General features: G+C 44.4%; 5 protein-coding genes across 6 annotated transcripts; 2 read left to right on the top strand and 3 right to left on the bottom strand.

Annotated features, from left to right (window-relative positions):
• The first annotated feature begins 4,530 nt into the window (after positions 1-4,530).
• Positions 4,531-8,062, top strand: cog8 (component of oligomeric golgi complex 8). The gene is made up of 5 exons (XM_085768304.1): positions 4,531-4,906; positions 5,609-5,816; positions 5,938-6,762; positions 7,340-7,508; positions 7,601-8,062. The coding sequence occupies exons 1-5, from the start codon at positions 4,578-4,580 to the stop codon at positions 7,918-7,920; spliced, it is 1,851 nt and encodes a 616-aa protein (XP_085624430.1). The 5' UTR covers positions 4,531-4,577; the 3' UTR covers positions 7,921-8,062.
• A 997-nt stretch (positions 8,063-9,059) lies between these two features.
• Positions 9,060-13,793, bottom strand: nob1 (NIN1 (RPN12) binding protein 1 homolog). The gene is made up of 10 exons (XM_085768318.1): positions 13,639-13,793; positions 12,968-13,100; positions 12,700-12,833; positions 12,520-12,591; positions 12,288-12,437; positions 11,409-11,537; positions 11,038-11,280; positions 10,834-10,931; positions 10,601-10,745; positions 9,060-9,955 (listed from the first exon to the last, which is right to left on the bottom strand). The coding sequence occupies exons 1-10, from the start codon at positions 13,705-13,707 to the stop codon at positions 9,686-9,688; spliced, it is 1,443 nt and encodes a 480-aa protein (XP_085624444.1). The 5' UTR covers positions 13,708-13,793; the 3' UTR covers positions 9,060-9,685.
• Positions 13,794-14,244: 451 nt separating this feature from the next.
• Positions 14,245-25,634, top strand: wdr59 (WD repeat domain 59). 2 transcript variants are annotated; one of them, XM_085768273.1, is made up of 27 exons: positions 14,245-14,306; positions 15,354-15,403; positions 15,544-15,679; positions 15,797-15,882; positions 16,123-16,203; positions 16,861-16,898; positions 17,030-17,118; positions 17,212-17,328; positions 17,437-17,514; positions 17,775-17,931; positions 18,075-18,154; positions 18,239-18,368; positions 18,476-18,585; positions 19,029-19,193; positions 19,285-19,380; positions 19,663-19,767; positions 19,922-20,043; positions 20,183-20,336; positions 20,974-21,030; positions 22,406-22,539; positions 23,032-23,113; positions 23,300-23,412; positions 23,576-23,726; positions 23,812-23,893; positions 23,976-24,096; positions 24,188-24,330; positions 24,512-25,634. In XM_085768273.1, the coding sequence occupies exons 1-27, from the start codon at positions 14,253-14,255 to the stop codon at positions 24,745-24,747; spliced, it is 2,967 nt and encodes a 988-aa protein (XP_085624399.1). In that variant the 5' UTR covers positions 14,245-14,252; the 3' UTR covers positions 24,748-25,634. The 2 variants fall into 2 exon arrangements, with proteins under 2 accessions (XP_085624399.1, XP_085624407.1); XM_085768281.1 differs by lacking the exon at positions 20,974-21,030.
• Positions 25,635-25,753: 119 nt separating this feature from the next.
• On the bottom strand, positions 25,754-30,006 carry LOC146990067 (uncharacterized). The gene is made up of 11 exons (XM_085768294.1): positions 29,873-30,006; positions 29,108-29,218; positions 28,530-28,618; positions 28,357-28,420; positions 27,139-27,277; positions 26,934-27,063; positions 26,678-26,862; positions 26,525-26,607; positions 26,387-26,455; positions 26,140-26,238; positions 25,754-26,018 (listed from the first exon to the last, which is right to left on the bottom strand). The coding sequence occupies exons 1-11, from the start codon at positions 29,969-29,971 to the stop codon at positions 25,893-25,895; spliced, it is 1,194 nt and encodes a 397-aa protein (XP_085624420.1). The 5' UTR covers positions 29,972-30,006; the 3' UTR covers positions 25,754-25,892.
• Positions 30,007-30,914: 908 nt separating this feature from the next.
• On the bottom strand, positions 30,915-39,585 carry gpatch1 (G patch domain containing 1). Its single transcript, XM_085768262.1, has 20 exons — positions 39,483-39,585; positions 38,602-38,736; positions 38,348-38,433; positions 37,481-37,641; positions 37,241-37,356; positions 36,639-36,697; positions 36,280-36,522; positions 36,051-36,198; positions 35,073-35,152; positions 34,763-34,979; positions 34,233-34,595; positions 33,968-34,146; positions 33,539-33,666; positions 33,368-33,456; positions 33,031-33,206; positions 32,596-32,917; positions 32,096-32,155; positions 31,449-31,564; positions 31,196-31,338; positions 30,915-31,051 (listed from the first exon to the last, which is right to left on the bottom strand). Exons 1-20 carry the CDS (start codon positions 39,550-39,552, stop codon positions 31,018-31,020), a joined length of 2,925 nt encoding a protein of 974 aa, XP_085624388.1. The 5' UTR covers positions 39,553-39,585; the 3' UTR covers positions 30,915-31,017.
• Positions 39,586-60,948: the final 21,363 nt, after the last annotated feature.

Below are 60,948 nucleotides of genomic sequence, written 5' to 3'. Positions count from 1 at the left end.
CCGCGGCGTGTTGACGGAAGTGATCGTTGCTGAGGAGCAGGAACCGTCAGCGGAGACAGCCTGCCGGGACACGAGAACAAGAGTCCGGCGGTGTGTGTGTGCTCGGCAAAAGGAGTTTCATTTCCCGCTGTGGTTTCTACAGAACCGGCTTTGAGGAGTCTGCTCCACGGACAAACCGCCGCCCGAACGCAATAGTACGAATCCTACTATGGCCACGCCAAGACCCGCCTTCACGATGCCCTCTCCTCTGCCTCTGATTGGCGTCTTCACACCAGCCACGCTGGTTCGCTACGCTGTGCGCTTCACACCGCCCACACACCATGTTTTCGCCGCCCACACACCATTTTTAAAAGGTAAGTAGTATTTACAAAAAAAGAAAAAATAAGCAAAAGCAAAATTGAAGGTATAGTAGTAGTAAGCGTAGATTCGTGAAGAACGAAAATTTATAGAAATGTCCATTTTGATCCAAGTAGGCATCCCGCCTATTTAACTCATTGAGTGCCCTGCTCTTTTCCAAAGTTTTAGTCAAGTGTACCGGCAATTTAGACCGTTTATTTCTACGTGGCTCCGTTCCTGAGAAAACTCAAGCTAAACATGGCAGGTTTTCATCATCCCTGCTTTTTTTTTTTTTTCTAGAAAATGAGATATACGGTAGGTTATTAACTAACAAATAATCATAAATGTTTTGGAAACATCAACACCTCCCTGTCTGTGGTCTATAAGCTAGCTCACTTTTCTCACCATGTTAGCTCAAGAAAACTCTGGATTTTTACATTTCACTGTTATTTTCAATCAATCCAGTCAAACATTTATCAAGCTGTTCTTATTCAATTAGTTGACCTCCCCTCTGTCAAAATGATGCCTCATTCTGAACAGAGTCAAGTGCACCAGCAGCAGCAGCTGTCTGTCTGCCCCCAACTCCCCCTGCCCCTGAACCAGCCCCAGTGCCCCCACATGAGGAAGGAGGTGAGCAGCTGTGTGTGTTGAAATAATGATAATAAATTATTCTATTACAGTCTCAACACAATACAAAGGTGAATCTGTTATTATGGAAAAGATCATTAAGATTAATGAAATAAAAATCATTTTGGACAATTTTAATGGTTTAAAAACCATAAAGCCTTATAAAAAATTAAATAGAAGAAGAGCAGTAAGAACAAAGGAGAAAATTCGTGGTGTGTGCAACAGACTGGGGTGACTGCTCTCAACCCAATCAGAGAAGTTTACATGTTGGTGACTACCGTATGCTATTACAAATAAATGAATCAAAATGAATTCCATTGTATTCACAGTGCTCAGTTCTTCCCCTACTGTACATGTCAACTGTCATGTTGTTCTTCTTTCACAAATATGGTAATGATAGTCAAAAATACCATCAAAATGCATAATTGTATGTAAAATAGCATCAAAATTTTTCACGACTGTGTTGGGGGCCCTGTAAAGATTCTTTTCATGGGGCCCAAAATCTCTAGCGCTGCCCTTGGTCATGAATATGTGCATTTGTTGTAGGATACATGTACCGGTTTTATAACTTTCATCAACTTAATATGCGCTCGAAGGTGTCGCTCAGATAACGGTGCACTTTGTGTCAAACAGCTGCATTTATAAGGCGCTCTGTATAAAGTGGCGGTGATAAATATTACACTTGTATCATTGGCCCTAGTTGATTAGTAATAGTTCTAGGGTTATAGTGCTGTTTTTAATCATATAGTGGAGCACAGTATATACATAAATAGGCTTAGCCTACATTAATTGTGTATTTCAAGACATTGCAGCAAAACATCAGTTTCAGGTCAGTGCATCAGGACAGCTCACAATTTTGAGCATAGTTTTAGTCAGTGCAATGGGGTCACTCAGTGTTGTTTTACTCTATAATAGGATACAATTGGTTCTTATAACTGACTGATCATTTATGCAAGTAATTAAATGTGTTTTCCATTTACATACACCGTTTTATCCTGTTCTGACAGAGACCATGACTTTTCAACAAACTACACTTGAGAGGTAAGACATATAAACTCTGTGTTTGGTGTAGGAGTCCATAATTTCATCTTCTATTGTGTTGATGAACTGTGGTACCTATGCTTACTCAAGATATCAGTGTTTTGTAATGTGTTGATGTTTCAAGAGGTCATCTTCTTTTTTATCTTTTTTTTGTCATCAGCAGTATGGCCGTTAAAGTTAAATGGTGCCATATTTGCCAGACACCTGGTAACTTGGAGCAGTTGGAGGAGCTTGAGGTTAGGCGCAAATATAACTACTCAGTGACAAGATTTTGCGCAAGATGAAACTGGAACACCAAGTAACCTTATTGTCTTTAAATATTGTCAACAAATACATTGTCATTTCTTCCTTTATTTCCTTTTACTTATATTGACACTCTGGATGACAGAAACTCTTACCATCGGGCTTCAATCATGTAATTTGCATGAAGGAAGATGAGGTCCGAACACAAATTAAAGTGAGACTCTCCACTAGAGAGCAAGTGGAGAAATGGTTGCAGGATTTCCAGCATTCCTCCACCGTAACATGGAGGAAGGCCAGGACATATCCTGAGTCAGGGAGGTACAACAGTTACAGAGTAAGTGTAGCATGAAAGGGTAGCGTTCTTCCCTAGCAATTGTCTGCAATACAGAATGAATACACATGAACAAAAAAGTACCGCAAGCAGACCTATTGATGCTGTATATATTGAACAGGTTGATCTCAGATGCCAACATAAAACATATGGATCTGGGCCAAAAAACACTAACTGCCCTGCCACCCTGTTCCTTGTCCTCAAGAGAAGCATGGAGGACAGGAGGTCAAGGTAAAATTCAATTCAATTCTGTGCATGTGCACTGTGCCTTGACAGCCCTAAGGAACATTTAGTAACACAGACAAATGATGTGTATCTTTTGATAACTTTGTGCTGGGCTTTTCTGCCTGCCACAGGTCAAGAGATAAGCACAGGGATCAGGGTTACCTCCTATTTGTGAACTGGAGGAACCAGCACAATCACCGCCTTGCCTGTGCTGATGACCTCAGTAAGAGGGATGTGCCAAGTAAGTGTACTCTTCACAACTTCTCAGATTTGTCCAATTGTTTGGCTTGGCTCTAACATTAAACATTATAGTTAATTCAATTGCTGTTCAATCCATCCAGGCACATCAGAAGAAGGTACAGGTCTCGAGAGGCAGCTTGACGACATTGTCAGTTTCCTCAAAACAAAGCTGCAGGAGGACACTGCCTTCACTGCACCAGTGAAGTCATTTATCAATAACTTTCGGAAACTGAAAACTGACAGTGCTGTACAGTCAGCATTGTTCAGTTTTGGCTTCCTCCAAACCAGCACTGCAATTGGTGTACAACCGACTGGAGTGTCAAGGAGGAAGGCAGCTTTGGGAGGAAGAAGAGCCCTTGGTGGCGATAGACCCTCTAAAAGCTCCAGAAGGGATCGTCCCTACACCAGGAAAGGGAGGGCCAAAGCTGTGCAGGAAAATACCCCCCTTGCCAAAAACCACTAGTTGCTGGACACTAGTTAGTGCGGCACTAATCCTCCTCCTTGTATACAATTATTAATGATTTTCTAAATCTACTGTTCTAAATCTAAATCTACTGTGTACTGTTCTACTGTTCATTTTTACAAATCAGTTCATTTCAATCACATTTATTCAGTTCTAATGTTCATTTTTACAAATCGGTTCATGTCAATCACCTTTATTCAGTTCTACTGTTCATTTTTACAAATCTATACAAACCTGAACAGATATATATTTCTTAAGTGCCTATGAGTGCATTATCACAAACAACAACGTCTATATAAGAGAGAGATAAAAACATGGATTCCAGTTGAAAAAACATAGCCTAATTGAGTGCTGATAATCGGCATGACTTACACTGTACACTGTTTTTCAAGATGACGTGTATACTGTAATAAGAATAGCTGGGAGCATGTGTCTGTTAGTGGGCTAAGTTGGCCAATATTGTTGTGTTTATTGAAATTTTGCACCACTTAACTGATTTGCATTATGTTTGTAACTGTAAAGCACAGATGAGAGTGCTGAAAACTGAGCAAAAATGTTTATGGGTTACGATAAGGCATCATCAAAAGATATAATTACTGTATTTTTTTATTTTTTGTATATCTTGTAAACCTACTTATTTGGTGATGAATAAACTGTTATCATCTACCCCACTCCCCGATATTTTCTACTCCGTAATTATGAATTATTGATACACTGGGTTTTTTCACATGCCGGCGAAACCACTTGATATAATTTTTTCGTATGAATGTGAAATATACTTAAAAACAGAACAAATTGTAAAAGAAAAACCGGCCGGCGAAACAACAACAGATCTCTTTCGACTTCCTGTTAGTAATAACAACGGAAATCACGTGTTCGTCCAGAAGCTTGCAGAGCTCAGCCAATCAGAGGCGGAGTAAGGCGGGTCTTTTTACAGTCTGTGGAGTTGTCGTGGCCATAGCAAAGACGGTTCTCAATATTAGAAGTTCTCTGTTTATACGTATATTGAATATCTTTGGCCGATAGTAGGATTCGCGTGCAGGACGCGTGCCCGGTACCGACCTGTCCAACATGGCGGCCGTCGACGTGGAAGACGAGAGCATCCTGGCGTCGATCTTTAAGGACAGCTTCCCGGACAGCTGGAGGGACAACCCGGACTTCACCGCCTACCTGTCCGAGCTCAGCTCCTTCGGGGTGGAGAAACTGGGCCGGGAGCCGGAGCGGCTGGCGGAGGAGCGGGCTCAGATCCTGCAGCAGACCCGGGAGCTGGCCTTCTCCAACTACCAGACCTTCATCCGCACCGCCGACTGCACCGAGCACATCTACCGGGACTTCGGCCGGGTGGAGAGCAGCGTGTCCCGGCTGCTCGACAAGCTGCCCGGCTTCGGGGAGAAATGCAGGTCGGTAATAGATGACCGAGGCTGGACAGGATCAGGGCTCCAGAGTAACTAGTGCCCCCTAACTCAAAATTTAGGAGTGTAAACAGAGAAATTAGGGGCACAAATAGACTTGCAAAGCAAATATTCAAATTTCCTTTTCATTCATGATCATACACCTTGGCCTGACATCTGTAATGACAGATGACAGATTCTTTGAGTGTTAAAAAAAACGGCAATTTATTGGTTGCCCATGTGCAAGTAGATGAAAAATTTACTTGCACTGTCTCAAATTTTAGGGGCAAAATGATCCCGTTTAGGCAGTCTGGAGCCCTGGAAGTGATTATTGAACACACACACATCCTTGTAATGCTATCTTTGTGAGGACATGTCATTGACATAATGTATTCCCTAGCCCCTTACCCTAACCTTAACCATTAACCTAAGTTCAACCCAATGGGCTTTATGCACAGCTCCACTACTTCCTGAAATAAGCCAGCTCATTTATTTCCTGTCTTACATTATTGTACCAATTGATTAATCCAGGTGTATCTGACCTCACAACAATGGTCAAACAGCCCTTGGAAAAAGTGAGGACCGGCCAAAATGTCCTCACTTCCCAAAAATGTTCTCACTCTGTTGGTTAAAAACTCTTTCCGGTCCTCACAACGTAGTATGTACAAGAACACACACACAGAGCTCAGGTGTCTCTGTCTCTCTGTCCAGGGGCTTCATGAAGGAGGCGGAGGAGATTGGAGCCAGCCGCCGGATGAACAGCCTGACACTGAACCGCCACACAGAGATCCTGGAGATCCTGGAGATCCCTCAGCTCATGGACACCTGTGTCAGGAACGGCTACTACGAGGAAGCTCTGGAGCTGGCTGCATACGTTAAGAGGCTGGAGAAGAAACACTCCTCACTGCCGGTCATCCAGGTGAGTCCAGGTGCAGCCGAGCACGCTGGGGACCGGAGTATTCAAGGTGCAGGTCGAAACACTTGGGAGGGAGGGAGGGAGATGTCGCCATCGGTTGATTCTCTATGACTTGTGTTTTTAGGGAATTGTGCGTGAGGTTCGTCAGTCAACGCAGCTGATGCTCAACCAGCTGTTGCAGCAGCTGCGTAGCAACTCGCAGCTTCCCGTCTGCCTGCGTGTGATTGGTTACCTACGGAGGATGGACGTCTTCACCGAGGCGGAGTTGCGGGTCAAGTTCCTGCAGGCGCGCGGCACCTGGCTCAACTCCATCCTCGCTGCCATCCCCGAGGACGACCCCTACTTCCACATCACCAAAACCATCGAGGCGTGCAGGGTCCACCTGTTTGACATCATCACCCAGTACCGGGCCATCTTCTCCGACGAGGACCCTCTGGTGCCCCCCGCCAGCGGCCAGGTGGCGGTCAACGAGGGCGCCATCTTCCACGGCTGGGTGGTGCAGAAGGTGGCGGAGTTCCTGGAGACGTTGGAGAGGGACCTGCAGCGGGGCGTGGGCGGGCGCTTGGACTCCCTGTTGGGGCAGTGCATGTACTTTGGCCTGTCCTTCAGCAGGGTGGGGGCGGATTTCCGGGGGCAACTGGCGCCAATGTTCCAGCAGGTGGCGGCTGAGACGTTCAGACGAGCCGTGCAGGACGCCGTGGACAAGTTCCAGGAGGACATGAACCTGTACACGCTCATCACCCTGCCCTCGGTGCTGGGGGGGACCATACCCCCCATGGCCCCCAGCACCCAGCCCGGCACTCTGCAGCCCCCCATGGCCCTGCTGGACTTCCAGCCGCTGGCCTGCTTCCTCAACAACATCCTGACCGCCTTCAACGACCTGCGGCTCTGCTGCCCGCTCGGCCTCGCCCACGAGGTCACCAGGTGTCTGGAGGACGCTCTGAGGATGGTGAGCATCTTGTTTCCTGCTAGGTGCAGAGCGGCCCGAGGCATGAGCGAACGGAGCGCCTGCTCAGGGCCCCGTGAGCACTGGGGCCCCAAAGAGTTATTCACTTTTTATAATCTTGAGTGCGTCACTTCTGTCAATCCCTAGAGAAATCGTGCGTAATTACAATTACCCTTAATTGTTATTGTTGCACTTGACATTGTTGTTGCAGTTTATTTAAAACCAAAAATAAAAAAGCACATGACGCGTTTACAGAAAATGCATTGTCTATTAGTTTATTTTGTTAGTTTTAGTTGTAGGCCTAGATGACATTCAGTATCCTACCGAGTACTATATCATTTTAAATATTAAGTGTAAATCAACCCCCGGCTGCACTTTGGTACCATTTCAGATTAAAAACCATGCCAGAGGAGGATGATGAATCGTGATGACAATTAGAAAAATGAAATACTAGGTGTAAGAGGGCCCCAATATAACATTTTGCTTCGGGCCCAATGGAGACTTGGGCCGACCCTGCTCGGTGACCTGCCACGTTTGCACAGGTGTGTTGAATGTTGTCGCTGCTCTTGTTTCTGGTCAGGTGACCCGTCAGATCCTGGTGTTCCACCGGGCTGAGGAGTCGGCATTCAGCAGCCGGGAGAAGGAGTTGTTCGTTCAGTTCTGCTGCTCCTACGCAGAAGACCTGCTGCCCTTCCTGAACCGCTGCCTGCAGGTCCTGTTCCCCCCGGCCCAGATCGCACTCATTTTGGGTGAGAACATCACATGACGACACGCACCTATGACATCATCGTTCTCTCACAGGGTTCAGAAACACTGATTGGTTGCCCCACTCCCCTTGCAGGTGTCCCTCCAACTCATCTGCACAAGTATGACAGCCTGGGCTGCATCGACCTCGCTGCCGTTCTCGAGCCTCTGGACTTTGTGCTTCCTCAGAGAGAAACATTAGCTCCGCCCCCACTGCCCGATGTCGACCTCACCGCCGAGCTGAGTAGCCTGACATTCGAGACACAGCTGAACGAACCAGTAACAGATCCAGACCCAACACTGACCCGGTCCGGTCCCACAGACCCAGAGTCTGGGACAGGATCTGAGCTGACGGAGCACAAGTCTGAGGCTGGAGATGAAGAGACGATTGAGGATGAAGAGTTTTCTCTGGAATGACACCAGATTCTGGGTTTAAACGTTCCTCAGGGAGAAGTGGGTTTTAAAGAACTGGTGGAAGAATCAGTTTGGACAATGGGACCTGGTAATGGATGTGTTAATCTGCACAAACTAAATAATAAATTAAAATCATTTGTTTGTTGTTTTCTGGTCAAACAGTTTGTGACACAGAGCTGAGCTGACAAATTAACTTGCATATCTGATTTTGACAGTTGGTATTGGTCAGTGTGTAACAGTATCTGTTTGTACTCTCAGTCAGTGACACTGGCTGAGTCACTACAGACCTACTGCAGGTGAACACAGGTATTAAAGAGGAACTATGTAGGTCAGGTCGGCGGTTTTGCTAACCCTCCTCCTGGCCATGTGCATTTGTTTACAGTGAAGCCCGCGAGAAATCAATTAATAGAGCAGTACATAACGTTATATATCATATACAATGTTGTATGTGTATATTTGTGTAGTTTAATCTGTCATAAACAAGGGATTACGGTTACGGGGCACGTTTGTGTCGTGGTGTGCAGAGACTTTTTTTTGTGTGATCAACTTTTTTTTTAATTTCATTTGATCTGATTTAGAAATAACAGAACAGTCCATACAAATAATTATCAAAATATTACATAAACAATTACAAACAACAAAACCCCTAAACAAACTAACAGACATACAAAACAAAAAGGGGGAAAAAGAAGCTTTGAGGGCAGAGATTACATATACCGTATATGAAGATACGTGCCTGGGGTTCCCTGGGTACAATATCTGCAGTTAGGTGAGAGGTTGAGACGCAATAAGTGACACGCATGTGGAAGGCAGAGAGCCTCCATTCTCCCTCATAACAAGTTGCATGTCATTTATTTAACTGTCACAGTTATTCCAAAGCTGTTTAATTTAGGTAAAAATGTAGCAGTTGAGCTACAAACCCTGCCCTACATTGTTCCTCTTTAAGGTCACCTGTCTTGAAAGCCTCCACATGTTCAAGTGCCTTATGGACATGGACGAGTGCAACACAACCAGGTTCATCTGTTTAGCTAAATGTGTGTTTCTGTGGCAGATGCTTAGCTTCAATTTCATAAAAACAAAGAATATTCCATAATAAAAATAACTCTTAACATTGAATAATTCATGACACATGATTCTGAGTCAATCTTTAAATTTATTGGATATTAATATAGAAACAATATAATGATAAGTCAGTCTTAACACATGGGGGAGGGGGGAGAGCATGACCTTAGAAATCCTGCACAGAGGAGAAAAGCTGGCTTTATATTTAAAGGACTAAACCACCTCACATCATCATCACCATCACATGACCAGTTGGGCTGATGTTTTAAAATCGTCTAGCAGGTTTTTGATTCATCTAACGGCCCTGATCATCATCATCACTGTCAGTTCCATGAAGGCACCAACGGGCACACACACGTACACGAGCTGCTGAGAGGAGCAGCATGAAAGAGTCTCACTGTGAAAATGAGATAATAATAATTACCATTTACATTAATAGGTTGTGCTGTCCACTATTTCTGAGTCAATTATATTGATGATGATGATGATGAAAGATAATAATAACGGGATCCAGCTATTTAGATGCTGATTCTTGAATCTCAGATATCAGAGTGTCCCTGAACACACCATCAGGGATTTATCTCCCTATTAAAACACGGTGATTTTGAGAAACTCAGCAGTGACCGTCACATGACTTGTCACATGTAAACCAGCTGTGCAGTCTGAACCTCTGACAGATGTGTGTCTCCACATGTCCGACAGTTCCTCACTTCTTCTTGACAAACTTCTTGCGGGTAGCATTTGGGTTGGCTCGTCTCCGGCCGCCGCCACACTGCCCGTCTCTGATCTGCAGATTGGCAGCTCGGCTGTAGATGTCGTTCTCAGAGAACGGCGAGCTGCCGGCCACGTAGTCCGGATCAAAGACGTCCGTCTTCTGCCGAGCCTTATGGGACAGTCTCTGCTGGGGGAAGCGCTGGTCCTCCACCAGCTGAGGGTTGTTGCCGTGTTTCCCGCCCTGAGGCAGAGGCAGGGAGTGCTGCAAGACAAGATGCGTTTGAACCTAATGTCAGATCAGTGTGGGTGAGCAGGAGACACAGCTGCAGGAGAAGCAGGGGACACAGGAAATATGAGGAACAAACTAGAATCTGAGGTGAGGACATATGTCCCCCTCCCTGCTAAATGTAAGATGAATGAGCCGTACTTGCAATGCGATCAGCGTTTAACAGTGCTAAAACCTGCACAGATTTCAAAATTGCCACTGTTTGTGTTAAAAATAAATAAACATAACAAGTCGCTGCGCTATTAAGACATAGTGGTCAGAAACCGGGGAAATGGTATTCATCATGTAAACAGGGACATTAATAAACAGGTTCTTCTGTGTGCATGTAAACTCAGTATCCTGAATATGATCATAAACGAGATATTGTTCGTAACCGGGATACTCAAGTCCATATAGACGCACATACAGAAGTCCTGAACCCCCCTGATGTTATGGACTGTACCTGGACCCTTTATCTGCAGGTGAGGCATCCAGGGGACATATATGTGAACTGAAGCATCTGCATTTGTTTGATGGGAGTCGATAGGATTTTTATCTGGATTAGGGTTCCCCTAATGTATGTGTATGTGTGTGTATGTATGTATGTATGTATGTATGTATGTGTGTGTGTGTGTGTCTTACCCTCAGTCCTTTGGGGTTCAACACTTTGGGGTTTTTGGAGAAGTGCATCTTCATGTTGCCGTCCTCGCTGACCGTCACCGCCAACTTCTTCAGAGTCTTGTTCCCACAGTGAGGACAGAACACTTTGTTCATGTTGCTGGTTGTCCTGGAAACACACACACACACACACACACACAGATTGAGTAGCTGCGGATGGACCTTCACATCCTCATGTCAGAGTGTCTGTAACTCACTTGAAGCAGGCGTGACACCTCAGGATGTAGTTCCTCGCCTGTTTGATCAGCATCCCGTTCACTGACAGGACGTGCAGGCCGATCTGAATGAGGACGTTCTGGGAGGAGCAGAAGAGGCCAGATGTCACATCTCCTGCTGAACAACTGGATTAATGGACAGATGAGCAGCCGCTCCCAGCTGACAGGTGTCCTGATGTCACTTACCTGCATGGCGAAGTCGGTGGTCAGACATCCCACTTTAACATCGGCAGGAGCTGTCCAATCACCACTCTCCATCTTCACCTGCTTGATGTTACTTGGGGTGATCCAGCCTCCTCCGTCATCTTCATCCTCCTGCTCCTCCTGCTGCTGCTCCTCCTCAGGCTCGTTCTCCTTGTCCTCGTCGTCCGATTGGTCCTCTGTGCGTGTGTCCGTCCTGTTGTCTGGCGGCGAGACGCCATCTGCCTCCTGAAACACATAGTCACAGCAGCCGATTAACAACAGTAGCACAGTCTGGACCTGCTGCTGTGTCGGGCCAATCAGGATCCAGGAAGATCCAGCAGGTCACATGATCAGTCCGAGGGGCAGAGACCCACCAGCAGCTCCAGCAGACTGTCGTCGATGGTCGGTACCGGTTCTCTCCAGAACAGGAAGCTGTTGAACTCGTTGCTGTCGACTGCCGTCTGGTTCTGATTCTGTTTGTTCACGTTCACATCCACTGGATCCTGACGGAGAAACCACAACAGACACTGAGCATCACCATCATCATCATCATCATCGGTGTAGTTTTTTCCCTTCCCGTATTTCACCTCATTTATAATAAACGATAGTAAGAATTCATAATAATTCACCTCATTCATCCTCAGGTATTATTAGTAGCTATTCTCTTTATTTTTCTCTGACATATTTTTCATGTGTGATCCAATCTTTGGTCACTATTGCTTCACTTGTTTTCACTTTGTCATCATTTAATGCAATAAAATAAAGACAATGATGTCATTTTCTTGCTTGTCCTCACATTTCAGGTAAAGCTGAGCTGGAAACTGTCTCTTTACCGTTTCCTGCTTCTGCACAGCTCTGTGAGTTACTGATCATCCTCATGTTTCAGTTTGCAATATTGATTTTATTTAGAAAGCGTTACAGCAATCATTGTCCGGTGTCATTTTCTCCACTGTGAGGACACACTATTTTTTCTATAATTCTAACTTCTATCTGCTTCTAACTAGACTAAATATTCTTAAATCTGTTATTGAATCATGTTTCATATTGATTAATGTTACTGAACCTCAATGTTGCACTGTGAGTGATGGTTAAACACTGAAAACATCCACTCTGATAGAAAACGTGACCCTGATGTTTGAAGTGTTAACAAGTCATAGGTCAAACTGTCTGGCAGCTCAGAGATCAGATCAGAGTCTGCAAACCTGAATCTGTGTCACTGTGCAGGTGGTGAGTTCACTGACAGTCTGACTCACCAGTAGCTCCAGCAGACCAGGGTCAAGCGTCGGCAGCGGGTCTCTCCAGAACTGGAAGCTGTTGAACTCATCTGTATCTTGGTTCGATGTCTCTGTCTTGTTTAACGTCTCTGTCAGCTCCGCTCTGCTGCTTGACCTGTCCGCACATTTCTGCAGAGACGTCATTAGTTAGATTCACCATCAGAGCCGACAGGTGTGGCAGCCAGGCACGTCGCTACATCTGTGTATTTACCTTGGAGGGAAAGTGAAATCCCGCAACGTTGACAGGAGTCTCTGGGTGGCGCTGCGTCCCTTCGATATTGACCTGAAACAGGAGAGACATGGAGGTCAACAGGCTGCTTCAAACACGACTGGCCTAGCTGAGCACAAAGACTGGAAGTGGAGGGAAAGTGCAACTGTGAGGCAGCAGTACCTTGACCTCGGGCTCTTCCCTCAGGTGTTGGGAGCCGACCTGCTCCAGCTCCAGCTGGTAGGTTAGAGCCAGGACTTTGATGTCGGTGGCAGAGAGGCTTGGGTAGTCCCCGGTCTTCTTGGAGAACTCTGTCACTGGACGGACACAAACAACAAACGGCTCGTGAATCAACACGTCAAGCTGGTCACACCGGAAACAGGTATCCAGAGCAGGTGTGGACACTGGTAACCAGGGGAGTTCATGATGTGGACTGAACAGGTGCAGTTACCGTGTCTGATGTGTTCAGGGTGGGGCTCTTTGAAGTGCAGTTGGTAGGGCAGGAAGGCCAGACTCCTCCTGGTGGGTTTGTCTCTGATCTCGTTGACCACTTCCTTCAGGGTGTAGATGTTCCTGCCGATTTCCTGAGACAGACCAGCAGAGCAACTGTTAGTGTCACTGCCCCTGTGGTCAGAGACTCAGTGCAGCCTTAACTGACACCTGCGAAGGTGAATATCAATAATATAGCACATTTCCTAAACTGTGTAGTAACGTTATAGTATAGTAAATAGTCCATATTCTTAATCCTTAATCACATGTGTGAACCTCATATTAACAGCAAGTGTCATCCAGCAGTACAACATGTTTTAGATTGACGAATTTAACTATTCCGTTATCTGATGACGTCATAAAGTCACTGCCATAACAGGTAAAGTGTGTCTAAACCATGGATCTATAATACATCCATGTCTAAACAGGTGAGGTCTAGTCTACCTCTGAATTCACAGTATTTAAAACCCAGCGTGCTGTCAGAGGCCCCCACCTCCACCCCCTCCTGACTCCCCGAGCCTCTCTCTACAGGCTCACTGACCCGCAGCACTGACGGGCACGGACCAACGCGTCACCTGGCGGGTTAAGTTCACCCGTCACGGGTGTCTCGGGTCGGACCGGCAGTCGTCTCACCTGCAGAGGAGCTTTCTTTAAAAACGCTCCTGCGTCTGCCACAACATGTTCCACCAGGCTCGGCGCCATCTTGGATGTATGATCAAGGACAGGACCAACCAATCAGAAGAGACGACACAGTCACGTGTTAGATGGAAACCCAAACGCATCATTCGTGTCGGAAAATTTGGTGCTAATCTATCGCCGAGATTTATAACGATTTAAAGGTGATTATTTATCATATTTATTATAAAATTTATTTTACACCACATTCTTAGTTTTTTATATGTCATATTTATTTCATGTTTGCTCGTTTGTTGATTTAAGTTTGTTGTTTATATTTGTGCTTCATATCGTTTTGTTTTTCACATTATGGGTCACTGATTATGGATTGTTGATTAGCATATTGATTATGTGGAGGTCAGTTGATTTGTGCCAGGGACAAGTGGTAGTTTTGAATTTCTCGAAGTTTAGTGAAGGATCCATAAAGACATTTTCCCTGCGTAGTTAGTAAATAGAGTATCTTTGTTAGCTCATCTCGCACTTCTGTTTTCCCGTTTTCCCACTGCCCTGGAACGCAGCTTCGGGTTCCTGCGGTCACGTGATGTTTTGTTGACGGTAGAAGACGGAGGAAGATGGCGGCTCGCTGGAGCAGCGAGAATGTGGTGGTGGAGTTTCGGGATGCCCAGGTATTTCTGTCGAAAGCTACGGTGTGGTCGAAGAGACCGACACCTGTGTGCAGGTGTACAAGTGGAGGGCAGTTTGAGAGCGGGGAAAGCCCCGTTAAACACCGTCAAACACTTCAAACTACGACCCACACAAGTTTAAAATGACACCGAGTTCTCGTTCATCTCAGCGACCTCAATCAAATGATCAATTCAGTCCAAATATGGAGACGTCACAGCTTTGTCCAGAGAGGAAGACTGGGGCGTTGCAGACTAAACAACAGTTTTATACTGAGCGGAAACACATAGCAGATTAATTCCACAGATTCAGAGCTGAAACTGAACACAATTAAACAACTAATCACTCAGGGTAAATGAAAAACAGATTGATTTTCTGCTGATCATTTTCCTGATTGATCAATTCATTGTTTCATCTGAAAACGGTTGACAATACATAAAATCAACCTCCATGTTTTCATAAATCAGCATCAAAATCACAGAGAAGGTCTCAGGGTCATTAGATTATCTGAGTAGCATTAGGGAGGTTGCATGTTTTCTATCATTTGTTAATTAGGTGATTTATCTTAGTTTCTGGTTTAAATTAGTGTTTCCCCCCCAAACTGAGTTATTAATTAAACCAGTGTAGATGGAGGTGGGATCCCCAGGGACATTGGACGCCAAGAGGCCCCGAACACAACAGGTTTCATTTATGTGGGAATTAGTCTGAGGTGTAAATTCTGTTCTCAAACAACATTAGATGTAGAAAACTTAAGTTACGGTAAGTCTTATTATGTTTCCGTTGCCACTAGTCGTTGCCACTCTGAATCGAACTTCTTCTGTCAGACCTTCATGTGCAGTCAAATCAGTTGTTGAGGACAGAGACACCACAACAACACTGAGGATCAGTCACGACTGGCAACTTCACTGATGTTGCTGATGATAAAGGCTCCAGGTTGTCAGCAGATTAATAAATCACATGTCTCCTGTTTCTTTTCAGCTGTTATCATGTAGAGTAGAAAGTTGTAGATCACCTGTCACCTCTTTCATCTCCTTCTCCTCCTGTGTTTTCAGGCCACTGCCATGTCGGTGGACTGCCTGGGCTCCCACGCTGTGCTGTCTGGGTGGGTTTAGGCACTTGAACACGCCACACAGCCCTTCAGTGTCGGAGCAGAGAACAGATTTAATGAGATTAAAGTTAAAAATCTGAAAACATACTCATCATATTTACACGTGTCTTCTTCTTCCTCCCCTGGTTCCTCAGGCGGCGTTTCCTGTACATGGTCAACCTGGAGGCTCCGTCTGAACCTCCTCGCAAAATTGGCCGACAGAGTAAGTGGGATGTGGGGACGGTCCAGTGGAACCCCCACAGATCCGAGTCCCACGTGTTCGCTGCCTCTGTGAGTGTGAACAAATTGTGTTGATGACTCATAAATAAAAACTAATTTCGACATGAACAACACCACAAACATGTTTTGTCTCTATGTGTGTGTGTGTGTGTGTGTGTGTGTGTTCAGAGTAACCAGCGTGTGGATCTGTACTCCTGGAGGGAGGGCTGTGGAGAGGTTCACACCTCCTTGCAGGGACACACTCGGGTCATCAGGTAACTACACACGGAAATCTAACACACCTGATCACTGCAATATATGAGCTGATGCATACAGACTATGTGATGTATTCACTGACTCTGCGGCGTGTTCATTGACTCACTGTGATGTGTAGGCGCTTCTCTGTGATACTGTATGATACCTGACTCTGTGCTACGTTCACCGACTTGCTGCTTTGTGTTTACTGACTCTGTGCTGTCTTCACTGACTTACTGTGATACGTTTACCGTCTCTAGTGATCTGGACTGGTCCTGGTTTGAGCCTGAGTTCCTTGTCACCAGCTCAGTGGACACCTACATCTACATCTGGGACACCAGGTCAGAGGAAACATCGTCACTATGATCAGAATAATATGTATATAATGGATATACAGTGGGGAAAATAAGTATTTGATCCCCTGCTGATTTTGTAAGTTTGCTCCCCCACAAAGAAATGTGTGGTGTATAGTTTTTATGGTTAGTTTATTCTAACAGAGAGGGACAGAATATCAACAAAACATCCAGAAATAATATAATCATATAAAGGTTCTACATTAATTTACATTTGATCGAGTGAAATAAGAGCAACAAATCAGCAGGGGATAAAATACTTATTCTCCCCACTGTATTTACATATATATACTGTATATATAATGGAAACAAGGTCCTCACAGCAGCTGTTCTGGAGCTTTTGATCATATCACATGACCCCCATCAGTAGATAGAGTCTGCGTGTGCCTGTCAAATTGTAGAAGTTCAATTTTGTTCTTGAGCTTGGAAACTAAAGTCCATTCTAAATTTTTCATCGATTTTTGTCTCTTTTGTTGACAAGGTCACGAGCGAACCTAAACATGAGAGAAACATTTACTCTTGACTTGACTTGACTTGACTTGACTCTATAGCAGAATTATCCTCAGTTTAGTTCATTTACAGCTTGTTTGGGTCAACACACCTGAGTTCACCTGTAAATATGTGTGTCTGTGTCTCTGTCCACAGAGACACTCGTAAGCCCACGGTGGCTCTGTCTGCTGTTGGTGAGTATCTAAAGGAGCACCGAGAACATCACACACACTCAGTGCTGTTTGTTGTTGTCATCATGTGCCAATGGTATGTTCACAAATACTTGATTGTTAAGTATGTAAGAGTGGGCGTGTCGTGTTTGCAGCCGGGGCGTCTCAGGTGAAGTGGAACAGGAAGAACCAGTACCTGCTCGCGTCCAGTCACGATGGAGATGTTCGGATCTGGGATAAAAGAGTGAGTCACTGATTTCTGGTCAACACGCTTTCTCTGAAACACACACTGAGCTGAGTGTGTGTGTGTGTGTGTGTGTGATTTCCCCCTGAACAGAAACCGAACACGGCGGCGGAGTACGTGGCAGCTCACCTGTCCAAGATCCACGGCCTCGACTGGCATCCAGACAACGAGTTTATTTTCGCGACATCAAGTCAAGACAACTCAGTGAGGGTGAGGCTGTGACACAAGCACAATAATTGTGATGTCATCGAAATGCCATAGAAATGTTTTATACATTTTTACCTACTCAATTTACTTTGTGTGTGTGTATGTTTGTAGTTTTGGGATTTCAGACAGCCCAGGAAGTACCTGAACATCCTGTCCTGTCAGGTGCCAGTGTGGAAGGCCAGGTACACGGTGAGTATCAACGCCTGAGCTCACGCTAAAAACTGGAGGAAGGGTTCATGTCAGAGCAGTAGAAACAGAGGAGGAGGTGAAGAAGAAGAAGAAGATGAGGAGGAGTCTTCATTTGTATCATCAGTTATTAACAAACATTGGTAGTTAGAGTCCAGAGGATTCCGATGAGGCCACATGTCATGTTTCCTGTGTGTGTGTGTGTGTGTGTGTGTGTGTGTGTGTGTGTGTGTGTGTGTGTGTGTGTTTGTGTTCGTTCACAGCCGTTCTCCAATGGCCTGGTCACAGTGATGGTTCCTCAGCTGCGGAGAGAAAACAGTCTGCTACTGTGGAGCACGCTCGACCTCAACAGTCCCGTCCACGCCTTCGTCGGACACGACGATGTTGTGCTCGAGTTCCGCTGGAGGCCACAGAAAGAAGGTAACCAATCACAGCACAACCTGCTTCCAGTCCTTAAGCCAGGATAACAGTTTCCCCTGCGTCTGTGTCGTCATTTCTAGGGGTTTTATAGTGTATGTGACAGAAGGTGTTTACTGTTGTTGTTATTGTTGTTGACCATACAGGCTCTAAGGATTACCAGCTGGTCACTTGGTCCAGAGATCAGACTCTGAGGATCTGGAGGGTGGATCCTCAGTTGCAGAAGGTTAGAGGTCATCCTCAAAGAGATAAGTTCAAAACCTGATCTGTTTATGATGATGATGATGATGTTGTTTTTGTTGTGGTGCAGTTGTGTGTCAGTGACGTGGGGGAGGACCTGATGGAGAGGATGTCTCTGACCGTGGAGTCGGAGAAGTCTCTGTCGTCTCAGGAGCCCGAGAGTCAACACAGCATAGCTCCTGCAGCCGACAGCCTGCAGGGTGAGAAAACATTTCACACTGCGACACATAGAATCAAACAGTATTTTCCATAATGAACTGGATGTTCGCACACATTTATACACACTGCACCCCCCCCCCCCCTCCAGACCAGGACGGTGGAGGTCGTCAGGACTCGGCCGGGTGTTCAGGTGTCCCTCAGACGCTGCAACAGGAGTTCTCTCTGGTCAACCTGCAGATCAGAAACGTCAATGTGGAGGTGAGTCACTGTGACAATCAGTCAAAAGTTGTATTTTAACTCATTCAGTGCCAAAAAAAAAAAAAAGTCAAAAATAAAAGGTTCAAAAGAGAGTTCTGCTTAAAAATTTCTCCTTCACTTTAAACCTGTTTTTCTCAGAATTATCCTCCCAGAATGCTGAATTTGGAGAAAACATGCTTTATTCAAATGAGGATAACTAAAAAGCAGAACATGCAACAAACTCATTTTTCTTTTCCTGGTGAAAGTAGAGAGTCTCCCCTTTCATTTGAGATATTCTGTGTCATTTTAGTCATAGCACAACATATTCTATTTGAAAAGTAGTAGAAATCCTCAAAAGTGCTGGCACTGGCTGTACATTGAGGGAAAAAAACTCTGGCAGTGAATGAGTATTTTAACTTGGACACTGGACCACAAAGATTGAACCTGTTGATCGATCTGTGCAGATGGACGCTGTGAACCGTAGCTGTGTGGTGTCGGCTCACTTCGGCAGCCATCAGGTTCACCTGGTGGTGAAGTTTCCCGCCCAGTATCCCAACAACGCCGCACCGACCTTCCAGTTCGTCTCACCGACCACCATTCCCTCTGCCATGAAGATCAAGATCCAGAAGGTACAGATGTGCGCCACAGCACACTGACAGGTATGTTAAGCTGCGAGGATGACGATGACGATGAGACTCCTCTCTTTCTCTTTCTGCTCAGATCCTGACGGACACGTCTCTGCAGAAGGTGAAGAGGAACCAGAACTGTCTGGAGCCGTGTGTCCGACAGCTGGTCTCCTGTCTGGAGTCTGACATGGTGAGAGCACACGCATATTCACACAATGCATTAACTGACGCATAAACTTGAACTGATTCTAAGCTGAAAACCAGGAAATTATTTAGGTAAAACTTAAAACATAAAAGAAGAAGAACTGATGTGAAACTCTGAGATCAATCATCCAATCATTGAGCTAAAATTCTGTCATGTTGTGTATCTCCAATACTCATTTCCCCTCCTATGTGAGCAGGTGCAGGTTAGACTGCCCCTGTAAACCAACAGTTTGTCACAACACGTCTATGCTCTCTTGTCCTCTATCAGACCCAGGAGGACGGTCCGGCCTCGGGTCCCTTCGTCTTGTCAAACCCTGTCACTCCAGCGCTGCAGGCGTTTCCTCGCGTCACCAACACATATGGATCCTACCAGGTAACAAACACCTGTGGACACAACAGTCTGTCAATAGGGAAAACAGCTGATATGAGTTAATACTGTGTGTCAGCTGATAGCAACTGAACGTCATAGATGTGTTGCTAAGAGACCAGGAATCAGTACGGCATCAACTTTTTCTTTTGTCTTCCAGGACGCCAACATCCCGTTCCCTCGGACGTCTGGCGCTCGCTTTTGTGGTACTGGCTGTCTGGTTTACTTCACCCGACCAACCACCATGCACCGCTCTGTCCCACCCACTGAGCCCACTCCCAGGTAAGAAAAAAGCATCCCACTGATGTCAAGTCAAGTCAGACCCGTTATTAGTTAGTTAGTTAGTTAGTTATTAGTTATTAACAAAAGAAACAACGTGAAAGGCCAGCTGTTCCTTCAAGGCGTGTTTGTGTGTGTTCAGGTCTCTGTCAGCTCTGTCGGCCTATCACAGTGGAGTGTTGACGCCCATGAAGATGCGTTCAGAGTCTCAGAGCACCCTGCGGCTGTACAGCGGCAGCCCCACCCGCTCCGACAAAGACACAGTGTCCATCTCCTCCTTCTACTATAAAGAACGGGTGAGACACACCTGCAAACACACAGTTGTACAGTTGTGTAAAGGCTGTTCGTTGTTTGCTGTTGTTTGTCTCATTAACCCTGTCTCTACTGCTCAGAAGGTTGTTGAAGACAAAACCACTGACTGAGAACAAAACAAACATGAACACTAATCAATGAATTAAACAATCAGTAGGTGAAGTTTAATGAACCAGTCAGGACAGAATAATAGGCATCTGATTATTTCATATTATTGGTCTATCAATTTGTTAGGGTTAGGGGTTGGTTACTGAAACAGATGTTGAACTGACTTGTCCGACTACAGCGTTGCAGGTTCAGGTTCAAATTCAGATTTGTCTTGTTCTCATTCTGTGACTTTGTTAAGTAACTCTCTCACACACAGAGAGAGTAAAAAGCTGAAATGTGAAGCTCTGTTTCCTCTTCACTCCACATTCCCAGTAAATACAGAGTTGATGGGTAGTTCAGGTGGGCTGGGAATGTTGAGCACTGCTTGAGGCCTGCTGGTGTGTCACAGTGGATGTCACCCTCTTCATCTTTCTGATGGGCTTTTGTTTATTTTTCTGTGTTGTTTTTCTCTGGCCAATCACATGTCCCCGTGCTGCTGTGGGACACTCCTCCTTCTCACTCTCCTCCAATCAGAAGCTCCCAATCTCTGCCTCCCGCCGCTGGTCTGTCCAAACACTCCGTGACTGGCCGGTACTGAGCCTCTATCCCTTCATCAAACTACCCATCATCCCTCTCCTCTCACCTGATCTTTCCATCCGCTTCTCCACCTCCACTTCTCCTCCTCTTCCTCCTCCTCCTCCTCCTCCTCCTCCTCGTCCTCCTCGTCTAGGTTTCCTCCTTTCACAGCGCTGGGATTCTAACATGTTTTTCTCCGTCACTCATTGGCTGACGTCTCTCTCACTAACAGACCGAGACAATGCAAACTACGTGTTAATCTATGTTTAACTGTAGAATGACGTCATATCTGTTCACACGGGAGTCAGGTGATTTTAAAATGATGTTAAAGCTCCATTTCTCTCACATATAAAAACCATCTCAGTTAAGTTTTCCAAAACAGGTTGGTGTCAGCCAATCAGAAGAGAGGAGGCTCTGAGCCTCTCTTCTCTGAAAATAGAGCAGATTTCAGGTAAAACACTCAAAGAAACCAAAACCTGTTGGATGGTGGGTCCACGTGGGCGGGGCTTGGTGACTGCTTTGTTGTGACATCACAAAGTCACAGAAGTCCTGACAGCTGGTTTCAAAGCTCAGTTTGTAAATACAGTCTGTTTGCATTTTTCTGCGGACTGAGGCTTCGATACTTTCACAGTATTAATATAGAACCTAGACCTGCTTTACAATCTCACAAACACCGGCTGTCAACAAGCCAAAGTTTCGAGTTGAGCTGCACAGCAGTAAAAAAAAAGTCATATAGTCACATTTGTAATTTCAGCCACATAGAGACTGTTATGATATTTAGAGGAGTTGTGCAGCTGGATTTTATGTCTGCTGTTCTGGCTCTGGACACCGAGCTGAATCTGCTCCTGACTCCCAGTGTCTCCATATGTTCACTAACCTTTAACACGTGCAGGTGAGTTCCTGTGCTCGTCAGAGCAGAAGGTGGCTTTGAACCCGTCTTGATGTAATTCTCTGAGGTAATCTGGCTGCTCGGGCGACACAGTAGTTGGTTGATAAACTGGAAACTAACCTTGTGTTCACACTACGAGCTGTCAAAGCGTCCACATAGGAAGCTCTGATTCTTCTCTGCCTCAGTCGGAGGTGTAGGCGCTGCAGTTTGACTCTGGGAGGATGATCTCTGACCATCTGACCTTCAATTAGTTATTAATGATACTTATGAAAACTGCTGCATTAACTGTGCAAGTCAAACCTCCCAGATGTTCATTTAGATGTAGTAATAGCTGGACCTGCTCACAGCATCAATCCAGTCTCTCCTCGCAGTGTGGACACTCTCTCTCTCTCTCTCTCAGTAATTTGTGACCCAGACCACTTTTAATCAGGTGGTGCTCTGTCTCCTCTGGACCCGCTGTCTCCCTCCTCCTCCTTCTGTCCGTCTCTGTCTGTCCATCAGAAATCCCGCCGGTTCAAGACAAAGAGAGAGGGGGCGGACTACAGCAACCGTCCGATCAAACTGGCCGGGAAAGTCATCATCCAGGAGATCTCCTGTCTGCTGCCTGTCCACAAGGCTCTGGGAGAGAGTTATATGTGAGAGCAGACTCACACACACCTGAGATACACCTATCAATCAACCCACTGATCATTTACTGGTTTGCTTTTGAGAATGGATTCATTGTTTATCGTTTTCATTTGTGCCTATTGATACACTGACAGAATTTGACACAAACATGAACTAAGTAGAAAAGTGACCCCAGAAACACCCCAGACTTTACATAGATTTTTAGTGTTTTTAGCAGAGACTCAGTTGAAAAACAGGCCAATCATGAGAACCAATGAAATAAAATTCACTGCTCACGGGAGGTTTTTAATCAGATAAAAGCTCCACAAATATCCGCAGTCATGTGACTCACTGGGGTCACCTGAGTCCTGATCTCAGGTCTGCATTGTAAGTGGTTGAGCACTGAGCAGCGGTGTTCGCTCCTTCCTCTTATGTTGGTCCAGGTCATATTGGTCCAGTTTCACCTGTCAGACGATCAGTCCTCAGCTCGTTTATGTCTGTGATGTTTTTCTTTTGTTCAGTCTGAACGTGAACGACATCCAGGAAACGTGTCAGAAGAACGCGGCAGCAGCGCTCGTAGTCGGACGCAGAGACGCGGCCAAGGTAAAGATTTCTCGTTTGTTTGTCTTCTGTTTCCCCCTGAAGAAAAGAATCAGAATCTAATTCCAAATTGAGCTCATATCCAAAATTTAAGGACGACTTCATATCAGACTTTAATACTGACAATTCACTGAAATGACATCAAAGTGTTACAGGACGTTTTCCTTGTCTCTGACGTGATGCGAGCAGGTGTGGGCGTTGGCTTCTGCAGCTACCAATCAGGACCTGAGTCCAGATTCAGACCCGGACACAGAGACTCCATGGGCCAGACACCCGTTTGGACGGCAACTGCTGGAGACTCTGTGAGTTTATTTTAGGTTTTATGTCTGTTTTAAGTTGCCTCCACAGCAGGTGAGAACAAAAATCTGACTAGCCCAAAGTCGTCAGGTTCAATAAACAAAACTTGGAGCTTTTAAGATGTAAGATGTGGATGAGTTTCAGACTAAACTCTCTCCGTGTCTTCAGCTTGGCTCACTACAGTCAGATGAGTGACGTTCAGACCCTGGCTATGTTGTGCAGCGTATTCAGAGCTCAGGGTCCTCCTCCAGACTGCTACTCTCTGTACGGACACCACCCGTCACGCTCCTCCATGTTCCCCCCACATCACTCACGCTATGTAAGTCTTTGTCGGATTGTTGTTTTTGTTACAAGCAGCTGATTGCAGCTGCAGGACATGATGCAATGTGTGTGTGTTGTCTCAGCCCAGCTACACTTCCAGCTCCGTCACCTCAGGCTCCTGCTCCAGCACGTCTGACTCCATCACCGCCACAACCTGGAACCCAGGTATGTGTCCTCGGTGCCACACACATCCTGCACCGCAGTTTATCCGCAACATGTTCAGATTACATATTGTTTTTGTTGGCAGGCCGAGACTCCGAGCATGCGAACCCCTGGGGTGAATCCTCTCCTGACGACTATCGCTATGGAAACCAGGGCTACACAGATCCCCGTGAGCGAGAGCGGGAGCAGCACGATATGAACAAGAGGTGACGTAGTTCTGACTTCTGATTAACCAGACGTGGGAGGAGTTTGTGTGTCACTGACAAAGCCGTGGTGTGGTTTCCTGTTCCCCGGCAGACTGCTGGACCCGGCCAACACGCTGCAGTTTGACGACTTTAAGAAGTGTTACGGCGAGATCTTGTACCGCTGGGGCCTGAGGGAGAAGAAAGCTGATGTGCTGAAGTTTGCCTCCTGTCCTCCTGAACCTCACAAAGGCATTGGTGCGTTTCCCCACTGGCTCTGAACCCTCCGATGTCAGACGCTGCAGTTTCACAGCTGACCCCTGATTGGTTTCTGAGCTGCAGCATCATCACAGAGATGAGTTTATGAATTGAACGACATGAAACTGATTGACCTGCTCATACAGATGTTGTGACCCCTCCCCTTCTGTCTCCCCTGCAGAGTTCGGTGTGTACTGCTGTCACTGTCGCAGTCAGGCTCGAGGGACTCAGTGTGCCGTCTGTAAGCGCCTCACCTTCCAGTGCGCCATCTGCCACGTGGCGGTCCGGGGCTCCTCCAACTTCTGTCTGAGCTGCGGTCACGGAGGTCACACCAGTCACATGATGGACTGGTTCAGGCGGCAGGACGAGTGTCCCGCCGGCTGCGGCTGCCACTGTCTGCTGCAGAGCACCTTCTGATCCCACAGACCAGAACGCCTCCATCACCACGGAGACCGGAGCACGTCTATCACCACGGAAACCAGAAACCTTCTGATCCCACAGACCAGAACGCCTCCCATCACCACAGAGACCAGAGCACCTCCTGTCAGAGCAGGAGCTGAACAGTGCGAGGGGACGGAGCTGATCAGATGCAGAGAAGAGGCAGATGCCATGACACAAGCAGGACGGCAGCAGTTTGTCCAACATCCCACAGCCTCCACTGGACGGACATGTGGATGTCCACCGGTCTCAGAGGACAGTCGTCCATATTGCTTTTCCTTTACTGTCAATGAGGAAGAAAGGTTGTCTTTCACACACGACACAAGGTCTCTTCTTCCTCTTTAAGGCTTTAATCAACACAGCAGAACTAACTGTATCTACCAGATGTATCTACCAGATGTTAAAGGGATTGCTGGTGCTTCCATATAACTGGCTCCAGCAGAGACAAAACATCATGTCAGCTCCTACTGCTGCAGTACATTAACATGAGAAACAAACAGTGATGTGTTTTTGTTTGTGTCTGTGAGGACAAACAGACATATACGTATGTCCAGATTATGAAGATAATGCTGATGAGATCTTCACACACTAACATGCTCATGTAACTGAGCAAGAAGAAGAAGTTTCTGTGTGTAACCACTGTGTGAATTGTTATTAACTGTACTGTATGCAAAAATAATATTAAAACATGTTTGAATTCAGTCAGAGTGTCATCTTTTCATAAATCTGAACTCACTTAATTTCCAGTTTTAATGACTGTGTTTGGTCTGTCCGTGCCACCTTCAGGACAAACTTTAACTGTACTTCATCAGAGTATTTCCAGGATAAACTAATTTGAACAGCTGCTGGTTGATATTCTGATGATGAATGAAGTGATGCTGTGGCTGCTCTCTCTCCTCACAAGCTTCAAACCGGAGGTGCAACATCATGTGACCATGTTTTCAGAATGAAAGTCATCAGTGTGTTGTTTGCTGTGTAGTGAACACTGGAGCCTGTAGGGGGCGTTAGCAGGAGGTCAATGTCACTGTCCCCAAACTCTGCCCGTGTCCATGGGCAAGATGCTGAGTCCTGACCAACTGCTGCTCTGTGGTGGACCGTTGACCGCTGACCTCCTGGACAGGAAGTCACATGAGAGGTGGAGGCTGTGGTCGATATCTGGACGGTGACCTGAGTCGACAGAAGACGCACTGAGTCAGCAGCTCTGATGTCTGAAGTCTGGACACTGGGAAGGGCTTCCCACACTCCTCACACTGGACACACACACAAACACACAGGCCAATAAGTTGTAACTGATGCTACAAAACAGAGACACCTTCCAGTGACATAACAACATGATGAGTGATGATGTCATCAGCCTCCATGAACCCTGACCTTGAGGATGTGAATCCCTGATTCTTCAGTCGTCATCTTCTCCATGACCTCTGGGATCTCCTCCATGTTCTCCACATCCCACAACCTGACAGTCCCGTCCTACAGACACACACCGAGGGTCAAACAGCTACAGCAGGACAGTGAATGTCTGAGATCAACATCTGGTTTAACATCTGCAATCTTTCTTCTCCCAGAAACATACTGTACATTACAAGAGCAGTGGATTAGTTGTTCACTGGACCAGTACCTTGGAGGCAGAGGCAACACACTTCCTGTCTGCGCTGACTGACACATCTGTCACCCAGTCACCGTGGCCCTGTCACACAAACACTATCAGTCACTGGTCATGTCAACATGTGAATTGAAGCACCATGAGTTTCACCACCTTGAGGATGAGTGTGGGGCACAGCGACGACATATCCCAGAGTGCAACAGTCCTGTCGTAGGAGCCGGACACCAGCAGGTTGGCTGAGGAAACAGGTGTTGATTACTCAGAGGTCATGACCTGAGCCATCACGGTCTCACTCGGAGGTCTCACCATCAGCAGAGAAGCTGCAGCAGCTCACACTGCCTTCATGGCCTCTCTGCAGCAATGTCCCGCCATGAGATCGAAACCCCCCTGCCTGAAGCTCCCACAGCTTCAGCGTTTTGTCCCATGATGCCGTGCAGAGGAAGTGCCCGTTGTTGGTGAAGCAGCAGTCGGAGACGACGTTGCCATGTGTACTGAGAGAGAGGCACAAAACGACAATAAGACAGGGAGACTGATGATGGAGCTTCTCTGTGTCTGGTCTCACCTGTTGATGGACACCGTGGTCTTCTGGACCAGCACGTCCCACAGCCGGATGCTGCGGTCCGCTGACACCGTGGCCACTCGCTGACTCTGAGGGTCGAACCTGCAGCGTGTTATGGTGGAGCGGTGATGACCTGGAGGGGGAGACGGATTCACCTTCGTAAACAAACACTAACACCGACAGCGTGGAGGTTGTACCGCCACCGTACCGCTGACATGGTGCAGTGTCTGTCCGCTCGCTGCATCACTGATGTAAATGCCGTTCTGAGGATCAGCAGCACAGACAATGAGTCGGCTGTCAGCTGAGACGCTGCAGGAGGTCAGCAGGCCGCCGTGACTCCACTTCCACTGTGAGACGGAAGTCAGAGCTCAGTCAGTGTAAGTTCAGCTCCATAATAACTGTCAATCAATTCATAGACCTGTGTTGGTTAAGTTTTGTTGATCAGGTGGTTGGTGAGTGAGAAAACACAACGTGATATCTTCAGATCAAACTTCAAAGGATCAATTATGATCAATAATTTATCAATATTATTCTTCTATCAGTAAAGCAGTCTGTTAATAAACTTAAAGCAGAAGTAAGTGATATATTTGTGTTAATATAAGTCTTAAATAGTTATATCTTCCGACAGCAATCACTTACATAGAGTGTTTGGACCGAAACACGGGTCTCTCAGTCCCTCTGCTCTGCTCTGAGCCGAGGAGAAAACTTTTCTCGTATCCTACAGTTTTTATCCAATGAGGAGAGAGAACGGCATGCAGGGCTGTGTGTGCAGCCAAGGGACGCCGTGAATGTGGTGACGTAGGGACGAGGACTGTTATGGTGCGTTCAAGGAAACTCGTAACTCGTGTTTTTCTGACCTGTGAAGTCGTACCAGTTCGATCTGGTACGAGTTCACGGGTCGGAAGTTACGAGTGGCCGTTATAGTGCACTTTCACAGGTAAAACAGGTCGGAAAAACACGAGTGGGTTGCCTGGAACGCTACAAAAGTCGTAAGTTGTGACTTGAAGCTGTAATTTACGATTTCAAAAGCCTGCCTGGAACGCAGCATTAGCCAAAACGACCGGATCGCTTACTTCTGCTTTAAAGAATCATGTCAGTTCTTCTCTACTAGAATGATTTTAGCAGCAGTGTGGTTCCCACATCATTATTTTTGGATACAAAAACTTTTTATTTTAACTAATTCTCATCTTCTTTCATTTCCCAGCAAAACAAAAACTTTTTGCCTAAAATTAATTCACATTTGTATTATGAAATAAATGTAAACAAAAGAAGATGAAACACAACAACACAGAACAGAGTAAGAGAGCAGACGAGAGCCTCCTGACATCAGTAATAATCATCTCTTCAGTCCAGAGGAACAGGACCGGGGCCGTGGGAGGTTGCCAGTTTGAAACCCCAGAGTGCAACTGTGCAGCAGAAAACTCACCAGAGTCTGTCCTGTCTCCAAGTCCCAGGCCACCATCGTCTTATCCCAGGAGACTGTGATCATCCTGATGTACATACAGAGTGATGATGATGAGGATGAGGATGAGGATGAGGATGAGGATGAGGATGAGGATGAGGATGAGGATGAAGGTGTGTGTTTCAGCTCATGCTCACCTGTTGCTGTTTGGGATCACAGCACATTCAGTGATGGTTTTTTCATGAACTCCATCAAACTTCCTCAGAGGTTGGCAGCTCTCCACATCCTGCACAGGTCAAAGGTCAACAGGACGTCAGCAGCTTTCTGTCAGCATCACAGCTGATGAGTATTAACCAATTGAAAAACATGAATAAAGGACATCAACAGAAGCTGCTCCACTGTTTCACACTGATGAATTAACATTCTCCTCATTACAGAAGATGAAGAAAAACACATTTCTTTCATAATTCCCTTTTGTTGCCTGATGTATATATTTATTCATATATTTTTTTCATCATATGTTTATAACATTTAATTTGTATGTATTGTTTTTGAGTCACAGCCTTGTGCTTTTAAACAGCCACCAGCTGGTGAAGCTAAATGTAAACTTCTGCACTTCGGGAAAAAAGTAATATAATAAATACATTCAAAAAGTCATGTTGAATCAAATATGAGAACATAAGTGGGTGTATGTGGGGGTTGAAATGTCCGTACAGTGAGGATGGAGGAATTAAAGAGCTGCAGGAGGAGGTTATGGTTGTTTAGAGTTGTTTACCCAGAGGATGGCTGTGCAGTCTGAGGAGCAGCTGAGGAGATGTCTGTCGTTGAAACAGAGTCGAGCAGCAGTAACGGTGCCACTGTGAGCTTGTAACACCTTCACTGGAACCTGCAGGTCAGTGAACACATCAGAGAGCTCAGCAGTATGACAAACTGCATACATGACACATGATGCTGCAAGTCTCCTCACAGGAGGGAAGCCACGTAACAGGCACAGTTTCAGGTGAAATATAAAACATGTAGTACAGTCAACCAACACATGTTTATCAGAGTGTCAAGTGTAAAACACCCACATCAGTATTGTTCTTGGACATTAAGTATCTTATTGTATTTATCCATATTATGATGATAATATTGTTGTTACAACAACAATCATCATCATCATCGCCATCATCTTCATATTTATAATATATTCGTAATCACCAGCAATGACCATCTACAGAGGAAGCTCTAAGGAAGTTAATAGTCTTTTATTATAAAATCAACTTTAGTCTTGTCCATACCACTACGGTAATACTGACTTTATTTATATTTTTTGTACCCGTTGAGTGCTATGTTCATTTATCTTTTAACGTTACATCATTGCCTCAGGTTATTTGGTACAGACTTCAGTTTCTGCTATTTATATTTACATTACAAGATTTTTTTCCCCTCTCTGTTTATTGACCACTGTCAATAAACGCACCACCGTCCTGCTAGCTGCTGGCTACTTGCTGGGTTGACTGATGAATTAACCTTCAGTTGCCTTTGGTTTTGGTTTTACCTGAGACAGTCGGTTCAAGTCTGCTGCTGCACCTCCCTCCTCCTCCCCCCTCTCCTCCTCTTCCTCCTCCACCGACAGCGGGTCGATATTTGTTGACATTTCATAAACTGTGCGTAAAGAGTTGACGTTAGAGAACAGAGTTTCCCCCCCGACGTGGCGTGGCGGTCACCACAGCAACAGTCCCTCTGGCAACTGCCGACGGGGCCTTCACGAGCTGTGGGACATTTGAAGATTTCGAGTGTGATGGATGATCACGGGGAAATGAGCCTGACAGCAGCGCCAAGCCCATGAATCCTAAAATCTGCTTTTGCGGCCCTCTATTACTGCCAATAATGCTGCCAAAATTCACACACCCACTATAAACTTATTTAATTTTCTAATCCGTATACACTTGAACAACTAGATGTGAGAATTTTTTTTGTTGTAGATTGAAATGCAGTGGTTAAGGCCATGGAAGCAGACAACAGATGTTTCTTCTGATCTTTCAATTTATATTTGGTGAAGTCAGAAACTAACACAGAGAAACACTACATAAAACCTCAAAGAGCTGCTCAGTTGCAGCAGTGTGTTGTTTACATGATCCTTTTATCAGCCTGGCGTGTTTTTACCCATCTATTCTCTTTAATCTGAAATTTAAGAAAATTCAAAACTACAAACTAGTCCGATATATCCGCTGTGTGAGTGATATAGTGGGAGACTAATTATCATCTAGATTCCGGACCTACTAAAAGTAACAGAATAAACCAATAGACAATGTATCTACTGTAAACAACACGCCATCTGCTTTGTCCCTTTGGTTTTAAATAACTGCAACAACAAAGTACAAAAACTAGAACTACTATTAAAATGAGATTCAAAAGCTTCTCGAAGTAGCGCGAGGAACTATTGTGTCAAACGCAGGCAGATCCTCGTCATCCTCCATCCTGTACCTGATCCTCTCTTTATTCTCCTCATTCTTCCAACGACACCGAATGCATCACAACTCACTAAACAAGAAGTGTGTAAGAAAGCATCTCTAAGAAAAATACAAAATATTGACTTAAGGATAAACATTTTATTATTCAAAATAAGAATCACAATAAAATGCAGTGAGTGCAGAGCAGACGGAGTTGGTCGTCCTCACGGAGGACAAACGTCCTGTTGGTTCACCAAGTTTGATGAGATCGCGCACTCTTCAGTCTGTAAAAACACAAACCGTCAAGGAAAATAAATGTCTGACTGTATGTACCGGTACTTAAATGAACAGTTACATGTGTTTTAAGCTGTTGCAACACATCACTTTGCGGTTATGACATCACTTTAAGTGTCTGTGTGACCTCTAACCTTTTGAGCAGCTCCCCCGTCAACACCTGCTCATCTCCACCACCACCGTCCTCGTCACTGTCCTCCGAGCTGCTGTCTGACTCCTCCTTCTTACTCTTCTTCTCCTGTTTTGCTTTGTGTTTGTGCTTCTTGTGTTTCTTCTTCTGTGGAACAGTCAAACAAGAAGAGGAGGAGAAAGAAGAAGAAGTTGTCAGAGTAAGAGTCAGACGGGCCGATGTAGATTTCATTCCTATTTTCTTTCTTATCATGTCACCTTTTTTTCCTTCTTGTGTTTGTGCTGCTTCTTGTTCTTGTGTTTCTTCTCTCTGCTCCTCCTCCTGGGTCTCTCCTCCTCGCTGGGGGAGCAGAGGGAGGACGGCCGTCCTCTGACTGGACAGGTAAAGAAAAACAGGTGAAGTTCAGTCAAGTTTTCACTGGTTTACACTCACTCATACACTGCTCTGCAGCCTAAATTCCCTACTACAGCAGTGTATGTGGATTCATCTGCTGTAACAGTCCCCAACTAAGTCTCTGTTTACCCCTGCTTGTTTGATCCTTTTTCAAAATAAACTTTTTTTTCTTTATTTTTTTGTTCATTCACAGATTTTCTTTCAGTTGGAACAAATGAGCTGAGAGACACAGACAGAGGGAGGGTGTTAGAGACGGACTAACAGATGGTTCGTAGACAACAAGGAAGTGTTGGGTCAGTAATATTTTATAAGGACAGATCTGCTGTATCGAGACACCTAGGTAACCTGTGACCTGCTCTCTCACTGGCTGGTTTCTCTCTCTGTTCATAGCAGAGCAGGTTGTGATGATAAACTGTATAATAACAGTATGACTGTAAAATGTTTGAGCAGCCATAACATCCTGCCTATTGTTACAGTGCTACTCTGTTGTCTGCTGATGCTGTGGACTCACTGAGAGCAGCTGATGGAGGCGGCAGCTTCGGACCAAACTCCTCCTGAGACGAAGCCACAGCTGACAATCAAACACAGAGAAGAGAGAGAGAAGTTATGATGTCACAGCATGTCACGCCTGCTGTCAGTTCATTAATGAATCAGGTCTGAGGACAAAGGTAAAAGAAACTTAACACACACACACACACACAGGTATGCCAAATGTCTGTAATAAACTCTTCAGGTTATTACACCAAAGGCAGACTACAGCTACATGAATAGTACTCGTGTGGGAAAATCTCCAGACTGACAGCAAACAGGTCTGAAACCTGGTGTGGTCAGAACTCCTCACTGTATCCAAACGCCAAACACAGCTTGTAAAGATTTGATACTGACAGTTTTTCAGTGACGCTCTGGCTTATAACATAAAGGAACCAAAGAGGTTTTACGTTCAGGTCAGAGAAGGTTTACGGATTGTGTTTATGTTTGTAAAAGGCCGCGAGGAAGAGAGAGGAAGGTTACCTGTCAGCTGGTGGGGTTTCGAGGTGGATGAGGGAACTGAGGTGGCGGTGGAGGAGGAGGTTGCTGAGGTAACGGAGGTGGTGGAGGTGACGTTTGAGATGTTGAAAAGATTCACAGCCTGTGGCTCCGTTTTCCCCTTTTCCTCCTTTGTGTCTTCCTCCTCTTCCTCACTCTCTCCCTCTGATGAAGAGGATTTCTCATCAGAGGAGCCGGCGAAGATGGCCTTAAACAAATCCATAGGAGGCCTGCTCTCCTCCTCCTCCTCCTCCTCTTCATCACTCTCCTTCTTCTTGTCTGAGTTTTGCTGACCCACCGACTCTGTCTGTGAACAGAAAACAGTTTAGTGGCTTTACAAGGAACCAATTAGATTCTCGTGTCCTGATCTCGACCCCTTAATGACCGAACCCTCGGTGGGCGGAGTCTGGACACCTGTACCTGTGGAGGTGGAGCAGCAGTTGCGCTTTGATCCTGTTTTGTCTCAGTTTGTTCTCTCACAGAGCTGAGCATGTCACTGAGAGCGTCTCTCTCCTTCTTCTTCTCCTCCCCCTGCTGCTGCTGGGCTGACATATCCCACCTCGACTTCTTCACCGGCTCCAGAGGCTTTGGAGGAGCTGAGGTGGAGGAGGAATTGAGGTCATGTTACCAGGAGAGAACATGTTGATTTAAAAATGAGCAGGAGAAAAAGTTCTGCGAGGAAAAACGGAAATGCAGAGAGGGATCTAAGGTAAACTGGTGTGAACTGGTGTGAACTGGTGCCGGCCAGTAAACCCACCTGTCATGTCTCTGTTCTCTGTCACCGTCAGGAAGTTGAAGACCGAGAACTTGTCCCTCTTCACTTTGGGCAAACCCACCAGACCTGAGCTGAAGGACCAATCAGAGCAAGTCAGAGACAGGAACAGGTGCTAAACACACTGCACTGAGTGAAATGAGGGTGATGTCATACCCGGGATAGGGGTCGGGGACGTTGAACCTCTTGCAAAGCAGTTTGTCCGGATACCAATCGAAAGTCTCTCTGGTCAGTTTCCCAAACATCTTCATCTTGACGGCCGCCTGTTTGTCGTCAACATCTCCCTGATGATGCAGCAAAACAAACATGAAACAAACAAACAAACAACAACACTTTTATCACTAAACTCATAAACTCAACATGTAAATGCCAAACATGCCGCTTGTCCTTGTAAGGCTTCTGTAGAAAGGATGACTGTGTATCTGGGGATCTGTTTAGCAACTGGGTATTAATTAGTTACTGGGGTTAATCACCGTGGCAGGACTGAAAACTGAGTTAAACCGGAAGTTATCTGATAACCTGAGCAGAGCAGACTTGTATAAACTAACAGGTGTCAGTGGGCGTGGTCCACAGGTACTGTCCTACCTCCTGGTCCTGGGGGACCTCCACGGTGTCCTCGTCCTCCTCCTGTTTGGCACTGGTGAAGCGGGAGGAGAGCGAGGAGGAGGTGGGTCTATAGAGGATGGAGGCTCGGACAAACTCCTCCCTCTCCCGGCTGCGTTCCCACTCCGTCATCCCCGGGTCCAGACTCTGCTCCAGGGCATCTGACACACAAACCAGGTTCAGCTGTGAGTCCTGCACGAGGCTGCCAGCGGTGTGTGACGGGGTGGTGTGGGACAGACACTCCTACCTTTATCTCCCTGTCTGAGGCGACTCAGGTAGAGCTCGTAGCGCGCCTGTTTGCTCGGCGTCTTCTCAAACGGCCGGAAGGTCTGAGATGTCTGGACGCCTTTCCACGCTGCCAGAGCCTGCTGCTGCTGCTGCTGATGATGATGCTGCTGCTGATGATGATGATGATGTTGCTGCTGCTGCTGCAGGGAGGAAGACACCGCACTGCTCAGAGCTGATGACCTTGACGACGACCCCCCTGGCCGCAGCGCATCTCTGGACTCTGTGGTCGGAGTCTGGTTGGAGGGACGGTTGGAGGTGTTGCGGAGGTTGAGAAGTCGCTCCCGGTCTTCAGGTTTCAGCAGCTCCAGGACTGAACTGGGACCTGGTCAGGATCCGGGAGCAGAACAGAGACACCTGATGCCACCTGAATGTTTCAGCATCATCACTGACCTTAGATCAGTTCAAGTCCTAACCTGTTTGGACTCAGTCAGGAACAAACTACAAGAATCATTTGATTAACAACAACGAACAACCTGAACCTCCTCCTACCTTGCAGGGCGTCCTCTCCCAGCAGGGTCCTCCTCTGGCCAGAGTCCAGCTGGTGACGTCCTCCCTGTTGGGGCTCCTCTTTGACCATGTGGCCCTTGGAGACCCTGAGGGCCTCGGCCAGAGCAGGACTGATCCCGGACAGACCAGAGACGTTGAGGGATGGTTGGAAACGACGGACTGGTCTGTAGTCCCGAGGGAGATCGGGAGGAGGGAAGATCTGTGTAGGGACACAAGGTGTTAGTCTATCCTCCACAGAGACAGACTCAGAGACTCAGAGACAGAGTCCATCTCTGCCTTCACAGTTTCTTACCGTCTTTCCCTCAGCTGGTCGTTGGGACAAAGTGAACCCCTCCAGGATTTTGCCAAGGTATGAGGCTTCTCTACTTCTGTCTACAAACAGCAACAAATAAATAAAACACGTCATTATTTTAAACCTGGTTGAAGATTCAAGAGTTTAGAGTTTAAAAGAAGCTTTGACTTGTTGGTCCGTCGGCTCAAAAACATCATGTGTCATGGGGGTCTTCCTTTGAGACTTAAAAACTGTCTGATCTAATGTTGTTGTTGTTTTAAAGGGATAGTTCAACATTTTGGCAAATTGGCCATAATCCCTATAGTCATAGCAGTAGGTTCGTTACCTTTATTTGTCGGTGCAAGCTATTTTTAGAACGGCGGAGCAGAGCCGCAAGCTGCTCAGAGCTACGCTACGGAGGCTAATGGGATTTCTTGGTTTCCCTCATCAAACTCATCAAATACACAATCCAACAACTCCAAAACGCTCTGGTGGACAAGTTGTGACCTGCACATTCACCACCCCATGAAATAATAATGTAATGTTACGAGACCGAGTTGTTTCCTAGGTAAATACAGAGACTGCTTGTTGAAAAACTGCCCCTGAAGGCAACACACATCAGCGGTTTTGCATGAATTTAACTCTAAAACAGCTCCATCTCGTAACGTTCCGTTATTATCTCATAGCGTGGTGAATGTGCAGGTCACAACTTGTCCACTAGAGCGTTTTGGAGTTGTTGGATTGTGTATTTGATGAGTTTGATGAGGGAAACCAAGAAATCCCATTCGCCTCCGTAGCGTAGCTCTGAGCAGCTTGCCTCTCGGCTCAGCGGTTCTAGAAATAGCTCGCACCGACAAACAAAGGTAACGAACCTACTGCTATGACTATAGCGATTATGGCAATGGGCAAATTTGCCCAAATTTTGAACTATCCCTTTAAATCAACTATCTTCTCCGACATACATCTACAGACTCTCCAGGTCTCTGTAGGCAGTGTTACCTTTGCTCTTGGTGTACTGCTTTGGCGCCGTCCAGCCATATAGTCCGTCTCCAGGCTCCTCCCCTCCCAGTACTGTGTCATACCTGGACATGGAGTCTTTGTGGTATACATCTTCATCATCATCCTCTAGGGCGCCCACACCAAACGCCTACAGGTCAAAGATCAGCAGCATGTAGCGAAAGTAGAACAACATCTAACTCTCTGCTTTTAAAAACTTGAGGTAGCTCACCTGTCCGGCCACGCCGCCTCTGCGTGAGCGCCTCTGTGTGTCTCCAAACAGTCGACTCCTGGTCTCAGACTGAGGCGAGAACAGGTCAATGTGCTCCGCGGCCCGTTGGCCCAGCAGTGCCAGACCCGGGTCCAGACCACGGTACCCCAGACCCTGAACCCCCAGCTTGGGGTTAAAGTCCACGGGGGTCACATCCTTTGGGGCAAAGGTCACATTTTCTGGAGCAAAGTCGTCGTTGTCGTCCTGTTGGGCAGAGACAGGAGGTCAAATATTAATATTAAACCACGAAGCAGCTTCAACATTAAAGCTTTATTTAAGCCCTCATGTCTCAGCAGTGAAAAGCACTGTCTGCATCTCACCTCAGATTCCTCTGAACCAGCAGGGGGTTGCGCACAGCCGTAAACTTTAGCTCCATCATCTGTCAGCAGGAGAACACAAACGAAACCACAGGAAGTCATAAACACAACATTGAAGTGAAAATTGAAAATCTTTATTGTCCACTGTTGTGGAAATTCATCTTTGGCCCCAAAAATATATAATACACACAGACAAGACTGCACAGCACATACTAGGGCTGAGTCAGCTGACCCAAAAAAATCGAAGCTTCGAAGCTTCGTTCGTTGTTATGGTAATCGATCTTTAAGTCCGTGATCGATTGTTTTTTTTTCCTTCCTTTTTTCCTTTTTGACACCGGTTCTCATCGGCAATTGTTACATTAAAATGAGTAGGCGACTTGGCATCCTGGAAACCTGCCTGATTTTGGAGACATGCAGTGTTTGTGTGCCATTACTTTAGTCATTTCCCGCTACGACCCCCCCCCCGGTCGGACGTTACGGTCGCTCGATTAAAATCGATTTTATGTCCGCGAAGCTTTGATTATGAAAATATGATAATCGGGTCAGCCCTAGCACATACAATATACAAATGGGTGGAGTTTCACTTCAGCAACTTATAAACAAACATGTGATGTTGTACAAACCAGTGTGCTGTTGACGAGGTTTCCTCTTGACCCGAGGCCCGACCCCCTGACCCTCCTTCCACCCCATCTTCCTCAGCAGCTCCACACCGATGGAAGACCTGAGAGACAAAACCAACACACCACAGAGCAACTCAGTGTACATGTCACCTGGGCCCTTGGCTCCCATAGATTGGCCCCCTGGTGCTCAGTGAAGGGCCCCTGGTTGTGGGTGTGGTCTGTCACCTGGCTGGTGCGATCAGCTCCTCCAGCAGCGTGTCTCCAGGGATCAGGGCGCTCTGAGCGTGGACGGCCTTGGCCTTCTCTCTGGTCTGGTCTCTGCGGCTGGAGGTGAACTCCTGACTGGTGGTGATCTCTCTGGGAGCAATGCCATGCTCACCAAAGTCCTGTTGCACAACCACACAAACTATAATTACTTATTTATTTTCATTTAGTATCAGATAAACAAATTCACATATTACATGTGTAGTAGCCGTTTGTCAACAAATCAAAGTTTCAAATCAAAGTTCAAATTATACAAATCAAAGGGCCACTGTTGCACCATCAACAAAAATTGTGGTTTATTTAACCAAAAAGCGAGCAAACAAAGAACAAAGAAAATTCCTGTGCCTCTCCCGCTCCGGTAAAAAACCATTTGCCCACCCAGGTGCATGCTGATCCCTTACCGACAGCCTACCTATATAATTTCAAGTGCCCTCCTACCGTGCCCAAATGAAACAAAACACAAATAATAAACAAGAAAACACCTACACTAAACAAATAATAAACTAGAATACTAATAGAAATCTAATCATAATGAAATCAAATAAATTGATTGAGAATAACCAAAACTAAATACTCACTAAACAAAATACTAAACTAAACAGCACTAACTACTACAAATAAATAAATAGCTCCAACAACATGAAATCGCCATAATCCTAAAATGTTTCTTCACAAATGTGCATGTTCTCCTCAGAGGACATTAAGAGGAAAGTCGTGTCTCTGCGCCTTGACCCAGACACACCAGCAGCTGTGATCTTTATTTGGGTCAAGAAGTGAGGACACTCCTTCAACATGAGTCTCTTCTTCCTCCCCCTCTATGTGTTTTACCTCCTCGTCCATGAAGTCCTCTGGCCTGGTATGATGTTTCCCAGTTTTCTGTTGCCGTGACGACACAAAGGTTGATGGAGCCCAGCCTGAAAACACAACACACAACAATCACGTTTTAAATAAATGTTCATTAAAAGTTTCAGACAAACCGAGACTAGAGGTCGTCGGGAGATAATTATTTTACACATAAGCAGGCACATTTTATCATAATGTAAACATCAGCCAAAGAATGACACAGGTGACGCAGCAATGACCTTCTTTGGAGCCCACAGTGTTGAAGTAACCGGCTGAAAACCCTCCGGTGAAGGCCCCATGGAACCTCTGGTATCTTCCCTTCTCATCTTTGACTGTCTGCTCATGGAGCGGGATGGGCTTCTTCAAAGGCTCATCTGCAGCAAACACATAAAAGACTCACACATTATACACACACATACCACAACAGATCATATATCCTGAATCTAACCTTATTCATTTAGGTGTTGAATGTAGGCTACAGTAGGATGAATATGATATGTGGAATATTAATAAGTTAATCATATTGTGTATGTTTCACAAATGATGTGGTGTCTGACAGTAAAGTTGTGCTTCATCGCTCGCTCTGACACAGCTTTTACAGTGAGTTTAATAACAGAAGAAACACCCACACACCCTGAACCAAACTCGACACAAAACTCTGGTTTACTTTATTCTCTCGCTTACTGGAAAATGTGCCTCAGTACGCTGGACCAGTAAGTTAATAATATGTATAAAATATCACGTCATATTAGCGGTAGAAGACGTAGCCTATTTAAACAGTGTAGGGAAGATTAGCACGAAATCATTTGATAATGTATGTCTCTTATCAACCGGATAAACAACTGGAGGTTGCGGTTCGAATAAATGGACATGAATGGAAACAGCCGTTGGTACGTTAACCCGCACGTTCGGGACCGTTAAACAGAAGGATTGTGGATCGGATTTGGTTTCCAAGGAGGGAATGCTAACAGCTCGGACCTGCAGGTAGCTATCTGCTCGTTAGCTTAGCATCCCGTAGCGACTTGTCGCAGCTCAACTACTAATACTTGAACCCCTGAAAGAACCAGGACGTGTGTCGGTACCAGCGGGCGGGTGGTCGAGGCACTGAAATCAAATCTACCTTCCTCCAGAGGCTCCAGAGGAGTTCCATAAGTCACAAAGTCCTCGTCGCTATCACTGTCGGACGCCATGTTTGTACTACAATTACGGGAACCGCAGAGGAACATACGTACGAGGCGAAGCGTCAAATATTAAAAGCAGCATTCCCAAAATTAAATGGCGGCATCCTGTGGTAGCAACGTGTAACTACAACAGTGTAATACGATATAAATGACACCCAGTTGTTCAAAAGGTGTAATCTTTATCACAGTTGTTCAACGCAAAATTGGATTGGATCAGTCTGATCCAAATCCAAATTTTCAAGATTACCAAATCTGGATAATGAGTGCTCTAGATGAGACTGTGTATCACACTGAAGGCTAATTGGTTCGTAACCAACAGGTAGAACAGCAGCATGGGCTCACTCACAGTGTGTTTATTTGAAGAAACAACAAAGAGCACGGAAAACAATACATATACACTCCGTTTTCAGTGTCTTTCAAACACAGACTCCATCTGGTTGGGCTGTTAAAATAAATGTAATAAATATAGGCCTACAGATAAATATACAAATATACAGTAGGCTACATTAGTGAAATTGTGAATATTTCCCCATGTGTTTCAAATTCAAAATTCAAATTTCAAAATTCAAACTTCAAATTTTAAAATTCAAACTTCAAATTTCATTAAATTCAGTTTAGGGAAAAGTAGTTGGTGAAAAGTTTTTCAGTTGTAGAATATTCAAAAGTTAACATTATTTACTAATCACTGTTATGGTTTAAAATTAGGTGCAAAATATAAACCAATAAATGTATATATACTACATTATGAATATTGTTTATTTGACCAGTTTGAATTTAATTTAAATCACATTTTGTCCCTGAAATCCCCCCTGAATCCACCATACTGCTGGGATCAGAATAATCCTGTTTTTTTGGATCAAAGTTATCCCGATCCTACTAAAAAGTTTTGAACAACGCAAACTGAGGGTTTGATCCAGATCAAAACCAAGATTGGATTACGTGATCTAATCCGATCTCAGAATCCGTTTTTGGTTTTGAACAACCCATTTTCAAGATTTGATCCAATCCATTATCCAAAATCCGACTGGGCCGAGTCAGGTGGAGCAGCGTCATATTGATTTTGAACATGTTTTGCAAATGTTGGCCCAGGGCCCAGTTGTTCAAAAGGTGTAATCTGGATAAAATTTATCCGGATTTTGAAATCCCTTTTTTTGCTATCCTGGATCACGTAATCCGTTTTACTTCTATCCCAGTTATTCAACGCAAAGTTGGATTGGATCAGTCTGATCCAAATCCAAATTTTCAAGATTACCAAATCCGGATAGTGAGTGCTCTAGATGGGACTGTGCATCACAATGAAGGCTGATGGTCTGTAAACAACATGTAGAACAGCAGCATTAGGTCTCTCAAAGTGTATTTATTTGAAAACGGAGTGTATGTATTGTTTTCTGTGCTCTTTGTTGTTTCTTCAATGTCTTTTAAACAGCCAGACTTTGTTTATGACTTAAATACTTGTTTGGGACTTGTTTTTTAGGACACTATAATGTGTTACTTATTTTATATGACTTTTTTTTTCTCTCTTTCTTTGTCTTTTTTAATATATTTGTAATAGAGACTAATCAATCAATCAATCAATCAATCAATCAATCAATCAATCAATCAATCAATCAATCAATCAATCAATCAATCAATCAATCAATCAATCAATCAATCAATCAATCAATCAAAACAGCCAGACTCCATCTGGTTGGGCTGTTAAAATAAATTTAAAAACGCAAATATACACTACATTAGGGAAATTGTGACTATTTCCCCATGTGTTTCAAATTCAAACGGCAAATTTCAAAATTCGAACGTCAAATTTTAAAATTCAAACTTCAAATTTCATTAAATTAAAACTTCAAATTATACATTATATTGTTTATTTGACCAGTTTGAATTTAATTTAAATCACATTTTGTTCCTGAAGTCCCCCCTGAATCCACCCTACTACTGGGATCAGAATAATCCTGATTTTTTTGGATCAAAGTTATCCCGATCCTACTGAAAAGTTTTGGACAACACAAACTGATGGTTTTATCCAGATCAAAACCAAGATTGGATTACGTGATCTAATCCGATCTCAGAATCCGTTTTTGGTTTTGAACAACCCATTTTCAAGATTTGATCCAATCCATTATCCAAAATCCGATCGGATTTCCTTTGAACAACTGGGTCCTGGCTTTAACATAGTCAGACCAAAAAATGTCAACGTCTTTACTGAATTTTCCAATGTTTTAGCCTACCACTCAATCTGCTCAACCTCGACCACATGTTCTCCACCATCGAACTGCTGTAGGCTGTCACTGGGCACTGCAGATCAGGTTTTACTATTAAAGTGGATGAAAACATCCTGATTCTCCAGACTGATGATGCTACAACGGGTTAAACACTTCCTATAGATAGACCTCACCTCACTTCAAATAAACCAAATTGTCACTGTAATGTCAGACACTGAGCCTGTGTCCTGATGAGAAATTATTGCCTCCTTGACAAAGTTGCTCATTCTCACAGTCTGCAGGTTTGCAGTGAGTCTGCAGTGAAGTTGTAGTGAGCATGTAGTGAATCTATAAATAGTCTGTAGAGATCTGAGTGTGTAGTCTGTAGCCTATGTATCATATTGAGTCTGTGATGAAAGTCTAAGCCTGTAGACAATCTGTGCGACTTTGTGTTAAGTCTATGGTTACAGTAGTAGCCTACCCATTTCAAATTATTCCAATCAATCTCTGTTCTTAATAGTTCTCTGTCCTCTTTTCTTTGGAAAAATAAGCGGGCCAGGTTAAAACTTAAAGTGTTACAACAGCCCTCTGAAAATGGGGGTCTGGGAGTACCAGATATAAAATGTTATCAAATTGCATGTCTGTGTTGTTACTTTTGTCATTGGTTTAATAATGACCCCAAATCCACCTGGCTTTCTCTTGAGGCGGCCCAAGTCAGCAACATCTTCTCCAAGATGAAATGGGTTAATCTCAATACTAAGAAGAATGTTATACAGACCTCCCTAAAAGTTTGGAAACTCGTAAGAAAATGTCAAAACCAGGAGGGTTTTCTTTCTCTTCTCACCCCTGTTTATTTAAATCCTGATTTTCCCCCTGGATTACAGGATCAGGCCTTCTCTGTGTGGGCCACTAGAGGCATTAAAAAACAATAAAACTGTAGGTGACTTGATCTTAGTCAGTCAGTCAGAACGAAATACAGCCTTCCCCAAAACAATTTTAAGATATTTGCAGGTGCGTAGCTTCATTATGTAATGGGTTCTCCCTCTCTCTGCAGAACTCTGATACAAAGAAACTTATCAGCAGGTTTTATGGGGCTCTGTCAACTCCAAATATACTGCTCGGATAAGATCCCTCTGGGAAACTGATTTTGGGGCCCCCATTTTAGACGATGAGTGGGAGAGTCTGGAGGAGCCCCACAGGCTGTTTATCTATGAACAATGCTAGGGAACTACAGTTCAAGATTATACATCGACTTCAAATTACCCCTGTAAAACATCATAAATTTAATTTAACCCTTTGCTTTCAAAATTTTGTAATAAATGTAAAAATGCTGAAGGTACTTATTTTCATTGTATTTTTTAATGCCCCTTTGTTGTTGATTTATGGTACTGCGTGTGTAGGGACTTTTTAAGAAAAAACTGTCCCTAGACCCAGTTCTCTGCCTTTTTGGTGTACACTCCACATCATTTAACCTCATGTCCTCTTCACTGAGGCTGCTCCAGGCTCGGCTGTTTAGTGCCAGGAGATGCATCCTCCTTCATTGGATACTGGACACTACACCCACCACTGCTCACTGGAGGAGGAGTGTGATGGACATTATTCCCCTCGAAGCAATCAGCTTATGGCGGAAGGACAAACCATTTCTTTTTTTTAATGTTTGGAACCCCTTTCTGCATTATATTGGAGAGGACAGGGCCCAGGTTCTCCAGAGAGGCTTACTTGGTTTAGTGTGGTCTGATGTAGATGAGCAAAGCAATGGTTAGTCGACTACTATTGTTTAGGTTATTTACTTATCTGTTTATCTTAGGTTTTTATTTCTTCTTTCTGATATTTCTGATCACCCTCGACATGCAGTGTTTTGCCTTCTATGTGTGTTTGTATTTTTTTTTTTTTTTTTTAAACGGAGTTATCTGCTTTTGCAAATGAACTCTTCTGTTACCCTCAGTTGTAACTTATTTTACTTTATTATGTATGTGTTTGTGTGTGTATATGTGTGTATGTATGTGTACATGGACATGCATATATATATGTATGTAGGCCTATGTGTGTGTGTGTATATATATATATCGTAATTTTTCTTTCTTTTTTTCTTGTATGGAGGGAATGTCTGTCTTTGTTTGTTAATTGAAAAACAAAATAAAAAAATATGTAAAGAGAAAAAAACTGTCTATGGTGAGGTAGTAAAATTCTAAACCAAGTTACAATAACTACCCAGTCCATGTAAATCAAAGTAAACTGTGAAGTAATATGAATGCTCTGAGGTATCACAGCCATGTGATACAGAGATGTTACTGTTCAGCCTCTGTGCAGAAGAAGAGCCCAGGTCAGTTCAGCAGCAGTTAGTTTAGAGGAACAGAGATAAACTCCTCGACGTCTCGACTTCTCGACCTCTCAGCCCACTGACTTTGTTCTTCCTCGCACTGGCTTCATGTTCCGCCTGCAGGTCACAGCTGGAGATGAACATCTGCAGAACAGAAACACAAGCATAAGCCTCGTGTTTTATTCTGTAAACACTTAGCTTAACCAAACAATGTTTTCTTATTTAAAAACAATAAACTGTCCAAAAGTATCTGGACAAAAAATGAGGAGTCTCTTGTTACAATAATACGATAAACAATAATTTAATGCACTCAATAAAGTGCTTAGATCTTTAAACACTGATTTATCTGAAGAAGAAAAAAAGCATTCAAACTTAAAAGATGAAATTCGTAATGCTCTCTGTTCTTTAGTATTTTGTGGTTTAGTGTGCTAAGATTGGCTGTGTTTGCTTCCTGAGTGAGACTTGTTGCCAGTGTTGTGGATAAATGAGTTTTTTTTAAACATGAGCAAAGTGTTTTGTTGCAAGAGTTTGGGGATGAGATTAACTGTTTAGCTGAAATGCAGGCTAGTAATGCAGGCCGTGCTAAGAGTTTTAAAAAAGCAGCCTCAGTTGGACCGATGCTTATTAGCAACTGAAATAACTAATCTCTTAGCAGCTACTGGAGGAGAAGTAGACAGATGTGAATGAGAGGATCCAGATGCTTCAGCCTGCTCTGGTTTTGACTGCAGAGTTTCCTCCAACCTCTGTGGCACAACTTTGGAGGTTTTGGCTGTTCCTGGTAGGTTAGAGGATTTCAGGGGATCAAGACCTGGATCAGTAACAGGACCTGGATCCGGATCTGGACATCTGGTACAGTTCTGCGGAGAACTCCTGTAAACAAGACTTTATGTCCTGAGCGGAGCAGAGCCTGGTTTTGTGGATATAAACATGTATAATTAGACAAAAGACAGGGAAGCCCCATAATACATCAGGGGAGAAGGGGGTGGGGTGGAGGGAGCAGGGAGGAGGGGATGGGTGGGGGAAGAGGGGGGAGCTGTTAACATTAACAGTTGTGACACAATCAGGTTCGGTTGCACAACCGTCCTGTCCACTCGTCAGCAGAGAGTGAAGTTTGGCTCCGTGATGGTTCCTGCGGGACATCTGCTTACACTTAACTCTGACTCGTGTGTGTGCAGATTATCAATGAATCCAACCAAGTGTGACTTCTGCCTGTGTACTTTCCCCCCCCACACACACACACCACCCCCACTACCACCATGACCCACACACACAGTTAATCCTGTGAGGAATACGGTTGTTGGTTCAGTGTTTACAGGCTTCACCTCAGATGAATCTTAGACTAAACTCTGTTTGTGTCTCTGTTTGTTCAGAGAAGACAGTTCATCTTTGTTATAATCTTCGTCTTCCTCCTCCTCCTCCTCCTCATCATCATCATCATCTCTCTCTCTCTATCAGCAGCTGAGATCTCACACCTGCTCAGGTGTTAGTGTCACTGACAGTACACTCCGTAGAACATAGCTACATGTGCACCAGGACACTCTGCCTCTGCATCTCGTGGTCATCATGACTGCATGTCATGTGTGTCACTGGGCATAAATATTAGCTGCTGCAAAAACACAAATATAAAATGAATCTAAAGACGTTCTGTCAAGGTGTTGTGTTTAAAAGGCCAAAGGCATATTTTCTGAGGTTGCCAAGCCCTTGACCTTTGACCCCAAGAATCTACTCAGATCATCCTTGAGTCCTGGTGAATGTTTTTGCCAAGTTAGAGGTTTATTTAACTTTTGAAAGATAATTGGTCTTTGGTTTGTTGATGTTCAGCTGACAGGAAGCAGCTCTTTCACACCTTTCAGGACCCAAACTGTCCTGAAGTCAGAAAACCTCAGACTAGCAGCACCATTTCACCTCTGCTCACCTGAAAAAAAAAATCCCAGGTGCCATGAACTACCCACCACAACTGATGGTGCAAGATTCAGTCTTCTTTAGCTGGCAGAGGTTCAGATGTTTGTGGACACTGTTGAGGTCACCTGGTACTATCTGTCCTCTCTGTCTACACCTGCCCAAGACATCATCTGCCCCCTCCCCAAACTGCCCCCACATGAACTAACTGACATAATTAAGTTGTGGATCAATGCAATTCCAGGTAATCAGTCTGAGACCTGGATGTTGACTCACTGAAATATCTGTCTGACAATACGGGCTGATGAGATGTTTTTCTTTCACCGCCATATCCTGCTGCTTAGCACCGGCCCACTACACCTGGACCTGATCCAAGATCTGATCCAAGATCTGATCTCTGCCGAGGAGCTGAAAATAGAAACTTATCTCATCATCTCGTCTCGGAGTTTAAATTTCAGGACAAGTTTTGGCATCTTCTGGTTGTGAAACATTCTTTGATGAGGATGTTTTAAAACCAGCTCCAGGCAGGTACTCAGTTGGACCAGAAAGTAGGTCTCACCAGATCTCCTGCTCCAGTCCAAGAAGTCCTGTTCTGGTCCAGATCTTCTGGTCCCCTCTGTTTGGGTCTTACAACTTCCACCGACAGAGTAGGAGAGACAGTAACTTGACTGACAGAGTCCAGTGCAGAGGTCGTCCAGCAGAGCGAACCACAGCCCATCAACTGAGGTTAGCAGGCAGGCAGGAGTCAAAATCTGAAAACACCTAAACAGGCACAAAGACTTTTAAATGTTTGTCGATAACTTAAAGAAATGAAGTGGTGCCAGCACTGTGTGTGTGTGTGTGTGTGTGTGTGTGTGTGTGTGTGTGTGTGTGTGTGTGTGCATGTCTGCGTGTGTTCGTGTGTGTGATGACTGATGTGGTTCTATGTGAACTGATGTGAACTTCCTGGACAGGAGACAGCCTGTCAGGAAACAAGGAAGTAAAGAGAGACCAGTTTAGACAAATCCCCTCTGACTATGTGTTGATTCTGAGGAGATAGGAGACGATAGGCTACTTGATCCAGAAGTCCAGGTCCTGGACTGTGAAGGTTTCTCATAACTGAGGGCTTCTCACAGGTTTCCAGGAATGTGTTTGTTTGAACTCGAATGTGACACTGGGTTAACGTCGCTGTTGTTTATGTTCTGTTCACTGATTCAGATCAACTCATCCATCTTCATGTCTGCTAGTGTTGATGAGCCATAGGCTACTTCATCAGTGTGTCCTCACTAACGTTTGTTCAAGATATGAGAAAAACAAGAGGAAATATTTATGTGAAAAGTGAAGCAGCTCAGCTCATCACTTCTTAACTCCACCGTTGTGGACCTCATGGAAAGGTCATGTGGGGATACAACAGGGACAGATGATGAAAAGAACATTTTTAAGTGAGACCATAAAGGCTATTTGATTAGACAGCTGTATGTAGCGGTTATGCTAATAGGGGAGAGATGCAGGCTCATCCTCATGATGGACTCACAATCAGAGACACAGCGTTGCTGCAGACTCACAAACGAGCTTGTCACAGCACAGAGGTTGTGATTACCCACAGGATTTAGCTATAGTTAGTAAAGAGAAAATACATTGACTTTGATGTGAAAATACTCAGATAACTTATCAAAACTCTGTGGCACGGTGTTGTCCCCAGGCAACAAACCACTTCTTGGGGCTCACCATGGCCCTTTGTTAGGATTATTACTATTCATATAATAATAATAATAATAATAATAATAATAATAATAATAATAATAATAATAATAATAATAATAGTGGGAGAGGGTTTGGCTGTTTCTTTGGGACTTTGGGCTGTCCTTACTCGAACTTAAAGCAGAAGTAAGTGATATATTTGTGTTAATATAAGTCTTAAATAGTTATATCTTCCGACAGCAATCACTTACATAGAGTGTTTGGACTGAAACACGGGTCTGTCAGTCACTCTGCTCTGCTCTGAGCCGAAGAGAAAACATTTATCGTATCCTACAGTTTTTATCCAATGAGGAGAGAGAACGGCATGCAGGGCTGTGTGTGCAGCCAAGGAACGCCGTGAATGTGGCGACGTAGCGACGAGGACTGTTATGGTGCGTTCAAGGAAACTCGTATTTTTCCGACCGTGAAGTGGTACCAGTTCGATCTGGTACGAGTTCACCGGTCGGAAGTTACGAGTGGCCGTTATAGTGACTTTCACCGGTAAAACAGGTCGGAAAAACACGAGTAGGTTGCCTGGAACGCTACAAAGTCGTAAGTTGTGACTTGAAGCTGTAATTTATAATTTCAAAAGCCTGCCTGGAACGCAGCATTAGCGAAAACGACCAGACCACTTACTTCTGCTTTAATCAAGATGGGATATGGTAGATGTTGTGTATCTCTTTTTTTTTTATCATGTTTAAATTTGAATAACATAGAAAAAATACTAATGATAATGATAATGCTTAAAGTTCGGAAGTTTAATTTAATGAGAAGAAGCTTTACCTGCTTAGTGGAGGTCCAGCCCTGCCCCACCCTGCATTCCCCATCTACCCTGCATTCCCCATCTACTCACTATTAACACATTATGATCAGGATTGGTCCACACAAGCATCTCTAACACCAGCCCTCATGGAAACTCCTTACTGTACCTGTCATCAGGTCAGAACTTTGAGTTGAGAGTTTTAATAAAGTCAAAACTCATGATGGAGGTGGAGGAGGAAAATAAAGTGAGAAACATTATTTAAAATGTTATTTTCCTCCTCTGTGACTCAGTCAGAATTTATCTGTATTTACAGTTCAAAGCTTCAGAAACTGTCAGCTGTCCAGTCCCTGACTCTGCAGCTTCTTCGTCCTCTTCATCTTCCTCATGTGGGGGCATTCACATGACCACAGGACTGACAGTGTGTCAGCAGCAGGTGTCTAGTCTTGGTCCTGGTCTTCTCTTCACACTCTGCTCTGGGACAAAGACTGGGTCTGTTTGGGTCTGGCTCCGCCCACACAGCTGCGGTCAGGATGGGGGTTCAATTCGCCCAGAACACCATGTTCTGGAAATCTGTGTCACATTCTCTGCTGCCGTGTAAATAATGGAGAGCTGCCAATAGAGCGGAGACTAGGACCCACACCAGGACAGAGACAGAGACCTAGAGACCCGTCCACAGGATTTAACTGTTCATGGGTCAGACCTGCAGACACCTTAGTCCTCACAAGAACTGACCCTGTCTCATCACATTCACATTACCTCACTATTTCTGCAGAAATACTCAGGAAATTTAACCGTTAACCATTATCACTGATAAGTGAAAGAAACACAAGGAGCCTGGCACTGAACTGTTTTATCATTTTAGACTTTAGGAAACTAGAGGTTTCATCTTAGAAAAAAAGTTTTTCAATTTTATTTATAGAGCATTTTTTAAAATTAAATATTTTCTTACTGTATCAAACAAACTCAGGTCAGAGAATGAAACTAAAGCCACCAAAATAAAAACAGGCACAGATTCAGATTCCTATCTGTTTTCTCAAACATATCAACAAAACTCATGCTCAATAAGGTTTTATGCAACAAATCACTATCAGTGGAAAACATCTTATCAGTCCAGCCAATCTAAAGCTTCAGTTCAGAGTCTTATCAGAGGACTGATCCTCATTCTCATCATCATCATAAAGACGCAACACCAGGTCACAGTAGCTCAGACTATAACTGAGCAAACACACAGAAGGACGTACTTTGGATATTAGCCTATAATGATGTCAAAGCTTTTCACTGATGCCCCCAGTATAATTTACATTTTTAATAATGGACAATTACAAATTTAGTGCACTCTCAACTCGACCCTGACATTTTACAAGACTATGGTGCTTTGGTGTGTTTTACACAGAGCAGCAGGGAATGCTGGGTTAGAGGAAATCTCCTGACCTCAGATCAGCCGTAAGACCTCAGTTCAGACATGTCGTCCTGGTGCAGCTTAACTGTTTGTTTCTGCTCAATTAAAATGACTTTATGAGCCACATGTGGAGCTGAGTCATGAAAAGAAAGAGTCTGTTCAGACTTAGAGTAAAAACGTCCCCTTTTTACTGAGACTCAGTCCAACCAGTTAGTCCAGTCCAGTCTAGTTCGGCCCATTCCAGTCCGGTTAAGTCCAGTCCAGTCCAGTCCAGGAGACTGATGGTCTTATGGTCTTTGTGCTGGGGTCTTGGTACAGAGACATCAGAATTAGAGGGTTGGTTCTGTAAAGCTCACAGAACCTCATAATAATAAAAATAAACCTATAATTGGAGGTTGTTATGGAGAAATAAACCATGGGGTTTCATACATCCTGAAGGGGTTTATTTTGTCATAAGAACCGACTAACTCTACATTATCCCGCTTATTAAACGGCTTACGAGTGATCAAAATATGGCTTTTATCAATTTATAAACTGTATTATTTAGCGCATCTGCAAGTTCGGTCACTTCTCCGCTGTTTTGCTAACCCTCCACCTGGTCGTGTGCATTTGTTTTCAATGAAGTCACACCCCTCCGTTTCCGGTACATGGACCCTCCAAAGTGAAAAATTATCAATGAGATTCAATGGGTAGCCTAGATAAAAATTATTTTTCTGGTGCCGTTTGAATTGTGCCATGGATTTCACATGTAGTTTGTGATATTTAAAGATAATATTTCACGCAGAGAAGACTACAATTTAGCGCGAAGAATTTTGATAATGTTAGGTTTTGTGAAGTTACTACAGCCAAGGGGGCAGTTGTCGGTCTGAGAAGTGAAACTCACTTCCGCGTTCAAAAACTGCAATCCCCACGGCTGCCACTGGGGGCTGGTGCCAGAAAGCAGCAAATCTCCATAGACCCCCATGTTAAAATCGCCGATTTTACATCCTCAATAAACATGATCAAAGCCTGGTGCCATCACGTTTTTTGGTCTCAACCGATAGTTTCTACCCCCGCACACACTCTGAGGGGGGGTTTTTAACTCTACCGTTTTACTATTATTAGGTTTAAAATTCTCACCAATTAGGGCGCGAAAATGTTGAGTGACAGGTCCGAGCAGCTCCCTGGACAGCTGCTTCGAGGCCAGTGGGCGGGTTCTCAGCCAGTAAATCCAACATGGCGCTGTTCAGGCCGCCATATTTGAGTCACAAAAACGACTCCCCAAAACCAATGGGTGATGTCACGGACACTACGTCCATATTTTTTACAGTCTATGACTACAGCGCTTCGCTGCTCTCGATGCGAATGATATAGGTCACCACCCACACTTGAACTCTGCAAAAGACATGGCGATCTCTCTGTTCCATTTCACCGCCTTTTTCCTACGCTCTGAAAGGTCCCATGGGGGTCCAGCGGAAGGGGCGGGATTTCGCCATAACAGACCTAAGAACGCAGCGATTGACCAATCAGAGTGCAGCATTCAATACAGCCGTGTCCAATAATATCATAAAGTTTGAGGTCACATGACTGCACCTGCCCTGGGGTCTGACCAAGCCCTTCCTCCATTGTGGAGCTGGACAGACCGGCTACAAACAGCTACCCTAATGTGACAATGCTTCACCTGTAGCAGGTGTTACCAACTCAGAGACTGAGACAGTAGAGTAAAACCCCAGTCTACAGAGACGTGGTCTACAGATTACTCAGACCCACCAGAGAGAGGATCTTGTCTGATCTGAACCAGAGCAGATAATCAATGTCAGACCTGAGGATACATGTTGTACTGCAGACACGTGAAGTTGGGAGGGTAGGAGGGTTTGTTCTGGCTCTGACAGAGATGAGGCTAGTGGAGGGGGGTCCTTTAGGCCTCCCATTCAGTTAAATCTGATCCATGTGGATTGGTCGGGTCAGGAGGACACAGTGTTCTGTGTTCCTGTTCAACACACACACACACACACACACACACACACACACACACACACTCTCTCTCTCTCTCTCTCTCTCTCTCTCTCTCTCTCTCTCTTACTCTAATCCTGTCCTTCCTGGCAGCTTGAACACTTTGGTCACATTCACAGATTTCTGAGTATTCAACGAGACAAAAGTTGCATGTTCCCTCTGATTTGATCTGCCTGTATGAGTTGTTTTTACAGGAGCAGACATTGTTTCCTGTGACAGATTTACATTATGGGAAGTTTAGCATCACAGTGTGTTTTACAGAGTCACTACAAACTGTTTATGTAGCAATCGTTGTCATCATCACTTTATTTCATAATGAACTGATTACTATTTTTGAAAAGAGTCAAAACTGAGTCTGAGACACACATGAGACAGTAGCCTTGCCTCCCTTACTAAAGTCTTCAATTAGCTTCACTAACTGATGTTCTAGTTTCTAACTTTAGCCTTAAGTACGAGTTTAGGTAACTGTTGTTAGCAGGTTTCTAACCTTAACTGGGCTAGTTTCTAGAGAGAGTTAAAGAAATAGTTTGTAGCTAACGTAGACTATTTATCAACCAGATTTGGATTTAATAAAATGAATATGATTATGATTAGCTAACAGCTAGTGTTTGGAAATCAGACAATAGTTGTTCAAGTCATTTGGCTCACCTTTATATAGAGGCAAACCCCGCACAGCCTTCCACACAGCAGGCAAGTCTTCAGTTGAATAAATGAGTGAGTGGGTCACAGAAAATAATACGATTATTTTTGCCTTTAGACTTATTAGTGCTCAAACTTGTAAGTGCATTAAATACTAAAATATAATTAATAAAGTTAAAACAAAACTATCAGGGCAGGTCTCTGCAGAAAGAACATGGTCTGGGTAAGAACTTCTTTGGGTGCAATTGTTCAAGACTTTCACATGCAGCGACTTTAGATCTAATGTGACTGCAGGGGTATCCCATATCGCAGAGGAATGAAACTTCCACAAGGTTTTTCCTATGTAATACCATTTGGTCTGTATATCTGACGGGGATGACGTGCAATGATTAGTGAAGAGGTTGGTTGAGGATCAGGGCCGGTTCTAGCCTGCTATATTAGGGTGGGCTGGTTGAGATAACAGGTGGGTAACTTATGTAAGCCGAACAGTGGCCTGAAGGCAGCCAATTTGAATTGCTGTGGTTTGGGGGTTTCTTTACTCTTTCAAATACAATAAAAAATAGTTTTAAAAAATCTTTCACGCATGAGCTAGGCCTCTGTGTTTTCAATGTATGAGCTTAAAAAATTAACTTGTGGAGCCACGTGTTCTCCATCAAAATAATATGGTACCGGTGTTTTCCACACTGGGTTTATCCCTTCTTACAAGGGAGCTGAGGTTAGACTGTCTTTTGGAAAGGTCCTATTCAATTGTGCTAAAGCTGTCTACTATCTTGGTACACTCCACCTCCATTTGTTGAAACATCTACTACTGCCAATCTGCTTATCGGCTCACCTACTACCTCCACAGGAACATTACGTTTGGACTCGTAACCAGCAGAAGTAGTATTTACACCCCCATCCCAAACAACAACAACTCTGGCCTTTATGTAAGAGGCGTGTTGTCCTGGCTGCTAATCCAGCTCTCTGTGTTTGGGAACTCTTGTTTTCATAGCAGATTATCAAGACCTGAGTCCTGAGAACAAACGGGGTGAGAGTCGGTCATGCCACGCGCAATTAGAAACAAAAATACAGGAGAAACAACAGGTATGTGACTGGAAGTATAGAGGCACGGGTAAGGAGACAGAAAATACAGAGAGAAGGGAAGTACAGAGAGACAGAAAGTAGAGAGACAGGAAGTAGGCCTATAAACAGACAGGAAATAAAGTACGACAGAGAGACAAAGTACGGGACAGTACAGGAAGTAAAGAGAGCCCAGGAATAAACTGTGGCTCAATTCAGGTACTGCATCTTGTGGAGCAAACGGTAAGGCCCTATGCTCCATACACCTGTAAACTACTGAAAATAAAGCATGACGGAAAAAACACATAGGACGATTTCAGGTCTGAGACCAATGATGGTAACGACTGGTGACCTCATAGCAGCAGCTCCAACAACGACAAACAGAAAACACATCCGATAGTTATGGTTTTGCCAAGAGAGAGTTTTTACTCAATTTAATGAAAGATTAACATTTGAATTCCTCCAACACCAAAGCTCAGTGGTTTGATGTGGTTTCTTGTTTGGCTATCTTATTTGTATTGAAAGAAGCACCTGAATTTATTGGACCACTGTGAAACAAACATGACTAACAAATTGAACAGCTTTGTGCAACAGATGAATCCAGCCCATACAAAAGTATTGAACAGTGTTCATTGCAGTGTGTTCATATTTTTTGTGAATATTGAACTGAACAAATCAGTTAACAAATGATGAATGGTAATGCGAATAGCGTTCACACTGGCAAGTGACAACACATTTTACGTTAGTTTTATGGTACCGCATGACATTGCCTTGGACATGGCCCAGAGGCAGTATTATGTGGCTGCGGTAAACATACAGACACATCTGAAGACGGTTTGTTTAAATGTGTTTGAAGCAGTTTTATGATCAAACAAGTGAGAAAAAAAACACATTCACATTAGAAATTGTGCTGCCAGGTAATTCCATATGTACAGCTCTACAGGTGATCAAAGAACAACTTCAAGACGACAGGTTGTGATTGTGTGTGTGTGTGCAGAGGGAGTTTTGGGTCAGGTGAGTAGACCTGAGCTGCTTCTCGTCACTCTAATCAGTCCTCACAAGATCCAGCTCTCTGATCTGAATCCTGACTCATGATCCTCCTGGTGTCTCCCCCTGATCTCCCCCTGATCCTACATCATCTCCAAGCATGCTTTGCTGCCTCCCCCCTTGGCTCCATCAGTTCCTGTGTTTACTGTCTGTCAACAGAAGGTGTCTCTGTCACACGCTTATTTTCTTGTTCATTAACTTTATAACCACATACTGATGCCACCTGTACCCGTCTTCTCCGTGACCCGACCAAGACCAGGTCCTGCTCTATCAATGGTTGTGTCATGGAAAAGCCTGTTTCACCGAAGCTTTGGACTAAATCCTCCTCTTGACCTTGACCTTTCAAGCCATGACAGACAAATACAGCCGGAGGGAAACTCAGCAAGTAAATACTACCAAACCAATCCAAGAACAGGATTGTGGTTTGGGACAGGTATTAGAGTCTCGGTCATGGACACTAATGGATTCAGCATCAGAGGCTTTGGGGCTCAGCTGGTGCCAGCCGGCCCGTGACCACTCAGATTAAAAAAGGAACCTGCAGAGGGATTCCTGCAGGATGATGAGGCTCTCGGTCGCCAGTTCTGATCCGTCAGACCGCAGGGTGTGGCAGAGACCAAGTCTGATCCATCAGGGGACACCACAACACAAAGATCCTTTCAAATGGCGCTTAAGGGACACTTAACCCTTCGTGTTAACCCTCATTAACCAGTTAACAAGGGTTAAGTGTAGGGAGCAGCAGGAGGGGGGGTGCGGTCATCCTTCTGAAGATTAATGATGCATGTCAGGTTACACCAGAGGTACAACGTTACTGAGTAGTTACACAACTAGCAATACAGTAACCAGTGGTGGTGGTGGTGGTGAACATGAAATTGTCAGTAATTCCATGAAGAGAAAAGGTGTTCTTTGCCGAGTCAGTGAAGTGGACAGAGAGTCCAACATGGAGGAAGCTGTTTTAACAAATTATCTGTTGATTGTTGGTGTCACGTTAATGACAGAACTAGCATGATTCAGGCTCACTCTGATCCAGAATCTGCTGATAATTACAGTACAACATAACATTTAATCTGACAGGAAGTGATGAGGGCCAGTGAGTAGAAAACCACTGCCAAACTCCATTCTGATCATCCTGACAGCTGGATTGATGGATTGATGGATGGATGGATAGATGGATGGATGGATGGACATATGGACATATGGTTGGATGGATGGATGGATGGATGGATGGATGGATGGATGGATGGATGGATGGATGGATGGATGGATGGATGGGTCCTCTGCTCCCTATATTCTTCAATCAATTAGATCTCACCAGTTAAAATTTGTTCTGATTATAATATACGGACATGTAAAATAATAGCATATGTTAAAATTATTCAAAACACCTATTGGAACAATTTAACATATTAACAACATACCGTGTTTATCCAGCCCATATGAACGTATTGTTTATATTACTGACATGTAACATAAATACATACCATCGCTGGTCACTATATGTTGCTGTGGGACACTGTAAATGTGAAGAGACACATAATGACATCATGATGAGGTCACATTTCTTACTTTTCCTTTCTGTTATTAAAATATCAAAGTCTTTCCTCTTGATGAAAATATCTTTAAACCCTTTCTCTGTTGGACGTGTCTGTCCACATCCAGTCCACTTCCTGTCCCCGGTCCAGAACTGCTCTGACATGAGACCGGGGTTTACACAGACAATATGTTGTTTACTGCTGCAGCACTAATTGTTAAATGAAGCATGGCCAGCGTGGCATTGTCACTGTTCCTGTTTACTGTGGACCTGCGGCGTTCTGACAGTGTCTCACCCCAGTCGTGTCCCCCCAGTCACGCCATCCCCTAATGAGGGTCCACGCTCTCATCCTGCACCACCTAAACCTCCACAAAGACTGCATTCTTCAGCTGGAGCCACCACTTGACTTTGACACACACAGTACACACAGTCTCTCACACACACAAAACAGACCAACCAGGTCAGAGTTCACATCCACACAGCGACGAGATGAGATCCTCTGACCCCCGTGACCTTCTCCGGATCAGAATGTTCTCCTCTACTGTGCATACGCATTGTGTGTACGTGTGTGTGTGTGTGTGTGTGTGTGTGTGTGTGTGTGTGACCTGTAAACACAGCAGACGTGCGGGCAGGTAACAGGTCAGTCAGCTGTTCGTGGAAAAACATGCAAAGTTCATCAGGAGGAGACACTGACACTGTTTAAACCAGCTTTATTTATATAACACCGCCACTCAGACAGAAAGTAATGAGAAGAAGAGTGAAGACTGAGACATTGTTGATAATTTTTCAGCTCTTAACACATTGTGATGATGACGACGATGATGTAAAGACCCTTCACCAAATGTAAACATATTTTCTCGAGGTAGGGGCTACAGAGCTACAGCAGTGTGTTGCTTTTAATGTCACTGCTGCAAGGGATTGTGGGATAGCCCCTCACAATTAAAGTGTCAGAATGAACGTTGTCCAGACCTGGAGCTGCCAGCCTCCATCCTGAGGAGGAGGACGCTCCATCAGGATGATAACATCAACAATCACACACCTACAGCATGAACTGTGTGCGCTGTTCAAGAAACTTTCACCACACTGAACACAGCTTTAGGAGAGGAAGACTCTCCCCCCCATCCTCCTCCACTCCTTATCTGGTCTTAGTCTGTCATAGTTAATGACTCAACATGTGTTCCTGAAAAACCCCATAGGTTTGTCTCCCATAATATCTACAGGTTTTCATGGCAACCAGCTCGGGTGGTCCCGCCTGTGGATTCCTGAGTCCCGTGGAGAAAATCTGTGACACACTGACCTCAATCTACAGATCATTGTTCACTGTGCTGCTAAGTAGACCGGACCAAAGGTCCTGAGACCAGAGGTCCTGCTGCTGAGCACTGCTTTGTCCTCAGCCCCCCTCCCACCGACCCCCTACCATGTTATTTTCTTTCTGTCCTCAAAGTAAACAGATTGGTCATGGTCCGCCCTTAAAAACACTGCAATGACAAATGAGTTCAAAATGAATCTCATTAACTGACAGGTGGTCGTTAGTGATCAGGTCGTATGGCCTCAGAGGTCACAGTGTGTGAGTGGTGTACACACTCACACTTAGTCAGTGAGGCTCCGCCCTCAGTCCTCCATACCGTTAGTGATTAACAAAGTGAAAGGTTAGGGGTGGAGATCAGCACTGTTTTTGTAACAGGCTGTAATCATAATAATTTCTGTTGTTAAAGGAGAATTCCGGTCATTTTGTAATCCCCGAGTGCGATCATGGGAAAAAATCAGACTGGACCCAGCTCTTCTCCTGCTAGCTGTGCTACACAGGGAAGTAATGGGGGCAGTTCTTCTAACCGCGATATAATGCTCAAAATATCGCTACAAATGCTTTGCAACACCCACCAGTTCCTTACCACACAACGATGAGTTACGTAACTCTGTTAATATGAGAGAGAAATGTTAACTGTGTGTTTTTATCACGTACCTCTGTTTACTCTATAGCTTCCTGGGTAGACCTTACTAGTCGACTGTCGAGCTTGGGACTGTTTCCATATCAACAAAGACAAAAACGCGAGGAAAACGTGGATTTAGGTCAGAAAAAATATTTTGGATGGGAAAAAAGCATCAATTTGACAATTCTCCTTTAAGTTGGACATTTCTAACATGCAAGTCTATGGGGAATGACTCACTGTTGGAGACACACTCTAGTGGCCAGAAGAGAAACTGCAGCTTCATGTTTTACAGCTTGATGCTGATCTTTGACTGTATTTACAAGCTGTCATATCGGGAAGTTTTCAACTTGCAAGGACTCACACAGTCATTGGTCAGTTAGTGTGGGGCTCTGACCTTGAGCCTGAGGTGGACAGGGTCTATCAGCGGTCCTATTGCCGCCATCTAGAGTTGCACGATACCCACGGTAGCCACGGTGCCCCGCGGTGCCAAAACGTAACGGTTCCTACTATACTAGAAATAGTCCAGTCATTTTACGAGAAAAGGTTAAACAAATTGCAACAGAAGCAAACTCATCTGATTTTGTATCCTCAGCATGTCCTGAGTGAGGGAAAAAAAGCCCCGAAGAATCCCATTAGGGGAAAGTTTCGAAAAAACACCCAAACATATCCCATTTATACGCATATAAAAAAAAAATTTCACGTGAATAGGGTAAAATTTTTAACTTTTAGATATCTCCATGAAAATTACTGAGTTGATTACTTACATTAAGACAAACAAAAAATTTATTGCAAGTTTTTTGAAATTCTTTGTTAACATGAGCAAATTTGCATAAATTCCACCGTTTTGATATATGAAGTTGCTGTGGTGGTACTGGCATGAAAATTGGAATGAGTTGACTACATCGGTCAACAGAGAAGTTGACCACTTTAAATTTCAAGATGACTGCAATTTTTCAAGACAGCCACATCCTTAGTAGAGCAGGTATGACATGCTCCGTCTCTATTAATGCTCATGGGTAGCCTTTGGTTCCATTCCTTAAGTTTTTTAACTCTAATATCATATTACAGTAAAAAAAATGTCTTGTTCAATCTTGTTAACATATTATATGTTAACAAGATTGAACAAGACATTTTCACCTGCTCTACTCAATGTTTAGATCAGGTGTTGTATGTATGCAAATTAGCCATACGTAATTGGATTATGCACTGTTGGCTCATGTCATACCTGCTCTACTAAGGATGTGGCTGTCGTGAAAAATTGCAGTCATCTTGAAATTTAAAGTGGTCAACTTGTCGGTTGACCGATGGAGTCAACTCATTCCAATTTTCATGCCGGTACCACCACAGCAACTTCATATATACATGTGCCGCCAAAACGGTGGAATTTATGCAAATTTATGCAAATTTATGCAAATTTGCTCATGTTAACAAAGAATTTCAAAAACCTTGTAATACATTTTTTGTTTGTCTTAATGTAAGTAATCAACTCATTCATTTTCATGGAGATATCTAAAGGTTAAAAATTTTACCCTATACACGTGAACATTTTTTTTTATATGCGTATAAATGGGATATGTTTGGGTGTTTTTCTAAACTTTCCCCTAATGGGATTCTTCGGGGCTTTTTTTCCTTCACTCAGGACATGTTGAGGATACAAAATCAGTTGAGTTTGCTTCTGTTGCAATTTGTTTAACGTTGACCCCTTTTTTGGCCTAAAATTACTGGACTAAAATCCTACACGACGGTACTACCGTGGATTACTACTACGGTGCCAGTTTCCGCTACATAGCGGCCGCCTCTCCTCTCCTCCCGGCTTCTCCCTGCATGCTACTCCCTTGTAAACAAAACCCACATGCACCCACTGCAACCTAACTACACAGCTGCTGAATGATTGGCTGTTTGCCTGTTACTGGTGATGTCCGGGGATATGATAGGCTGTTTCCGCACACTGGGTCCGCCCGTCTGTTATCTGGTTGGCTGTTTGTGTGTTCATGCCGGCAAGAACGGACTCTATGAAGACAGCTGAGACAGCTCCGGCCGCTTCGATAGAAACTCGCTTCAAAACAAACAACGAGCTAAAGTTCTGTCTCGTCCGACGCGCGCACGGCTTCACAAACACTAGACAACACAGTCACCATGGCAGAAGCACCGGGCGCGAGCGGCGAGTCTGCTGCGGCGTCGTCGTCAGTAGCACTTAATTAATTTAGCTGTGTTTATTTTCTCATTGGCTAATATCAGGCTATATGCTCCGTGTACAGGCTGATGAATAAAGAGTTAAAGGATGTCCAAGTATAAAGCACCTAGAAAATGCATAAAAATATAGTTTTCACAGGGAATCAGTTCCTGTTCATTGTATTCTGTCCTCTATGGTTTATTATGTTGGAGAAGAAGCATTATTGCATGATTGTCAAATAGATTTTTTTAAAAGACAGTGGATTTGTTTTTATCCTAAGTTGATTATTTATATGTTAAACATAAATGAATGTGCAAGAGACTGAATGGTTATTTATTTTCAACCATATAAATTCTAACTTCATTTATTTGTTTTTTATTGCTTATTTAAAAATATTTGTTTCAGTCTAATTCCTACTTCACCAGTATTATGTTTATCATGCACCAAACAACATTATTAGTAATTAATAAGTATTTATAACTTGTACAAATACATAAAAAATTCATGAAAATAATAATAATAATAAAAAAAGGTTGCAGTATCGTGATATTACCCGGAACCGTGATACTTTGTCTGGTATAGTACCGTGGTTACTCATTTTGGTATCGTGACAACTCTACCGCCATCTACAGTCCGTTGCAGGTCCGGTCCATGTCCCTGCTGGCATGAGTCTCTGAAAACCAACACATGCACCAACCCAACCAGCCAACAGTGTCCCCGTCTGTATTTAGGCAGTTC

The sequence above is a fragment of the Trachurus japonicus genome, chromosome 3, assembly GCF_045865225.1.
Source record: "Trachurus japonicus isolate A0001 chromosome 3, Traja_1.0".
In the NCBI taxonomy this organism is placed as follows: domain Eukaryota; kingdom Metazoa; phylum Chordata; class Actinopteri; order Carangiformes; family Carangidae; genus Trachurus; species Trachurus japonicus.
This window is presented reverse-complemented; position numbering and strand designations above follow the sequence as displayed.

Bases quoted from the DNA above. Each gene is read 5' to 3' on its own strand.
- cog8 (XM_085768304.1), top strand. From the start codon at position 4,578: ATGGCGGCCGTCGACGTGGAAGACGAGAGCATCCTGGCGTCGATCTTT. The intron at 4,907-5,608 runs GTCGGTAATAGA...CTCTCTGTCCAG, and splicing joins GGCTTCGGGGAGAAATGCAG to GGGCTTCATGAAGGAGGCGG. The intron at 7,509-7,600 runs GTGAGAACATCA...CTCCCCTTGCAG, and splicing joins CCAGATCGCACTCATTTTGG to GTGTCCCTCCAACTCATCTG.
- nob1 (XM_085768318.1), bottom strand. From the start codon at position 13,707: ATGGCGCCGAGCCTGGTGGAACATGTTGTGGCAGACGCAGGAGCGTTT. The intron at 12,834-12,967 runs GTAACTGCACCT...GTGTCCGTCCAG, and splicing joins CCCTGAACACATCAGACACG to TGACAGAGTTCTCCAAGAAG. The intron at 10,932-11,037 runs GTAAGTGACATC...TGCTCCTCCCAG, and splicing joins CCACCGACTTCGCCATGCAG to AACGTCCTCATTCAGATCGG.
- wdr59 (XM_085768273.1), top strand. From the start codon at position 14,253: ATGGCGGCTCGCTGGAGCAGCGAGAATGTGGTGGTGGAGTTTCGGGAT. The intron at 18,369-18,475 runs GTGAGAAAACAT...CCCCCCCTCCAG, and splicing joins TGCAGCCGACAGCCTGCAGG to ACCAGGACGGTGGAGGTCGT. The intron at 24,331-24,511 runs GTGCGTTTCCCC...TCTCCCCTGCAG, and splicing joins TGAACCTCACAAAGGCATTG to AGTTCGGTGTGTACTGCTGT.
- LOC146990067 (XM_085768294.1), bottom strand. From the start codon at position 29,971: ATGTCAACAAATATCGACCCGCTGTCGGTGGAGGAGGAAGAGGAGGAG. The intron at 28,421-28,529 runs GTGAGCATGAGC...TATGTACATCAG, and splicing joins GTGATCCCAAACAGCAACAG to GATGATCACAGTCTCCTGGG. The intron at 26,863-26,933 runs GTGAGACCAGAC...CCTCTCTCTCAG, and splicing joins ACCACGGTGTCCATCAACAG to TACACATGGCAACGTCGTCT.
- gpatch1 (XM_085768262.1), bottom strand. From the start codon at position 39,552: ATGGCGTCCGACAGTGATAGCGACGAGGACTTTGTGACTTATGGAACT. The intron at 37,642-38,347 runs GTAAAACACATA...GTTGTGCAACAG, and splicing joins AGGACTTCATGGACGAGGAG to GACTTTGGTGAGCATGGCAT. The intron at 32,918-33,030 runs GTACAGGTGTCC...TTCTGTTCACAG, and splicing joins CTGCTGCTCCACCTCCACAG to ACAGAGTCGGTGGGTCAGCA.